Source organism: Scyliorhinus torazame, chromosome 14 (assembly GCF_047496885.1).
Source record: "Scyliorhinus torazame isolate Kashiwa2021f chromosome 14, sScyTor2.1, whole genome shotgun sequence".
Taxonomy (NCBI): Eukaryota; Metazoa; Chordata; class Chondrichthyes; order Carcharhiniformes; family Scyliorhinidae; genus Scyliorhinus; species Scyliorhinus torazame.
Genome location: NC_092720.1, coordinates 160,984,628 through 161,056,716, shown reverse-complemented (window position 1 = coordinate 161,056,716; position 72,089 = coordinate 160,984,628).

Sequence of the window (72,089 nt, the reverse complement as noted above, 5' to 3'; positions counted from 1 at the left end):
CATTCCCTTGCCTATCCTTCAGTGGGCCAACCCTTTCCCTGGCTACCCTCTTGCTTTTTATGTACGTGTAAAAAGCCTTGGGATTTTCCTTAACCCTATTTGCCAATGACTTTTTGTGACCCCTTCTAGCCCTCCTGACTCCTTGCTTAAGTTCCTTCCTACTTTCCTTATATTCCACACAGGCTTCGTCTGTTCCCAGCCTTTTAGCCCTGACAAATGCCTCCTTTTTCTTTTTGACGAGGCCTACAATATCTCTCGTTATCCAAGGTTCCCGAAAATTGCCGTATTTATCCTTCTTCCTGACAGGAACATGCCGGTCCTGAATTCCTTTCAACTGACACTTGAAAGCCTCCCACATGTCAGATGTTGATTTGCCCTCAAACATCCGCCCCCAATCTAGGTTCTTCAGTTCCCACCTAATATTATTATAATTAGCCTTCCCCCAATTTAGCACATTCATCCTAGGACCACTCTTATCCTTGTCCACCAGTACTTTAAAACTTACTGAATTGTGGTCACTGTTCCCGAAATGCTCCCCTACTGAAACATCTACCACCTGGCCCGGCTCATTCCCCAATCACAGGTCCAATACCTCCCCTTCCCTAGTTGGACTGTCCACATATTGTTTTAAGAAGCCCTCCTGGATGCTCCTTACAAACTCCGCTCCATCTAAGCCCCTGGCACTAAGTGAGTCCCAGTCAATATTGGGGAAGTTGAAGTCTCCCATCACCACAACCCTGTTGTTTTTACTCTTTTCCAAAATCTGTCTACCTATCTGCTCCTCTATCTCCCGCTGGCTGTTGGGAGGCCTGTAGTAAACCCCCAACATTGTGACTGCACCCTTCTTATTCCTGATCTCTACCCATATAGCCTCACTGCCCTCTGAGGTGTCCTCCCGCAGTACAGCTGTGATATTCTCCCTAACCAGTAGCGCAACTCCGCCACCCTTTTACATCCCTCTCTATCCTGCCTGAAACATCTAAATCCTGGAACGTTTAGCTGGCAATCCTGCCCTTCCCTCAACCAGGTCTCTGTAATGGCAACAACATCATAGTTCCAAGTACTAATCCAAGCTCTAAGTTCATCTGCCTTACCCGTAATACTTCTTGCATTAAAACATATGCACTTCAGGCCACCAGACCCGCTGTGTTCAGCAACTTCTCCCTGTCTGCTCTGCCTCAGAGCCCCACTGTCCATATTCCCTAGTTCTCCCTCAATGCTCTCACCTTCTGACCTATTGCTCCCGTGCCCACCCCCCTGTCATATTAGTTTAAACCCTCCCGTGTGACACTAGCAAACCTCGCGGCCAGGATATTTATGCCTCTCAGTTTAGATGCAACCCGTCCTTCTTATATAGGTCACACCTGCCCCGGAAGAGCTCCCAGTGGTCCAGATAACGGAAACCCTCCCTCCTACACCAGCTGTTTAGCCACCTGTTTAGCTGCTCTATCTTCCTATTTCTAGCCTCACTGGCACGTGGCACAGGGAGTAATCACCAGATTACAACCCTAGAGGTCCTGTCTTTTAACTTTCTGCCTAGCTCCCTGAACTCCTGCTGCAGGACCTCATGCCCCTTCCTGCCTATGTCGTTAGTACCAATATGTACAACGACCTCTGCCTGTTTGCCCTCCCCCTTCAGGATGCCCTCTACCCGTTCGGAGACATCCTGGACCCTGGCACCAGGGAGGCAACATACCATCCTGGAGTCTCTTTCACGTCCACAGAAGCGCCTATCTGTGCCCCTGACTATAGAGTCCCCTATTACTATTGCTCTTCTGTGCTTTGACCCTCCCTTCTGAATATCAGAGCCAGTCGTGGTGCCACTGCTCTGGCTGCTGCTGTTTTCCCCTGATAGGCTATCCCCCCCGACTGTATCTGAAGGGGTATACCTGTTCGAGAGGGGGACAACCACAGGGGACTCCTGCACTGACTGCCTGCCCTTTCTGGTGGTCACCCATTTCTCTGCCTGCACCTTGGGTGTGACCACATTTATATAACTGCGATCTATGATGCTTTCTGCCACCTGCATGCTCCTAAGTGCATCCAATTGCTGCTCCAACCGAACCATGCGGTCTGTGAGGAGCTACAGTTGGGTGCACTTTCTGCAGATGAAGTCATCCGGGATGCTGGAAGCCTCCCGGACCTGCCACATCTCACAGTCAGAGCACTGCACCCCTCTAACTGACATAGCGTCAATTAATTAAAATTAAAAGTTTTTTTAAAAATGTTTTAATATATATATATTTTTAAAGTTACTGTTAACAATCTGTCTCCTAGCACTAGATTTCTAATATAAATGCGAAAGCTAAATATAGTACTCTCCGATCTCTGGCTTAGATACCCCTCTAAATTATAATTAAGTAATTATGTTTAATTAGTAACCAATGCTGAATTTTTTTAAATTTAGTGTAGATTCCCAACCAGCCACTCAGGTCACAGCTTTTCTGTTTCCCCCCGACACACACAATTTGAAAAAGGTATAAAAGTAAAAATGAGTAAAAATCACTTACTTACCTTCTTACCTTCTGAGTGTCTTAGATGTTCTCAGGTTCTCTCCCTGACAGAGACTGCTCCTCCTCCGAACCACGACGGAGGTATGCAAATTTCCCTTGTAACACCAATCAGCAGCTCCACTCTACTGCCCTCTGCTGGATGCTTGTCTTCACTCGAACAGCTAGGGTCTTTAGCTCAGGTACACCTGCAATTTAGGGTGACCACGACGGAGGTATGCAAATTTCCCTTGTAACACCAATCAGCAGCTCCGCTCTACTGCCCTCTGCTGGAATATATATTGGATTAACCTCCTTGGAATCATTCAGAGAGATTTCTCAGGGGGGTTGTTTGGATTGTGTAAAACTCTGAATACATTGTTATAAAAAAATCACGTTTGATCACGTTGGAATATCAGTTTTTGCAAAGATTGCCAATTGCAGATTTAATGTATCTCTTTACAGTACATAATAAACATCCGGGTCTATTTTAAACATACAATCGTGGATCGAAGAAACAACCTGATTTCTGATCCTGATCGATTGTTAACCGGATTTTCTGTCCTTGCCTTATAGCCTTCTTCATGCAACAAAGAACAAAGAACAAAGAAATGTACAGCACAGGAACAGGCCCTTCGGCCCTCCAAGCCCGTGCCGACCATACTGCCCGACTAAACTACAATCTTCTACACTTCCTGGGTCCGTATCCTTCTATTCCCATCCTATTCATATATTTGTCAAGATGCCCCTTAAATGTCCCTATCGTCCCTGCCTCCACTACCTCCTCCGGTAGTGAGTTCCAGGCACCCACTACCCTCTGCGTAAAAAACTTGCCTCGTACATCTACTCTAAACTTTGCCCCTCTCACCTTAAACCTATGCCCCCTAGTAATTGACCCCTCTACCCTGGGGAAAAGCCTCTGACTATCCACTCTGTCTATGCCCCTCATAATTTTGTATACCTCTATCAGGTCGCCCCTCAACCTCCTTCGTTCCAGTGAGAACAAACCGAGTTTATTCAATCGCTCCTCATAGCTTATGCCCTCCATACCAGGCAACATTCTGGTAAATCTCTTCTGCACCCTCTCTAAAGCCTCCACATCCTTCTGGTAGTGTGGCGACCAGAATTGAACACTATACTCCAAGTGTGGCCTAACTAAGGTTCTATACAGCTGCAACATGACTTGCCAATTCTTATACTCAATGCCCCGGCCAATGAAGGCAAGCATGCCGTATGCCTTCTTGACTACCTTCTCCACCTGTGTAGCCCCTTTCAGTGATCTGTGGACCTGTACTCCTAGATCTCTTTGACTTTCAATACTCTTGAGGGTTCTACCATTCACTGTATATTCCCTACCTGCATTAGCCCTTCCAAAATGCATTACCTCACATTTGTCCAGGTTAAACTCCATCTGCCATCTCTCCGCCCAAGTCTCCAGACAATCTAAATCCTGCTGTATCCTCAGACAGTCCTCATCGCTATCCGCAATTCCACCAACCTTTGTGTCGTCTGCAAACTTACTAATCAGACCAGTTACATTTTCCTCCAAATCATTTATATATACTACAAAGAGCAAAGGTCCCAGCACTGATCCCTGTGGAACACCACTGGTCACAGCCCTCCAATTAGAAAAGCATCCCTCCATTGCTACCCTCTGCCTTCTATGGCCTAGCCAGTTCTGTATCCACCTTGCCAGTTCACCCCTGATCCCGTGTGACTTCACCTTTTGTACCAGTCTACCATGAGGGACCTTGTCAAAGGCCTTACTGAAGTCCATATAGACAACATCTACTGCCCTACCTGCATCAATCATCTTAGTGACCTCCTCGAAAAACTCTATCAAGTTAGTGAGACACGACCTCCCCTTCACAAAACCGTGCTGCCTCTCACTAATACGTCCATTTGCTTCCAAATGGGAGTAGATCCTGTCTCGAAGAATTCTCTCCAGTAATTTCCCTACCACTGAAGTAAGGCTCACCGGCCTGTAGTTCCCGGGATTATCCCTGCCACCCTTCTTAAACAGAGGAACAACATTGGCTATTCTCCAGTCCTCCGGGACATCCCCTGAAGACAGCGAGGATCCAAAGATTTCTGTCAAGGCCTCAGCAATTTCCTCTCCAGCCTCCTTCAGTATTCTGGGGTAGATCCCATCCGGCCCTGGGGACTTATCTACCTTAATATTTTTTAAGACACCCAACACCTCGTCTTTTTGGATCACAATGTGACCCAGGCTATCTACACCCCCTTCTCCAGACTCAACATCTACCAATTCCTTCTCTTTGGTGAATACTGATGCAAAGTATTCATTTAGTACCTCGCCCATTTCCTCTGGCTCCACACATAGATTCCCTTGCCTATCCTTCAGTGGGCCAACCCTTTCCCTGGCTACCCTCTTACTTTTTATGTAAGTGTAAAAAGCCTTGGGATTTTCCTTAACCCTATTTGCCAATGCCTTTTCATGACCCCTTCTAGCCCTCCTGACTCCTTGCTTAAGTTCCTTCCTACTTTCCTTATATGCCACACAGGCTTCGTCTGTTCCCAGCCTTTTAGCCCTGACAAATGCCTCCTTTTTCTTTTTGACGAGGCCTACAATATCACTCGTCATCCAAGGTTCCCGAAAATTGCCGTATTTATCTTTCTTCCTCACAGGAACATGCCTGTCCTGTATTCCTTTCAACTGACACTTGAAAGCCTCCCACATGTCAGATGTTGATTTGCCCTCAAACATCCGCCCCCAATCTATGTTCTTCAGTTCCCGCCTAATATTGTTATAATTAGCCTTCCCCCAATTTAGCACATTCATCCTCGGACCACTCTTATCCTTGTCCACCAGTACTTTAAAACTTACTGAATTGTGGTCACTGTTACCGAAATGCTCCCCTACTGAAACATCTACCACCTGGCCGGGCTCATTCCCCAATACCAGGTCCAGTACCGCCCCTTCCCTAGTTGGACTGTTTACATATTGTTTTAAGAAGCCCTCCTGGATGCTCCTTACAAACTCTGCCCCGTCTAAGCCCCTGGCACTAAGTGAGTCCCAGTCAATATTGGGGAAGTTGAAGTCTCCCATCACCACAACCCTGTTGTTTTTACTCTTTTCCAAAATCTGTCTACCTATCTGCTCCTCTATCTCCCGCTGGCTGTTGGGAGGCCTGTAGTATACCCCCAACATTGTGACTGCACCCTTCTTATTCCTGATCTCTACCCATATAGCCTCACTGCCCTCTGAGGTGTCCTCTCGCTGTATAGCTGTGATACTCTCCTGAACAAGTAGCGCAACTCCGCCTCCCCTTTTACATCCCCCTCTATCCCGCCTGAAACATCTAAATCCTGGAACGTTTAGCTGCCAATCCTGCCCTTCCCTCAACCAGGTCTCTGTAATGGCAACAACATCATAGTTCCAAGTAGTAATCCAAGCTCTAAGTTCATCTGCCTTACCCGTAATGCTCCTTGCATTAAAACATATGCACTTCAGGCCACCAGACCCGCTGTGTTCAGCAACTTCTCCCCGTCTGCGCTGCCTCAGAGCCACACTGTCCCTATTCCCTAGTTCTCCCTCAATGCTCTCACCTTCTGACCTATTGCTCCCGTGCCCACCCCCCTGCCATACTAGTTTAAACCCTCCCGTGTGACACTAGCAAACCTCGCGGCCAGGATATTTATGCCTCTCCGGTTTAGATGCAACCCGTCCATCTTATACAGGTCACACCTGCCCCGGAAGAGCTCCCAGTGGTCCAGATAACAGAAACCCTCCCTCCTACACCAGCTGTTTAGCCACGTGTTTGTCTGCTCTATCTTCCTATTTCTAGCCTCACTGGCACGTGGCACAGGGAGTAATCCCGAGATTACAACCCTCGAGGTCCTGTCTTTTAACTTTCTGCCTAGCTCCCTGAACTCCTGCTGCAGGACCTCATGCCCCTTCCTGCCTATGTCGTTAGTACCAATATGTACAACGACCTCTGCCTGTTTGCCCTCCCCCTTCAGGATTCCCTCTACCCGTTCGGAGACATCCTGGACCCTGGCACCAGGGAGGCAACATACCATCCTGGAGTCTCTTTCACGTCCACAGAAGCGCCTATCTGTGCCCCTGACTATAGAGTCCCCTATAACTATTACTCTTCTGCGCTTTGACCCTCCCTTCTGAACATCAGAGCCAGCCGTGGTGCCACTGCTCTGGCTGCTGCTGTTTTCCCCTGATAGGCTATCCCCCCCGACAGTATCCAAAGGGGTATATCTGTTCGAGAGGGGGACAACCACAGGGGATTCCTGCACTGACTGCCTGCCCTTTCTGGTGGTCACCCATTTCTCTGCCTGCACCTTGGGTGTGACCACACTTACATAACTGCGATCTATGACGCTTTCCGCCACCTGCATGCTCCTAAGTGCATCCAATTGCTGCTCCAACCGAACCATGCGGTCTGTGAGGAGCTGCAGTTGGGTGCACTTTCTGCAGATGAAGCCATCCGGGACACTGGAAGCCTCCCGGACCTGCCACATCTCACAGTCAGAGCACAGCACCCCTCTAACTGACATTGCGTCAATTAATTAAAATTAAAATTTGTCTTTTTTTTTTTAATACTTTTTTAAATTTCAAAGTTACTGTCAACTATCTGTTTCCTAGCACAAGATTTCTAATAGAAATGCGATAGCTAACTATAATATTCTCCGATCTCTGGCTTAGATATCCTCTAAATTATAATTAAGTTATTATGTTTAATTAGATCCCAAATACTCAAAAAAATTTAGGTTAGAATCCCAACCAGCCACAGGTCACAGCTTTTCTGTGATGTCACTTCAGTTTCCCCCCGACACACACAATTTGAAAAACAGGTATAAAAGTAAAAATCACTTGCTTACCTTCTGAGATGTTCTCAGGTTCCCTCGCTGACAGAGACTGCTCCTCCACCTCCAATCCTTGACCTGCACAATGCTAATAATATAATAATATAATATGGCACTTACCTTACACCAATGGGTCTTATTATTAGGTTAGAGGAGGAGGGCGGGTGGGAGACACTACACGTGTAGTGTCTCGGGTTTCCTCTCCACCAGAATTTATTGGGGGGGGGGGGGGGGGGGGCACTTGCCAGAGGTCGAACTTCCGGTTCCCGCCGAAATCCAAAGGGCTGCTCCTGCAAAGGTAAGTGCTTTTAAACTAACTACTCACCTCCAAGAAGGCCCCTGCGCACCGCTGCCGCCGAAATCCAAAGGGCTGCTCCTGCAAAGGTAAGTGCTTTTAAATTCACTACTCACCTCCAAGAAGCCCCCTGCGCACCGCTGCCGCCGAAATCCAAAGGGCTGCTCCTGCAAAGGTAAGTGCTTTTAAACTAACTACTCACCTCCAAGAAGGCCCCTGCGCACCGCTGCCGCCGAAATCCAAAGGGCTGCTCCTGCAAAGGTAAGTGCTTTTAAATTCACTACTCACCTCCAAGAAGGCCCCTGCGCACCGCTGCCGCCGAAATCCAAAGGGCTGCTCCTGCAAAGGTAAGTGCTTTTAAACTAACTACTCACCTCCCAGAAGGCCCATGCGCACCGCTGCCGCCGAAATCCAAAGGGCTGCTCCTGCAAAGGTAAGTGCTTTTAAATTCACTACTCACCTCCAAGAAGGCCCCTGCGCACCGCTGCCGCCGAAATCCAAAGGGCTGCTCCTGCAAAGGTAAGTGCTTTTAAACTAACTACTCACCTCCCAGAAGGCCCCTGCGCACCGCTGCCGCCGAAATCCAAAGGGCTGCTCCTGCAAAGGTAAGTGCTTTTAAATTCACTACTCACCTCCAAGAAGCCCCCTGCGCACCGCTGCCGCCGAAATCCAAAGGGCTGCTCCTGCAAAGGTAAGTGCTTTTAAACTAACTACTCACCTCCAAGAAGGCCCCTGCGCACCGCTGCCGCCGAAATCCAAAGGGATGCTCCTGCAAAGGTAAGTGCTTTTAAATTCACTACTCACCTCCAAGAAGGCCCCTGCGCACCGCTGCCGCCGAAATCCAAAGGGCTGCTCCTGCAAAGGTAAGTGCTTTTAAACTAACTACTCACCTCCCAGAAGGCCCATGCGCACCGCTGCCGCCGAAATCCAAAGGGCTGCTCCTGCAAAGGTAAGTGCTTTTAAATTCACTACTCACCTCCAAGAAGGCCCCTGCGCACCGCTGCCGCCGAAATCCAAAGGGCTGCTCCTGCAAAGGTAAGTGCTTTTAAACTAACTACTCACCTCCCAGAAGGCCCCTGCGCACCGCTGCCGCCGAAATCCAAAGGGCTGCTCCTGCAAAGGTAAGTGCTTTTAAATTCACTACTCACCTCCAAGAAGGCCCCTGCGCACCGCTGCCGCCGAAATCCAAAGGGCTGCTCCTGCAAAGGTAAGTGCTTTTAAACTAGCTACTCACCTCCCAGAAGGCCCATGCGCACCGCTGCCGCCGAAATCCAAAGGGCTGCTCCTGCAAAGGTAAGTGCTTTTAAATTCACTACTCACCTCCAAGAAGGCCCCTGCGCACCGCTGCCGCCGAAATCCAAAGGGCTGCTCCTGCAAAGGTAAGTGCTTTTAAACTAACTACTCACCTCCCAGAAGGCCCCTGCGCACCGCTGCCGCCGAAATCCAAAGGGCTGCTCCTGCAAAGGTAAGTGCTTTTAAATTCACTACTCACCTCCAAGAAGGCCCCTGCGCACCGCTGCCGCCGAAATCCAAAGGGCTGCTCCTGCAAAGGTAAGTGCTTTTAAACTAACTACTCACCTCCCAGAAGGCCCATGCGCACCGCTGCCGCCGAAATCCAAAGGGCTGCTCCTGCAAAGGTAAGTGCTTTTAAATTCACTACTCACCTCCAAGAAGGCCCCTGCGCACCGCTGCCGCCGAAATCCAAAGGGCTGCTCCTGCAAAGGTAAGTGCTTTTAAACTAACTACTCACCTCCCAGAAGGCCCATGCGCACCGCTGCCGCCGAAATCCAAAGGGCTGCTCCTGCAAAGGTAAGTGCTTTTAAATTCACTACTCACCTCCAAGAAGGCCCCTGCGCACCGCTGCCGCCGAAATCCAAAGGGCTGCTCCTGCAAAGGTAAGTGCTTTTAAATTCACTACTCACCTCCAAGAAGGCCCCTGCGCACCGCTGCCGCCGAAATCCAAAGGGCTGCTCCTGCAAAGGTAAGTGCTTTTAAACTAACTACTCACCTCCCAGAAGGCCCATGCGCACCGCTGCCGCCGAAATCCAAAGGGCTGCTCCTGCAAAGGTAAGTGCTTTTAAATTCACTACTCACCTCCAAGAAGGCCCCTGCGCACCGCTGCCGCCGAAATCCAAAGGGCTGCTCCTGCAAAGGTAAGTGCTTTTAAACTAACTACTCACCTCCCAGAAGGCCCCTGCGCACCGCTGCCGCCGAAATCCAAAGGGCTGCTCCTGCAAAGGTAAGTGCTTTTAAATTCACTACTCACCTCCAAGAAGGCCCCTGCGCACCGCTGCCGCCGAAATCCAAAGGGCTGCTCCTGCAAAGGTAAGTGCTTTTAAACTAACTACTCACCTCCCAGAAGGCCCATGCGCACCGCTGCCGCCGAAATCCAAAGGGCTGCTCCTGCAAAGGTAAGTGCTTTTAAATTCACTACTCACCTCCAAGAAGGCCCCTGCGCACCGCTGCCGCCGAAATCCAAAGGGCTGCTCCTGCAAAGGTAAGTGCTTTTAAACTAACTACTCACCTCCCAGAAGGCCCATGCGCACCGCTGCCGCCGAAATCCAAAGGGCTGCTCCTGCAAAGGTAAGTGCTTTTAAATTCACTACTCACCTCCAAGAAGGCCCCTGCGCACCGCTGCCGCCGAAATCCAAAGGGCTGCTCCTGCAAAGGTAAGTGCTTTTAAATTCACTACTCACCTCCAAGAAGGCCCCTGCGCACCGCTGCCGCCGAAATCCAAAGGGCTGCTCCTGCAAAGGTAAGTGCTTTTAAACTAACTACTCACCTCCCAGAAGGCCCATGCGCACCGCTGCCGCCGAAATCCAAAGGGCTGCTCCTGCAAAGGTAAGTGCTTTTAAATTCACTACTCACCTCCAAGAAGGCCCCTGCGCACCGCTGCCGCCGAAATCCAAAGGGCTGCTCCTGCAAAGGTAAGTGCTTTTAAACTAACTACTCACCTCCCAGAAGGCCCCTGCGCACCGCTGCCGCCGAAATCCAAAGGGCTGCTCCTGCAAAGGTAAGTGCTTTTAAATTCACTACTCACCTCCAAGAAGGCCCCTGCGCACCGCTGCCGCCGAAATCCAAAGGGCTGCTCCTGCAAAGGTAAGTGCTTTTAAACTAACTACTCACCTCCCAGAAGGCCCATGCGCACCGCTGCCGCCGAAATCCAAAGGGCTGCTCCTGCAAAGGTAAGTGCTTTTAAATTCACTACTCACCTCCAAGAAGGCCCCTGCGCACCGCTGCCGCCGAAATCCAAAGGGCTGCTCCTGCAAAGGTAAGTGCTTTTAAACTAACTACTCACCTCCCAGAAGGCCCCTGCGCACCGCTGCCGCCGAAATCCAAAGGGCTGCTCCTGCAAAGGTAAGTGCTTTTAAATTCACTACTCACCTCCAAGAAGGCCCCTGCGCACCGCTGCCGCCGAAATCCAAAGGGCTGCTCCTGCAAAGGTAAGTGCTTTTAAACTAACTACTCACCTCCCAGAAGGCCCCTGCGCACCGCTGCCGCCGAAATCCAAAGGGCTGCTCCTGCAAAGGTAAGTGCTTTTAAACTAACTACTCACCTCCCAGAAGGCCCCTGCGCACCGCTGCCGCCGAAATCCAAAGGGCTGCTCCTGCAAAGGTAAGTGCTTTTAAATTCACTACTCACCTCCCAGAAGGCCCCTGCGCACCGCTGCCGCCGAAATCCAAAGGGCTGCTCCTGCAAAGGTAAGTGCTTTTAAATTCACTACTCACCTCCAAGAAGGCCCCTGCGCACCGCTGCCGCCGAAATCCAAAGGGCTGCTCCTGCAAAGGTAAGTGCTTTTAAACTAACTACTCACCTCCCAGAAGGCCCCTGCGCACCGCTGCCGCCGAAATCCAAAGGGCTGCTCCTGCAAAGGTAAGTGCTTTTAAATTCACTACTCACCTCCAAGAAGGCCCCTGCGCACCGCTGCCGCCGAAATCCAAAGGGCTGCTCCTGCAAAGGTAAGTGCTTTTAAACTAACTACTCACCTCCCAGAAGGCCCCTGCGCACCGCTGCCGCCGAAATCCAAAGGGCTGCTCCTGCAAAGGTAAGTGCTTTTAAATTCACTACTCACCTCCAAGAAGGCCCCTGCGCACCGCTGCCGCCGAAATCCAAAGGGCTGCTCCTGCAAAGGTAAGTGCTTTTAAACTAACTACTCACCTCCCAGAAGGCCCCTGCGCACCGCTGCCGCCGAAATCCAAAGGGCTGCTCCTGCAAAGGTAAGTGCTTTTAAATTCACTACTCACCTCCAAGAAGGCCCCTGCGCACCGCTGCCGCCGAAATCCAAAGGGCTGCTCCTGCAAAGGTAAGTGCTTTTAAACTAACTACTCACCTCCCAGAAGGCCCCTGCGCACCGCTGCCGCCGAAATCCAAAGGGCTGCTCCTGCAAAGGTAAGTGCTTTTAAATTCACTACTCACCTCCAAGAAGGCCCCTGCGCACCGCTGCCGCCGAAATCCAAAGGGCTGCTCCTGCAAAGGTAAGTGCTTTTAAACTAACTACTCACCTCCCAGAAGGCCCCTGCGCACCGCTGCCGCCGAAATCCAAAGGGCTGCTCCTGCAAAGGTAAGTGCTTTTAAATTCACTACTCACCTCCAAGAAGGCCCCTGCGCACCGCTGCCGCCGAAATCCAAAGGGCTGCTCCTGCAAAGGTAAGTGCTTTTAAACTAACTACTCACCTCCCAGAAGGCCCCTGCGCACCGCTGCCGCCGAAATCCAAAGGGCTGCTCCTGCAAAGGTAAGTGCTTTTAAATTCACTACTCACCTCCAAGAAGGCCCCTGCGCACCGCTGCCGCCGAAATCCAAAGGGCTGCTCCTGCAAAGGTAAGTGCTTTTAAACTAACTACTCACCTCCCAGAAGGCCCCTGCGCACCGCTGCCGCCGAAATCCAAAGGGCTGCTCCTGCAAAGGTAAGTGCTTTTAAATTCACTACTCACCTCCAAGAAGGCCCCTGCGCACCGCTGCCGCCGAAATCCAAAGGGCTGCTCCTGCAAAGGTAAGTGCTTTTAAACTAACTACTCACCTCCCAGAAGGCCCCTGCGCACCGCTGCCGCCGAAATCCAAAGGGCTGCTCCTGCAAAGGTAAGTGCTTTTAAATTCACTACTCACCTCCAAGAAGGCCCCTGCGCACCGCTGCCGCCGAAATCCAAAGGGCTGCTCCTGCAAAGGTAAGTGCTTTTAAACTAACTACTCACCTCCCAGAAGGCCCCTGCGCACCGCTGCCGCCGAAATCCAAAGGGCTGCTCCTGCAAAGGTAAGTGCTTTTAAATTCACTACTCACCTCCAAGAAGGCCCCTGCGCACCGCTGCCGCCGAAATCCAAAGGGCTGCTCCTGCAAAGGTAAGTGCTTTTAAACTAACTACTCACCTCCCAGAAGGCCCCTGCGCACCGCTGCCGCCGAAATCCAAAGGGCTGCTCCTGCAAAGGTAAGTGCTTTTAAATTCACTACTCACCTCCAAGAAGGCCCCTGCGCACCGCTGCCGCCGAAATCCAAAGGGCTGCTCCTGCAAAGGTAAGTGCTTTTAAACTAACTACTCACCTCCCAGAAGGCCCCTGCGCACCGCTGCCGCCGAAATCCAAAGGGCTGCTCCTGCAAAGGTAAGTGCTTTTAAATTCACTACTCACCTCCAAGAAGGCCCCTGCGCACCGCTGCCGCCGAAATCCAAAGGGCTGCTCCTGCAAAGGTAAGTGCTTTTAAACTAACTACTCACCTCCCAGAAGGCCCCTGCGCACCGCTGCCGCCGAAATCCAAAGGGCTGCTCCTGCAAAGGTAAGTGCTTTTAAATTCACTACTCACCTCCAAGAAGGCCCCTGCGCACCGCTGCCGCCGAAATCCAAAGGGCTGCTCCTGCAAAGGTAAGTGCTTTTAAACTAACTACTCACCTCCCAGAAGGCCCCTGCGCACCGCTGCCGCCGAAATCCAAAGGGCTGCTCCTGCAAAGGTAAGTGCTTTTAAATTCACTACTCACCTCCAAGAAGGCCCCTGCGCACCGCTGCCGCCGAAATCCAAAGGGCTGCTCCTGCAAAGGTAAGTGCTTTTAAACTAACTACTCACCTCCCAGAAGGCCCCTGCGCACCGCTGCCGCCGAAATCCAAAGGGCTGCTCCTGCAAAGGTAAGTGCTTTTAAATTCACTACTCACCTCCAAGAAGGCCCCTGCGCACCGCTGCCGCCGAAATCCAAAGGGCTGCTCCTGCAAAGGTAAGTGCTTTTAAACTAACTACTCACCTCCAAGAAGGCCCCTGCGCACCGCTGCCGCCGAAATCCAAAGGGCTGCTCCTGCAAAGGTAAGTGCTTTTAAACTAACTACTCACCTCCCAGAAGGCCCCTGCGCACCGCTGCCGCCGAAATCCAAAGGGCTGCTCCTGCAAAGGTAAGTGCTTTTAAACTAACTACTCACCTCCCAGAAGGCCCCTGCGCACCGCTGCCGCCGAAATCCAAAGGGCTGCTCCTGCAAAGGTAAGTGCTTTTAAACTAACTACTCACCTCCCAGAAGGCCCCTGCGCACCGCTGCCGCCGAAATCCAAAGGGCTGCTCCTGCAAAGGTAAGTGCTTTTAAACTAACTACTCACCTCCCAGAAGGCCCCTGCGCACCGCTGCCGCCGAAATCCAAAGGGCTGCTCCTGCAAAGGTAAGTGCTTTTAAATTCACTACTCACCTCCAAGAAGGCCCCTGCGCACCGCTGCCGCCGAAATCCAAAGGGCTGCTCCTGCAAAGGTAAGTGCTTTTAAACTAACTACTCACCTCCCAGAAGGCCCCTGCGCACCGCTGCCGCCGAAATCCAAAGGGCTGCTCCTGCAAAGGTAAGTGCTTTTAAATTCACTACTCACCTCCAAGAAGGCCCCTGCGCACCGCTGCCGCCGAAATCCAAAGGGCTGCTCCTGCAAAGGTAAGTGCTTTTAAACTAACTACTCACCTCCCAGAAGGCCCCTGCGCACCGCTGCCGCCGAAATCCAAAGGGCTGCTCCTGCAAAGGTAAGTGCTTTTAAACTAACTACTCACCTCCCAGAAGGCCCCTGCGCACCGCTGCCGCCGAAATCCAAAGGGCTGCTCCTGCAAAGGTAAGTGCTTTTAAACTAACTACTCACCTCCCAGAAGGCCCCTGCGCACCGCTGCCGCCGAAATCCAAAGGGCTGCTCCTGCAAAGGTAAGTGCTTTTAAACTAACTACTCACCTCCCAGAAGGCCCCTGCGCACCGCTGCCGCCGAAATCCAAAGGGCTGCTCCTGCAAAGGTAAGTGCTTTTAAATTCACTACTCACCTCCAAGAAGGCCCCTGCGCACCGCTGCCGCCGAAATCCAAAGGGCTGCTCCTGCAAAGGTAATTGCTTTTAAACTAACTACTCACCTCCCAGAAGGCCCCTGCGCACCGCTGCCGCCGAAATCCAAAGGGCTGCTCCTGCAAAGGTAAGTGCTTTTAAACTAACTACTCACCTCCCAGAAGGCCCCTGCGCACCGCTGCCGCCGAAATCCAAAGGGCTGCTCCTGCAAAGGTAAGTGCTTTTAAACTAACTACTCACCTCCCAGAAGGCCCCTGCGCACCGCTGCCGCCGAAATCCAAAGGGCTGCTCCTGCAAAGGTAAGTGCTTTTAAACTAACTACTCACCTCCCAGAAGGCCCCTGCGCACCGCTGCCGCCGAAATCCAAAGGGCTGCTCCTGCAAAGGTAAGTGCTTTTAAACTAACTACTCACCTCCCAGAAGGCCCCTGCGCACCGCTGCCGCCGAAATCCAAAGGGCTGCTCCTGCAAAGGTAAGTGCTTTTAAACTAACTACTCACCTCCCAGAAGGCCCCTGCGCACCGCTGCCGCCGAAATCCAAAGGGCTGCTCCTGCAAAGGTAAGTGCTTTTAAATTCACTACTCACCTCCAAGAAGGCCCCTGCGCACCGCTGCCGCCGAAATCCAAAGGGCTGCTCCTGCAAAGGTAAGTGCTTTTAAACTAACTACTCACCTCCCAGAAGGCCCCTGCGCACCGCTGCCGCCGAAATCCAAAGGGCTGCTCCTGCAAAGGTAAGTGCTTTTAAACTAACTACTCACCTCCCAGAAGGCCCCTGCGCACCGCTGCCGCCGAAATCCAAAGGGCTGCTCCTGCAAAGGTAAGTGCTTTTAAATTCACTACTCACCTCCAAGAAGCCCCCTGCGCACCGCTGCCGCCGAAATCCAAAGGGCTGCTCCTGCAAAGGTAAGTGCTTTTAAACTAACTACTCACCTCCCAGAAGGCCCCTGCGCACCGCTGCCGCCGAAATCCAAAGGGCTGCTCCTGCAAAGGTAAGTGCTTTTAAACTAACTACTCACCTCCCAGAAGGCCCCTGCGCACCGCTGCCGCCGAAATCCAAAGGGCTGCTCCTGCAAAGGTAAGTGCTTTTAAACTAACTACTCACCTCCCAGAAGGCCCCTGCGCACCGCTGCCGCCGAAATCCAAAGGGCTGCTCCTTCAAAGGTAAGTGCTTTTAAATTCACTACTCACCTCCAAGAAGGCCCCTGCGCACCGCTGCCGCCGAAATCCAAAATGGGCGGTGTTCACACCAGTCATCCCGATCATTTCTGTACATATATCTTGATAAAAACCGCCGCCACATTCCCTGTTCGCGATTTTGTTTTCCAACCCAGTCAGGAGGAGGATTTTGCCATTGTTTTCGTGTCTCGGACGGAAAATGCGCCAGCGAAAATGTTGTTTTGGGGCTCCTGCAATATTTTCACAGGATCCCTGCGGTGAAAAAGGGGGGCGTTCAGCCCAACGAGTCTACACCGGCCCTCCGAAAGTGCACCTTAACCTAACCCCCCCAATACCATCCCTGGCACTATGGGGTATGGCCTACTTCTTTAGGAGACCCACACAGACATGGGAAGAAAGTGCAAACTTCACAGTCACTCAAGACCGGAATTGAACACAGGTCCCTGGCGTTGTGAGTCAACAATTGTGTGGCGTTGTGAGTCAACAATTGTGTGGCGTTGTGCCACAATTGTGCACCGTCACTGATTTTTGATCTGGATCAGGAGGCTTTCCTGATTTCCTGGAATTTACCCCGAGTCACTTAATAAGAATCGGATGCAGGAGCCCAGGCAGCTTCTCGCATCTCCTATTATTCCAGGGTAATTGTGTAATGGTGAATAATAACGTAGAATTGATCAAACATTTTAAGCCAGTAATACAGAATGATGATGGGAAAGATGAACCTGAGCTCATATTAAACAAATCTATTCGGTCGTAATCAGCAGGAGATACCTGGGATGATTCTGCACACAAACCACATCACTGGCTATTGACCACACGCAGGAACGAGTGCTGATTTCCCCGAATTTTGAGAATCAATTTTATTTCCACCAAATGAAATTTGGTTCTCGCATTTTTTACTTTTTTTTTTGCTGGAACGCTCATTTTGTGTTGGAGCAGAAAGGAAATATTAACTCAGCACTGTCCTGTAACTAATCTTTCATGACTTTTTCTCCCCATGAGAAATGTATTTTTTAAAATTTAGTTACGAAGTGTCGCTGGTTGGAACAGCAGTTATTGACCTTCAGAAGCTGGTAGTGAATTATCTTCTTGAACAGCTGCAGTCCTTGAGGTATAGGTATACATACGGTGCTGTTAGAGAAGGAGTTCCAGGATGTTGCCCCAGTGACAGTGAAGCAACGGCGATATATTTCCAAGTCGCTTTACTGATGATGCAGCGTAGACTAATAGGGCGGTAATTGGTTGGGTTGGATTTGTCCTGGTTTTTGTGTACCGGACTCACTTGGGCAATTTTCTACATTGCCGGGTAGATGTGAAGACAGAACTTTGTCCCCACAAGGAGCGTGTGGTGATCACCTCGACCAATACTGTCATAGACAGATGCATCTATAGCAGGCAGATTGGTGAGGATGAGGTCAAATATGTTTTTCCCTCACCACTTGCTGTAGTCCCAGTCTTTAGGACCGCCTCAGCTCGGCCTGTGAAGACAGTACCGAGCCAAACTTGGTGATGGACATTCAATTCCCTACCCAGAGCATATTCTGCGCCATGTCCAACCTCAGTGCTTACTCCAAGAGTTGTTCAACATTGAGTTGTACTGATTCATCAGCTGATGGTGGTCGGTACGTCGTAATGAGCAGGAGGTTTCCTTGTCCGTATTTCACCTGAAGCCATGACACAGATACATTGAGTGCTACAGTAATACCTTTGCACATTTCAATAACTCTTTATTGAAGCTATTAGCTGAGCAGCCATATATACAAGTAATCTGTTTATTTTTCTTCTCCGCAGTTAACGTAATTACGTTTGCAATCTTGAATCTGGAAAAGTGTGGTCTCTCCAAGTATATCAGTGCTTATCTCTCAGCAATGGCAGTGGCAGATCTATTGGTCATAATCATCGATCTGCTATTAAGACAGATTCCAATCATTTATTGGAGCAAATTTATTTTCCTGTATTCTATCCAGCCATGTAATATCCACGCTGTCCTGCTTTATGCAGTCACAGACTCTTCTATCTGGTTCATAGTCTCTTTCACCTTTGATAGATTTGTGGCAATTTGTTGCCAGAAGATGAAAAATAAATTCTGCACCAAGAAACCGGCAACTGTGGTTTTGGGAACAGTGCCTAAAGAACATTTTTTGGTATTTTATATTAACAGAATATTACTGGCTTGTGAATATCCCCTCGTTTTGTGAGGTTGTATTTGAGAATTGTAAATCGTTTGTCTGGGCAACAGTCGAGTTCTTTCATTATACTGTGACCCCATTGATCCCATTTGCACTGATTTTGATGTTCAATGCTTTCACCGTCAGGTACATTATAGTGGTCAGCAGAGCCCACAGGAGACTCCAGGCTCACAGCTCTGGGGCGTGTCCCAGTGATCCAGAAATGGAGAGCCGAAGGAAATCCATTATCTTACTGTTTATTATCTCGGGAAATGTCATACTGCTATGGTCATTATTTTCTGCATATTCTCTATGGGATCGACTGTGGGATTTGGGTTATTAGTTTTTAGCGCCATATGATTTTATATTAGATATAGGATTCATGTCAAACCTCCTGAGCTGCTGCAGGAACTCCGGTATTTATGTAGTGACTCGGGCTAAGGTCAGGAAGCAGTTGAAGGATATGATGAAATATCCAATCACATTTACTTTAAAATTAATTAAAGGACGAGTCAAATCGTAAAATACACAGCAAATTCATTTAATCTCACCCCATGAACTCCATTTCATAAATACATACCGAATTAATTTCACTTTACCATCTTTAACACGTCATCTCTTTTTATTCATTTCCATAATGCGAACTTCTCAGGCTAGGCCAGCATACATTGCCCATCCTGAATTGCCCTTTAGAAAGCGGTGGTGAGGTGCCTTCTTGAACTGCTGCAGTTCGTAATCCACAGTGCTGTTATGGAGGGATTTGCAGGACTTTGACCCAGCGACAGTGACAAAACGGTGATATATTTCTAAGTCAGGATGGAGAGTGACTTGGGGGTGATCCTCCAGGTGGTGCTGTTGCCAGGTATCTGCTGCTTTTGCCATTTGCTTAAGAGACTGTAGTCCAGTGAAATAATGTCGATGAGAAAAAATGAGTTGCTGGATAAAACAAAGATCCTTGGTTTAAACTATGTGTTGATATCAAACCATTGTAGGTGATAACCTGTCTACATTTAGCACGGTAAGAATGGAAGCAAACAATGAAGCTCTACCTAGGCAGCTAACAGTGGAGAAACATTTGAAGCAGATGGTATGGTTGATTGTGAAAACAGTGCGAGAGGAGAGAGAGCCGGGACAGCGAAAACAGCGCGGGAGGAGAGAGCCGGGAGATTTAAAAAGCGCGGGAGGAGAGAGCTGGGACAGCGAAAACAGCGTGAGAGGAGAGAGAGCCGGGACAGCGAAAATAGCGCGGGAGGAGAGAGCCGGGAGATTTTAAAAGCGCGGGAGGAGAGAGCCAGGACAGCGAAAACAGCGCGAGAGGAGAGAGAGCCGGGACAGCGAAAACAGCGCGGGAGGAGAGAGCCGGGAGATTTAAAAAGCGCGGGAGGAGAGAGCCGGGACAGTGCTGGGAGAGGTGAGTGCACAAAAGGTGTGGCAGGAGTGCCTTTAGACACGGAGTGCTGATTGGAACAGAGTACATCTGAGTTTAGGTGAGTGACTGAGTTCGGGTCAGTGGCGAGAGAGGGCTGTGTTTTTGTTGGTGTTCGGGTTTATCCTTGAGGTTCTATTAAAAAAATATATTTAAATTAATTAACTAGTTGAATATGGCTGGACAGGTGATGTGCTGTTGCTGTATGATGATGGAACTGGTGGATCCCATTGAGACCGTCAGTGACCACATCTGCAGCAAGTGTTCGCTGCTCGAGGAACTTCGGCTCAGAATTGATGAGCTGGAGACCGAGCTGCACACACTGCGGCACATCAGGGAGGGGGAAAATTACCTGGACGCTTTGTTTCAGGAGGCAGTCACACCCGGTAGAATAAGTACTGGTAATTAGGTCAGTGGTCAGGGAGAGAGTGGTGTGACTGCAAGGGAGGCAGGTAGGGGGATCCTGAGTTTAGGAGTTGAGGAGCCTCAGCCCTTGACCTTGTCCAACAGATATGAGGTACTTGCTCCCTGTGTGGATGAGGAAGAGGGCTGTAGGGAGGATGCGTTGACTGACCACTGCACCGTGGTACAGGAAGCCATTCAAGAGGGGGGAGCAAAAAGACAAGTGGTAGTTGTAGGGGATTCTATAATTAGGGGGATTGATGGCATCCTTTGTAAGCCAGATCGAGAGTTCCGCATGGTATGTTGCCTGCCCGGTGCCAGGGTGAGGGACATCTCTGATCGGCTTGAAAGGATTTTGGAGAGGGAGGGGGAGGATCCAGTTGTTGTGGTCCACGTTGGGACTAACAACATAGGTAAGACTAGGAAAGAGGACCTGTTTGGGGATTATCAAACACTATGGACTAAATTAAAGAAAAGGTCCTCCAGAGTTATAATCTCTGGATTACTACCCGAGCCACGTGCAAATTGGCATAGGGTTCAGAAAATTAGGGAAGTTAACACGTGGCTAAAGGAGTGGTGCGGGAAAGAGGGATTCCATTTCATGGGGCATTGGCATCGGTACTGGGGCAGGAGGGACCTGTACCGTTGGGACGGTCTTCACCTGAACCATTCTGGGACCAGTGTTCTAGCGAATAGGATAAATAGGTTGGTCACAAGGACTTTAAACTAGCACGTTGGGGGGAAGGGAAGAGTAAAGCTATGGACAGTATAATGGTTAATGGAGATCAAGGCAGCAGGTTACGTGACAGGTTATTATGTAGAGATATGGGTTCAAAGACAAGGAAAATTAGGAGAAAGGGTAAGAGGAAAAATAAATTGCGAAAAGTTACTGATCAAGGTGATAGGATTCATAACAAAGACATAGAAAACAGCACAAGTGTACTTTACCTGAATGCTCGTAGTATACAAAATAAGGTAAATGAGTTGATGGTGCAAATCATAGTGAATGACTATGATTTAGTGGCCAATACTGAAACATGGTTAAAAGATGGTCACGACTGGGAGTTAAATATCCAAGGGTATCAGACTATACGAAAGGATAGAATGGACGGTAAGGGCGGTGGTGTAGCTTTGTTGTTTAAGGATGTCATCCGAACAATAGTAAGGGATGATATTGGTGCTATGGAGGACAAGGTTGAATCAATTTGGGTGGAAATCAGGAATAGTAAGGCAAAAAGGTCACTGATAGGAGTAGTCTATAGGCCACCAAATAGTAACAGGATGGTAGGGCAGGCAATAAGCAAAGAAATAACGGATGCATGTAGAAATGGTACAGCGGTTATCATGGGAGATTTTAATCTGCATATCGATTGGTTTAACCAGGTTGGTAAAGGCAGCCTTGAGGAGGAGTTTATAGAATGTGCCCGGGATAATTTTGTAGAACAGTATGTAATGGAACCTACAAGGGAACAAGCGGTTCTAGATCTGGTCCTGTGTAATGAAGCAGGATTGATTAATGATCTCATAGTTCGGGATCCTCTTGGAAGGAGCGACCACAATATGGTGGAATTTAAAATACAGTTGGAGGATGACAAGGTAAAATCAAACACTAGTGTTTTGTGCTTAAACAAAGGCGATTACAATGGGATGAGAGAAGAACTAGCTAAGGTAGACTGGGAGCAAAGACTTCATGGTGAAGCAGTTGAGGAACAGTGGAGAACCTTCCGAGCGATCTTTCACAGTGTTCAGAAAAAGTTCATACCGACAAACAAGAAAGACGGTAGAAAGGGGAAAAATCGACCGTGGATATCTAAGTAGGTGAGGGAGAGTATCAAATTGAAGGAAAAAACATACAAAGTGGCAAAAATTAGTGGGAGACTAGAGGACTGGGAAGTCTTTAGGGGACAACAGAAAGCTACTAAAAAAGCTATAAAGAAGAGTAAGGTAGACTATGAAAGTAAACTGGCTCAGAACATAAAAGCAGATAGTAAAAGCTTCTACAAATATATAAGACAAAAAAGAGTGGCGAAGGTAAATATTGGTCCTTTGGAAGATGAGAAGGGAGATTTAATAATAGGAGACGGGGAAATGGCTGAGGAGCTGAACAGGTTTTTTGGTTCAGTCTTCACAGTGGGGGACACAAATAACATGCCAGTGACTGATGGAAATAAAGATATGATAAGTGAGGACCTTGAGATGATTGTAATCACTAAGGAGGCAGTATTGGGCAAGCTAATGGGGCCAAAGGTAGACAAGTCTCCTGGCCCTGATGGGATGCATCCCAGAGTGTTAAAAGAGATGGCTAGGGAAATTGTAAACGCACTAGTGATAATTTATCAAAATTCACTAGACTCTGGGGTGGTCCCAGAGGATTGGAAAGTAGCAAACGTGACACCACTGTTTAAAAAAGGAGGTCGGCAGAAAGCGGGTAACTATAGGCCGGTAAGCTTAACTTCGGTTGTAGGGAAAAAGCTGGAATCTATCATTAAGGAGGTAATAGCGGGGCACCTGGAGGGAAATTGTCCCATTGGGCAGACGCAGCATGGGTTCACAAAGGGTAGGTCGTGTCTGACTAATTTGGTAGAATTTTTTGAGGACGTTACCGGTGCAGTAGATGACGGGGAGCCAATGGATGTGGTATATCTGGATTTCCAGAAAGCTTTTGACAAGGTGCCACACAAAAGGTTGCTGCATAAACTAAAGGTGCATGGCATTGAGGGTAAAGTGGTAGCATGGGTAGAGGATTGGTTAACCAACAGAAAGCAGAGAGTGGGGATAAATGGGTGTTTCTCTGGTTGGCAACCTGTAACTAGTGGGGTCCCTCAAGGATCAGTGTTGGGCCCGCAGTTGTTCACAATTTACATAGACGATTTGGAGTTGGGGACCAAGTGCAATGTGGCAAAGTTTGCAGACGACACTAAGATGAGTGGTAAAGCAAAAAGTGCAGAGGATACCGGAAGTCTGCAGAAGGATTTGGATAGGTTGGGTGAATGGGCTAGGGTCTGGCAGATGGAATTCAATGTTGCCAAGTGTGAGGCTATCCATTTTGGGAGGAATAACAGCAGAATGGATTATTATTTAAACGGTAAGATGTTAAAACATGCTGCTGTGCAGGTGGACCTGGGTGTGCTGGTGCACGAGTCGCAAAAAGTTGGTATGCAGGTGCAACAGGTAATTAAGAAGGCTAATCGAGTTTTGTCTTTCGTTGCTAGAGGGATGGAGTTCAAGACTAGGGAGGTTATGCTGCAATTGTATAGGGTGTTGGTGAGGCCGCATCTGGAGTATTGTGTTCAGTTTTGGTCTCCTTACCTGAGAAAGGACATATTGGCACTGGAGTGATTGCAGAGGAGATTCACTAGGTTGATCCCAGAGTTGAGGGGATTAGATTATGACGAGAGGTTGAGTAGACTGGGACTGTACTCGTTGGAGTTTAGAAGGATGCGGGGGGGATCTTATTGAAACATATAAAATTATGAAGGGAATAGATAGGATAGATGCGGGCAGGTTGTTTCCACTGGTCGGGGAAAGCAGAACTAGGGGGCATTGCCTCAAAATAAGGGGAAGTAGATTTAGGACGGAGTGTAGGAGGAACTTCTTCACCCGAAGGGTTGTGAATCTCTGGAATTCCTTGCCCAGTGAAGCAGTTGAGGCTCCTTCTTTAAACGTCTTTAAGAAAAAGATAGATACCTTTCTAAAGAATAAAGGGATTCGGGGATATGGTGTACGGGCCGGAGAGTGGAGCTGAGTCCACAAAGATCTTCCATGATCTCATTGAATGGCGGAGCAGGCTCGAGGGGCCAGATGGTCTACTCCTGTTCCTAGTTCTTATGTGACAAACGTTGCAGAAGAATGATTATCTTTGTCACACAAACGCGGAATGCCACTGTGATTTCGAAAAGATATGTTTCGGCATGTTGGCCGGGACAAAAATATGATTGTATGGATTCAAAAATGTAGGTTCGCAATGAATCTGCGACGCTGAAACACATCAAGCGTTTTGGAGAGGTATGGAGTTCTGGAGATGGGACCATCGTTTTCAAAGCTGACACATTAGGAGATCATGGTTGATTTGGGTGCAATTAATGCTCTGGTTAATGAGTATAGGTTAATTGTGAAATTGATCTCAAAACAATGTTCATAGTTGTGCGAATCTACAGACCATACTTTAATTGCACTTGGTCATCAGTAGATAGAAGTGTAGCAGATCAATCATTTCTTAATATGGACTTGATGGTCGAAACATAAACACATAAGACAATTATTGAAGTGGTGTATGTGAATTGGAAATTATACAGCAATTCAATTTCGCCATCATGCTCATGAGAGACCAGACAAAGGCAGTTAGAATTATGAACAAGGTGTTTATTGCATCCATAACTGGATTAATGGTCCAAATGGCATGCCAGTGGATATCGATTCAAGAATTGTACTGACAGACATGCAACCAAATAACAAATAACCGTACAACACAGTAACAGGCCCTCCAAGCCTGTGCCGCTCACCTGTTCTATCTAGACCAACCGCCTGTATCCTTCTATACACGTCTGTTCATGTCGCTATCCTGATCAGTCTTAAAGAGCGCTAATGCATCTGCCGCAACACCTCACCTGGTAGTGCACTCCAGGCCACCACAACCCTCGGTGTAAAAAAAGTTCCCGGATAGCTCCACTGAACTAATCCCCCCCACTCATTGCCCCCTTGCAATTGTAATTTCCGCCCTGGGAAAAAGCCCCAACTGTTTACCCTATCTATATCCCTCATAATTTTACCAACTTCTGTCACGTCGCCCCTCAGCGTCCGTCTCTCTAGGGAGCACAATCCCAGCTTATTCAATCTCTCCTCAAAGCAACTACCCTCCATTCCAGGAAAGATCCTGATAAACCTTTTCTGTACTCTCTCCAAAGCCTCTACATCCTTCTGGCAGTGTGGTAACCAGAATTGGACACAGTATTCCAGATGTGGCCTAACCAACGGGTTCGATATAACGGCAACATAATTTGCGAGCTTTTATACTCGATACCCTATCCCATGAAAGCCAACAGGCCAAATTTCCTTCCCACAATTTCCACCTGTGCTGCCACTTTTAAGGATCTGTGGACCTGCACGCTCAGATCTCTCCGTGTGTCTGTGCTCCTGATGGTCCTGCCGTTTATTTTATAGCTCCCGCCTGAATTGGATCTACCAAAATGCTTCTGTCCAGGTTAAAGTCCATCTGTCATTTCTCCACGCAATTTTGCAGCCTACCTCCACCCTGCTGTATTCTCCAGCAATCTTCATCACTATCCACAACTCCTGCAATTTTATATTATCCGCAAACCTGCTAATCAGACCAGCTACATTTTCTTCCAAGTCAGTTATGTATATTACAAACAGCAGAGGTCCCGTACGGATCCCTGCGGAACACTAGTTACAGACCTCTATTCGGAAAAAACACCTTTCCACTGCTACTCTCTGTTTTATATGGCCAAGCCAGTTCTGAATCCATTTAGCTAGTTCACCCCTGTCCCCGTGTGATTTAATCTGTTGCACCAGCCTGCCATCAATGTCCTTGTCAAAAGGTTTACTAAAGTCCATATTGACAACATCTACAGTCCTTCCCTCGCCAAATATTTTTGTCACCTCCTCAAAACACTCAATTGAATTCGGGAGATATAAACTCCCTCGTACAAAACCATGCTGTCTGCCGCTAATAAATGTGCATAGATCCTATGTCTGAGAATATTTTTCAACAATTTCACGATCACTAACGTCAAGCTCACTGGCTTATAACTACTTGGGTTATCCTTGCTACCCTACTTAAATAACGTTATAACATTGGCTATCCTACAATCCTCCGGGATCTCACCTGTGGCCAACGAGGAAACAAAGATTTCTGTAAGAGGTCCAGTGATTTAATCTCCAGTCTCCCTCAATAATTTGGGATAGATGCCATCTAGCCCTGGGGATTTGTCTACCGTAATGTTTTTTAACACACTGAACACTTCATCCCTCGTAGTAACTACCTGTTCAAAAGTGTTTACATATCGCTCTGATACGCCACTAACCAAAGTGTCCCTTTCATTTGTGCATACCAATGAAAAATACTCATTAAGGATCTTACCTATTTCCTTTGATTCTATGCATAATTTCCCTCCTTTGACCTTGAGTGCACCAACACATTCGCTCGCTACACTCTTGTTCCTAATATACCTCCAAAATGCCTTGGAATTCTCCTTAATCCTGTCTGCCAAGAACATTACATGACCCCTTTTTGCCCTCCTAATTCCCTGCATGAAGTCTTTTCTACTTTCCTTCCAATCTTTAAGTGATCCATCTGTTTTTACCTAGGCCTCACACATGCATCCTTTTTTTTTTACTCGACTCACGATTTCCCTGGTCATCCACGGTTCCTGAATCGTGCCTTTCCTGTCTTTCCTTTTCATCGGCACATGCTTATCCTTCATTCTCATCAACTGCTTCTTAAAAGACCCCACATGCCAAATGTGGATTTACCCTCAAACAGCCACTCCAAAACAACTGTCTTCAAATCCTGCCTAAACTGCTTGTAGTTACCCGTACCTCAATTTAGCACCTTAACCCTCGGACAACACTCGCCCTTTTCTATGAGTTTCCGAAAGCTTATGGAATTATGATCACTGTTCGCCACATGTTCTCCCACTGCAACCTTGATGACCTGGCAGAGCACATTTCCCAGTACTAAGTCCGTATAACCCCCTCTCTAGTCGGACTCTAATCATAATTATTATCTTTGTTGCCACAAGTAGGTGTACATTAACACTGCAATGAAGTTACTGTGAAAAGCCCCTAGTCGCCACTTTCTTTTTTTTAAAATATATTTTATTGAAAATTTTTTCCAAACAACAATTTTTCCCTCTTACAAAGCAAACGAAACAATAACAAAACAGAAATTTTTAACAATACACAGGTAACAAAACCCCATTGTCTATTGACCTAAACTAAACTAAACCCCCCCCCCCCTCCCCCTGGGTTGCTGCTGCTGGTCATCTGTCTTCCCTCTAACGTTCCCCTAGGTAGTCGAGAAATGGCTGCCACCGCCTGGTGAACCCTTGAGCCGATCCTCTCAGGGCAAACTTTATCTGCTCCAGTTTAATGAACCCCGCCATATCATTTACCCAGGCCTCCAGTCCGGGGGGTTTTGCCTCCTTCCACATGAGTAGGATCCTGCTTCGGGCTACTAGGGACGCAAAGGCCACGACATCGGCCTCTTTCGCCTCCTGCACTCCCGGCTCTTCCGCAACTACAAATAGAGCTAACCCCCAGCCTGGTTTGACCCGGGCCTTCACCACCTGCGAAATCACTCCCGTCACTCCCTTCCAATACCCTTCCAGTGCCGGGCACGCCCAAAACATATGTGCGTGGTTTGCCGGGCTCCCGCCACACCTCCCACATTTGTCCTCCACTCCAAAGAACCTGCTCAATCTTGCCCCCGTTATGTGTGCTCTATGTAGCGCCTTAAATTGAATCAGGCTAAACCTGGCGCATGAGGAAGAGGAATTTACCCTCCTTAGGGCATCAGCCCACATACCCTCCTCTATCTCCTCCCCTAATTCTTCTTCCCACTTTCCTTTTAGTTCGCCCACCAACTCCTCCCCCTCTTCCCTCATCTCTCTATAAATCTCTGACACCTTGCCCTCTCCGACCCACACCCCTGAAAGCACCCTGTCCTGTATCCCCTGTGTCGGGAGCAACGGAAATTCCCTCACCTGTTGTCGAGGAAATGCCCTCACCTGCATATATCGCAAGAAATTTCCCCGGGGCAACTTATACTTTTCCTCCAATGCTCCCAAGCTCGCAAAAGTCCCATCTATAAATAAATCTCCCACCTTCCTAATTCCCAACTGGTACCAGCTCTGAAATCCTCCATCCATTCTTCCTGGGGCGAACCTATGGTTGTTCCTGATATGGGACCCCACCAGGGCTCCCCGCACCCCTCTCTGTCGCCTCCACTGTCCCCAGATATTCAGTGTTGCCGCCACCACCGGGTTCGTGGTAAACTTTTTAGGTGAGAACGGTAGCGGCGCTGTCACCAGCGCCTCTCAACTCGTCCCTTTACAGGACTTACTCCCCAGTCTTTTCCACGCCGCTCCCTCACCCTCCATCATCCATCTACGTATCATTGCCACATTGGCGGCCCAATAGTAATCACCCAAGTTCGGTAGTGCCAGTCCTCCTCTGTCCCTACTACGCTGAAGGAACCCCCTTCTTACTGTCGGAACTTTCCCTGCCCACACGAAGCTTGTGATGCTCCTATCTATTTTATTAAAAAAGGTCTTGGTGATTAGTATAGGGAGACATTGAAATACAAATAAGAACCTCGGGAGGACCATCATCTTAATTGCTTGCACCCTGCCCGCCAGCGATAGAGGCTGCATGTCCCACCTCTTGAAGTCCCCCTCCATTTGTTCTACCAGCCGTGTCAGATTAAGTCTGTGCAAGGTTCCCTAGCTCCTAGCGATCTGAATCCCCAGGTATCGGAAGTTTCTTTCCACTTTCCTTAGCGGTAAGCCTTCTATCTCTCTACTCTGGTCCCCTGGATGTATCACAAATAATTCACTCTTCCCCATGTTTAGCCTATACCCGGAGAATTCCCCGAACCCCGTCAAAATTCGCATAACCTCTATCATCCCCCCCGCTGGGTCCGACACGTATAACAATAGGTCATCTGCGTATAACGAGACTCGGTGTTCTTCTCCCCCTCTAATCACCCCTCTCCATTTCCTGGAGTCTCTCAACGCCATGGCCAGAGGTTCAATTGCCAACGCGAACAACAATGGAGACAGCGGGCATCCCTGTCTTGTTCCCCTATATAATCGGAAATACTCCGATCTATGTCGACCTGTAACTACGCTTGCCGTTGGAGCCCCATAAAGAAGTCTAACCCAGCTAATAAACCCGTTCCCAAACCCAAACCTCCTTAACACTTCCCATAAATACTCCCACTCCAACCTATCAAATGCCTTCTCTGCGTACATTGCCGCCACTATCTCTGCCTCCCCCTCCACTGGGGGCATCATTATCACCCCTAATAGTCGTCGCACGTTAACATTCAGTTATCTCCCTTTTACGAACCCTGTCTGGTCTTCGTGCACCACCCCCGGGACACAGTCCTCTATCCTCGATGCCAGTACCTTTGACAGCAATTTGGCGTCCATGTTCAATAGTGAAATAGGTCTATAGGACCCGCACTGCAACGGATCTTTGTCCCTCTTCAAAATTAGCGATATCGTCGCCTCCGACATCGTCGGGGGTAGAGTCCCCCCTTCCCTGGCCTCATTCAACGTCCTCGCCATCAACGGGGCCAACAAGTCCACATATTTTCTGTAATATTCCACCGGGAACCCGTCTGGCCCCGGGGCCTTCCCTGCTTGCATGCTTCCCAGTCCCTTAATAACCTCGTCCACCTCAATCGGCGCCCCCAGGCCTGCCACCTCCTGCTCCTCCACTTTCGGGAACCTCAATTGGTCCAGGAACTGCTGCAGCCCCTCCTCTCCCTCTGGGGGTTGAGACCTATACAGTTCCTCATAGAAGGTCTTGAACACCTCATTTATCTTTCCTGCCCTTCGCACCGTCTCCCCTTTCGTCTCTAATTCCTCCTATCTCCCTCGCTGCTGCCCTCTTTCGCAATTGATGCGCCAACAGGCGACTAGCCTTTTCCCCATATTCATACCTCCTCCCCTGTGCCTTCCTCCACAGTACCTCCGCCTTTCTGGTGGTCAGAAGGTCAAACTCCGTCTGGAGTCGTCTCCTCTCCCTGTACAATTCCTCCTCCGGGGTCACTGCAAATTCCGTGTCCACCCTTAAAATCTCCCCCAGTAATCTTTCCCTTTCCTTGGCCTCTGTTTTCCTTTTGTGGGCCCCAATAGAGATCAGCTCTCCTCTGACCACCGCTTTTAATGCTTCCCAGACCACTCCCACAGGGACCTCGCCGTCGTCATTGACCTCCAGGTATCTCTCAATACATCCCCGCACTCTTGCACACATTCCCTCATCCGCCATCAGTCCCACATCTAATCGCCAGAGTGTTCTCTGCTCCCTCTCCTCTCCTACTTCCAGGTCCACCCAATGTGGGGCATGATCCGAAACCGCTATGGCTGAGTACTCAGCTTCTTCCACCCTAGAGATCAATGACCTTCCCAAAACAAAAAAATCTATCCGGGAGTACACTTTATGGACATGGGAGAAGAAGGAAAACTCCCTAGCCCTAGGTCTAAGAAATCGCCATGGATCCACTCCCCCCATTTGGCCCATAAACCCCTGAAGTACCTTGGCCGCTGCCGGCCTTCTTCCGGTCCTTGAGCTGGATCTATCTAGCCCCTGGTCCAGCACCGTATTAAAGTCCCCTCCTAAAATCAAGTTTCCTGCCTCCAGGTCCAGTATACGCCCCAGCATCCGTCTCATGAATCCCGCATCGTCCCAATTTGGGGCATACACATTAACCAACACGACCTCCATTCCCTCCAGCCTACCACTCACCATTACATATCTACCTCCGCTATCTGCTACGATGTTCTTTGCTTCAAATGCTACCCGTTTCCCCACCAAAATGGCCACCCCTCTGTTCTTTGCGTCCAGTCCTGAGTGGAACACCTGTCCCACCCATCCTTTCCTTAGCCTAACTTGGTCCGCCACCTTTAGGTGCGTCTCTTGGAGCATAACCACGCCTGCCCTTAGTCCTTTCAAATGCGCGAGCACTCGGCCCTTTTTATCGGTCCGTTCAGGCCTCTCACGTTCCACGTGATCAGCCTCACTAGGGGGCTACCTGCCCCCCTCCCGTGTCGACTAGCCATTACCTTCTCGAGGCCAGTCCCATATCCCGCCTCCGCGCTCCCGCTCGCTCCCCCAGCGTCGCACACCATCCCCGCCCACCCACTCTTTAGCCATTTCCTTTTGGATTTCTGCAGCAGCAACCCAGTTGTCCCCCTCCCCCCTCCCCCCCCCCCCCACCCGCTCGATCCCTATCTAGCATGATTGCTCCCCCCATATCACTTCCGTAAGTCAGCTGACTTCAACTGACCCCGGCTACTCCTGCTCACTCCTCGACCACCCCCCGTGTGGGGGAACTCCCATCCGCCTTGCGCCTGTCTTCCCGCCTTATTCTTTCTGGCGCGGGAACATCCCTTTACCTGACCCGCGTCTTGTGGCGCAGCTCCCCTTCCCCTCCCCCTCTCCTTCCCCATTCTCCGACTATGTCCCGTCTTTCCCCCCTCACCGGCGCCCACATTTCCCCAATGTCTCCCCCCTTCCCTGTTTACTTCTCAATTAACTTCCACCGTAACATTAACAAAAACAATAACAATAACATTTCCTGCAGCATCAGTCCCTCAGTTCCGGTCCAATTTCTCTTCTTTGATGAAGGACCATGCTTCCTCTGCCGTCTCGAAATAATAGTGTCTCTCCTGATACGTGACCCATAGTCTTGCCGGCTGCAGCATCCCGAACTTCACCTTCCTTTTATGCAACACCTCTTTGGCTCGGTTGAAGCTCGCCCTCCTTCTCGCCACCTCCACACTCCAATCCTGGTATATCCGTACCACAGCATTCTCCCATCTGCTACTCCGCACCTTTTTAGCCCATCTCAGGACCTCTTCTCTGACCTTAAGGCTGTAAAATCGCACGATTATCACCCTCGGTGGTTCTCCCGCTTTTGGTCTTCTCGCCGGAATCCGATTTGCCCACTCCACCTCCATGGGGCCCGCAGGGGCCTCAGCACCCATCAGTGAGCTCAGCATCTTACTTGCGTACTCTCCACAGTCCACTCCTTCCACACCCTCAGGGAGACCTAGTATCCGAAGGTTCTTCCTTCGCGCTCCGTTTTCTAGGGCCTCGATCCTTTCAGTACACTTTTTATGAAGTGCCTCATGCGTCTGAGTCTTAACCGCCAGGCCCAGGATCTCGTCCTCAATATCTGTCACCTTCTGCTCCACCACGCGGAGCTCAGTCTCCTGGGTCTTTAATGTCTCCTTGAGCCCCTCAATTGCCTGTAGCATCGGGGTCAGCACCTCCCTCTTCAGCAGCTCCACGCACCATCTCACGATTTCATCCTGCTCAGGCCCCCATGTCGCCTGCGCTTTCTCCGCCGCCATCTTGTACTTTTCTCTTTCTGACCCTTTGGTCGACGATTCCTCGCGCTGCAGCCGCCGCCGCCGGTTTTTTCCTCCTTTGTTTGGGGGGGGACTCCCTTCTCACACACCCCACACCGGGTTGCGTCGTCGAAAAATTCCCCGTTGGGGCTCTTAAAAGAGCCCGAAGGTCCGTCGGCGCTGGAGCCGCCGAAGCGTGCGGCTAGCTAGGCATCACCGCAACCGGAAGTCCCTTCAGTGGCCTTGATGAGATCTTTTCACAGTTGTTCCCTCTGCTGCTAGAATTCACCTTTGATACAGGCCCTCAGGTCAGCTTGCAGCTTTAAGCTTGCATGCTGGTAGAGGCCCTGTTTATCTTGCAGTTGCAGCCAAATCTTTTACTGTTTCTGCCGTGTCTGGCAACCAAGAGACATACCCTTCCTGGGGGACACTGTCGGGGGAATGTTGCAGCCTTCTTCCCACACCGGGAAATGGCAAACAAATGCCGTGGGGGCCCTGTAACGAGCCCAAAAGTCCGTTCCAAGCAGGAGCTACCGAATATGCGACCTAGCTCTGCATAGCCGCACCCGGAAGTCCCTAGTCGCCACTTTCTGACGCCTGTTCGGGTACACAGAGGGAGAATTCAGAATGTCCAAATTACCTTAGAGTATGTCCTTCAGGACTTGTGGGAGGAAACCAGAGCACCCGGAGGAAAACCACGCAGACACGGGGAGAATGTTAAGACTCTGCACAGACAGTAACCCAAGGCGGTAATCAAACCTGGAACCCTGGCACCGTGAAGCAACAGTACGAACCACTGTAGTGCTGTGCCGCCAACATATCTATCTACATATTGTTCCAAAAACCTTCCTGGACACACTCAACAAATTCCTCACCATCAAGACCCCTAGCCCTAAAAGATTTCGGGTCAATATGAGGACAATTAAAGCATCCCACTACAATAACTATTATTTCTATATCTTTCCAGAATCTGCTTAGATATTCATTCTTCAACTTCCCGTGGGTTGTTGGGAGCCCTGTACTACACCCCCATCAGAGTGACATCCCCCTTCTTGTTTCTGAGTACTATCCAGTGTGCCTCGTTACTTCATTCTTCCAAGGTGTCCTCCCTCTGTACAGCTGTAATACTCTAACCAGTATTGCAACTTCCCACCGCTTTAACTCCCCCCCGTCTACCTTAAAACACCGATATCCCGGAAAATTTAACTGCCAGTCCTGTCCCTTTTTTAACCAAGTCTCCTTTACCGCAACCACATCCAAGTTCTGTGCATGAATCAAGGTTCATCTCTCTTACCTGTTATACTCCGTGCATTGAAGTAGATACACTCCAGACCTACCTGCCCACTGAGTTTGACATGTGCCAGCCTAGCCCTGGTACCAAGCTCATCCCCAGTCTCTACACTTGCTGGCTTACTGTTCTGATTCCCACCCCCTGCCACATTAGTTGAAACTCACACGAACCATATCAGCAATCCTCGCAGCCAGGATATTGGTGCCCCTCCCGTTCAGGTGTAACCCATCATTCTTGGAAAGGCTCCACATTCTCTGGAAGACATGCCAATGATAAAAAAAACCGAAGCCCTCCCTCCTGAACTAGTTCTTTAGCCACATGTTCAGCTGCACTATATCCCTGTATCTAGCCTCACCAGCACGTGGCACAGAAAGTAATCATGAGATTAGTATCCTAGTAGTCCTGCTTTTGAATCTTCGAGCAGATTCCCTAAATTGCCATTACAGGATCTCGCTTCTTGTTCTACCTCTGCCATTCGTGCCAATGTGGAAAATCGCCTCTGTGTGATTTCTCTCTCGTTTTAGGATGCTTTGCACCCGCTCAGAGACAGTCAGGAGCCTGGCACCAGGGAGGAAAATAATGATCATCGAGACCCTTTCGCGGCCACAGAAGCGTCTATCTGTGTCCCTGACTATTGAATCCCCTATCACTATTGCTTTGCTACTCTTTATATCCCCGTCTGTGCAACAGGACTAGTCATGGTGCCTTCGTTCTGGACACTGTTGTTGCCATCCCCTGATGGACCTTCCCCCTCACCAGTATCCAAAATGTCATACTTGTTAGATACAGGGACAGCCATAGGGGACCTCTGCTCTGTCTGCCTACCCCATCTGTGGTCACCCATCTATCTTCCTGTATCTTGGATGTGACCACATCTCTGTAGCTAATATAACCAACAATTTCAGATAATTGTGTGCTCCTCGTGCTTCCTGCTGCTGCTGTAACCGATCCATGCGTTCGGTGAGCTTCTGCAACTGAACTTACGTCTCACAGATGTAGTCGTCAGGGATACTTGAAGTGTCCATGATGGCCCACATTGTTCAGGAGTAGCACACGACCCCGCTCTCCCTCTGTTGGTTGTTAGATTAAAATCTAAATATCAATGAGGTCCTGAGTAAAAATGAACTGCTGTTGCTTTCACGAATAGGCTCCCCAAAATGAATGTGCCCCCTGGTTAGTACGGGTTGGTATTACATATTAAGTCTAGCGTGCTACCCTCCAGCAGTGTGAGAAGAAAAAAATAACTCTGACCTTACAAAACGTAGCTCAGAATCTACTCCGGTGAGCCAAGGAATGAAAGGGTTAAGGGCACGAGTCATCTGATTTATAGAGAACAAATCAGGAGCAGCTGTCTCTCTTGAAAGTCTGACGTCTGCAGAAAGTTCACTTGACGGTCAAATTAAACATTTACCAGTCGCTCGGCTCCGGCCCCCGGACACTCCTCCCGCGGTTCCCGGCTGCTCCTGGACTTCCTGTAAAGGTAAGTGCTCCCCCCACCACTCACACACACAATTTGAAAACACAGAGTCACAGACACAAATACCACCTACTACTCAGAATGCACTCCTAATTTCTCCTCCTCAGCTCCTCTCCCGATATGAAGGACTTACCTGCCTTACAGCTCATTCCCTTGTGGTCATCTTCAGCAGGGCAACGCCACTCACTGGAAATTAGAGTGCAACAAATCAAGGGATAGAAAGCACCTCCTCCCCACCCAGCTTCGAATTCCCATCGAGCTTCAAATTCCCACTCCCAACTCACTCTTTGATGTGTCTCCCTCTGGATGTGTCTAGCTAATAGAATGCTCGACTTTATATCCAGTGGATTGGAATACAAAGACACAGGGCATATGCTGCACCTATACCAACTTCTCGCTCGACCCACTTGGAGTACTGTGAGCAATTCTTGGCCTTGGAGGGAGCGCAGCGTAAATATGCAAAATTTATACCTGTGTGGCCACCTACAATGGTGTCCAGCAAGGGATACTGGGAAAAGTAGTCAGGTTTTATGGACAAGCAGGCTGCAGAGTAGAGCAAACAAAGTTGCAGCAAAAGGTTTTGCAGACGTCAAAAGATTGCCTAGATTGATGCAAACAACATAAGTAAATGGCCATCGTCAGGCTATCCGGGGAACAATAGAACTGTCATGTTAACCACACTTGTTCACCAGACGCAGGGGCACCTAAATTCCTTATTTGGAAGGGCATACATGCCCCCAACACTTCCAGGCATTGCCACTGAGTGTCCACCCCAGAATTGATGTGACAGCCCCAGATTGGATTTAATCGATCAGGCTGATCGAGCCCTGATCAATTAATTGACAAATGACCCAGCCACCGCCCACCAAAGGGGACGAAATTCAGAAAGGTGCTGCACCACCATAGAATCTCTCTCTGCAGCAGCAACCAACAACGGTGACCATTCTATGGCCAAAGAAGAAGACCAGACCAATGGCTGGACATTGATGTCTACAAGATTTGGGATACAGATAAAGTCCAATATTTGCCTGGTACTTGCTAGCCACTCTGAAGTTAACTTAAGGTCTTGTGCGCAATAGCTTTGTACTTTGACTTCAGCGCATGTGTCTGATCGATTTACAGTAACAATTGTGTGCTAGTGAATCAATATTGAATCATTGTAAGAAACAGACTCATAATCATTTTCCCACCGTACACGGGTTAAGACACACGGTGGTCTAGACAGACATAACACGTGGATTACAGGGGTTGAGTTACGAGGAGAGATTACTCAAATTCGACCTCTTTTCACGAGAATTTAGAAGGCTAAGGGTTGACCTGGTCAAAGTGTTCAAGCTATTAACAGAGAAAGACAGGTTAGTAAAAAGATAAACTATTTGCACTGGTTGAAAAGTCTAAAAGTAGGGGCTATAGTCGTCTAAATATTAAGGCTAGACCGTTCAGGAGAGATGTTCGAAAGATCGTATTCACTCAAAGGGTGGTAAAGGTTTGGAGCTCTCTCCCACGGACAGCAGTTGAAACTAGATCAGTTGTTCAATAATGAACATTATTTATTATTTCCTTTACTGAGTGAACGAATACAATCAGTTTTTTTACAGATGGCTGCTGTTCACGAAACAATGCTGGCAGTTCGTTACTCCCTTATTGATTTATAGAGTTTGTAGTATTACTTAGTTAAGAGTGGATTCCATTATCTTTACCACTAGATTAAAACATTAGATTGAAATTTTAAATGCAGGAAGTGTCCTGAGAGTTCCCTGCAGGAGAGTCAGTGACTGCTTGCCAGCTGGATAGGGTGGATGGGGAAATATTTTTAACAGTAATGAAGAGAGAAAAACGGTGGCATAAACACAGCGGCAGGAGATCTGGATCTAATGTGGAACCAAGTACCGTCGTTGCGTTTCTGTCATAAAATGAGACTTGTGCTGTAACCTAATGAGCCAATTTTTAAAATTAATTTTACGGGATGGGTGCGTCGTTGGTTAGGTCAGCATTTATTGCCCATACCTAGTTGCCCTTGAGAAGATGGTGGTGAGCTGCCTTCTTGAACCCCTGAGGTGTAGGTATACCCACAGTTCTGTTCGGGAGGCAAATCAAAAAGTGCAAAGTGAATTACGCTGAACAGTTCCCTTTTCCGCCTCCAATGACACAAAGGGCTTTCCTGTGCCGGACATTATCTATTTGTGACAATTTTTCCAAATTCCCAAATGCAATACATTACACTGAGAATAAATCCTAAAAGATGTCTGGGCCACCTTTTAGCTTTGACACCGGAAGATAACCTATCCACAGCCTGCTACCTGCCGTATCTCTGATTCCAGGAGCATTTCCATTTTGTCTCATCCTTTCTCAGAGGCTTTATTTACAAGCCCATCGTCTTTATGAGACCATCCACCTGCACACTAGTCACTAACCACACCACATTTCTAGGAACCCTGGGCTGAAGTTTCCATTCTGTAGACTTAAGTGTTGACGCCGTTGTGAAAACGGTGGAGTTTTACGTCGGCGTTATCGGGTCCTCAGCTGCAGTGATTCAACCATTCCCAATGGGCTAGCACTGCCGGATTGGGAAACGATGTTAATGGACCGGCGGGCGAATCGCCGGTTCTGTCAGTGATTTACGCCGCGGCAGCGCTTTAATAATTCTCCCCCTCACACACACACAAGCGTCACAGCCAAGATGGCCGCAAGGAGGCAGCGCCGGGATTCTGTGATGCCGAACTCGAGACCCTCCTCGACTTCGTGGAGGAGCGGAGGCTGGTACTATACTCGGGGAATGAGGACGTCATCAGGCCTTGTTCACTGTGCCTTGGCAGATGTGAGAGCCACCGTCAGTGCCGTCGGGGTGGTGGCCCGGACTGCAGATCAGTGCAGAAAAAACTGCATGACCTCCTCAGGGGAGCCAGGGTGAGTACCCAGTGCTGTCCCCCTGGCACCGAGCACCCTACACCCGCACAGATATGACCCGCCCCCACCCTGAGGTGGACAGTCGGATCCCCACCCTGACACACTTGGCTGCGCCCATCCATGCCAGCCGCAATGGCCATGTGCCCTGGCCACTGATGCCATCAGATAACGAAGCCCTGGGCTGCATGCGTTAGGTGGTCTAACACTTGCTGTTTATGTTTGCACACCCCGCCCCCCCCCCTCCTGCCCCCCCCCCCAGGACAAGTATGCATACAACTGCCGGGAGCTGGATTAGACCGGAGGGGGAACCACAAGACTTGGGTCCCCTCACTGTGCCCGAGCAGAGGGCCCGAGACATTGTTGACAGGGCTGGAGGAGAGGGAGGTCTCCGACATGGAGCTTGGCGTCACGTTATGCCTGGTTGCGGGTCCTCATGACAAATGTGTGCCCACCCCAACCGCCCTCTCTTCAACACTTCCTCGCACTACACTGCTACCCCCTCACTCCACACACTCCTCACCCCACTTTCTAAGCCCCTCACCCCATACCTCTCACCCCCTCACTACACACGCCCCTCACCCCACAAACCCTTCATCCTACATCCCTCACCCCCTCACACCACCCCCTCACCCCATAACCCCTCACCCCACACCCCTCACACCAGCCCTCACAATCTCCCGCCTACTCTCCGTCCGTCTGCCTAACTATACATGCTGTCAGGGCAGTGCATGGCACAATGGATAGCACTGCTGCCTACGGCGCTGAGGACCTGGGTTCGAATCCCGGTCCTGCATCACTGTCCATGTGGTTTGCACCTTCTCCGCGTGTCTGCGTGGTTTTCACCCCCACAACCCAAAGATGTGCAGGTAGGTGGATTGGCCACACTAAATTGTCCCTTAATTGGGAAAATAAAATTGAATACTCTAAATTTACTTTTAAAAAACATACATGCGGTCTTGTGTCTTCCAGGACGAGCCGGGGATGGCCCTGGCCTAATTAGGCGCCCCCGCCCCCATCGAGTGCCAGAGACGGTGCCACCCTCACACAGCTGAGCACCGACGGGGTGAGCAGCCGGAACACCAGCCCTCTGCCAAGACGGCCCTGGGCTCCACAACCTAGGACACCACGACCCAGGAGACCGCAGAGTTTGGGTTGGGTGAGGATACTGACTTTCCGTTTCCAACCCCCTCCACCACTTCGGAAGCTATCAGGTCGGTTGAGCAAATTAGTAAAGAGACCTCTGGACACACTGGTGCACACCACACAGTTGTACCGGCAGCAGGTGGAGGTAGGAGGAGCCGAGGGGCTGGACGGTCGGAGGGCAGGCCGGCCCCAGCAAGCAGATGCCACCCAGACGGGTCCCGGGCTCCTGGAACATCCAGTCTCACCCATAGTGCAGTTGCAGGCAGAGATCCAGGGACTAGAGGAGGAGATGATGGCCGGCTTCCAGAACCTGCGGATGCAGGTCGAAGCGTCCATCCACCTGCAGAGGAGGGAGTGGTGCCTGCCATGCGTGCCACCCAGTATGAAACCACACAGGTGGTGTCCGTGGTGGAGGCAATGGGGGCGACGGTGTCGGACATGGGTCAGAGTGTGCAAGACCTGCGCATTCTGAGCAGGCAGGGCCGTGGCCCAGGACAGGGCTGCCCACTCAGAGGGAACCATGTACTAGAGCCACCTGGTGATTGCTGGGCATGGCTGAGAGCATCGGCATCGCAAAGACAGAGAGGTGGTCCAGTCCCAGAGGGAGATGGCCTAGTCCCAGCAGGAGGTGGCCCATTCCCTGTGCTCCATGGCCGCTAACAGTCAGACACTTGTCAGTACCAGAGGGGGCATCCAGGGCTGGCAGCGCCTGTTGTCGGATGGGTGTGGGCGCTCGGGGGATGGTTCCATTCGCACCCCCGTCCCATGGAGAAGCCCGAGGGCCATCGGCCACCCAGAAGGAGGAGGAGGTGCTGGAGACCATGCCGGTGACCCCTGCTGGGGAGGTCCTGGAACACCGCGGCACCTTGGACACCTGCCCCCTCCTGTCACTGTTGCATCCGGTGGACAGCGGGCAGAACAGGGCAGCACCCCGCCACCCAGGATATCCGAGGAGCAGACAGGCCGGGAAGCCCCCGGACACGTGCGCCAACAGGGACCCTGGTCGCAGGGCAGGAGTCACAGCAGTCCGCTTGAACTCCTGCTGTACCGTGTGGTGAACCACCTAGAAAGACTGTTAGGGCCCTTAAGACAAGTAAGTTAGACACCAGTTAGGTTGGCATGAGTGCAGGGCACAGTGCCGGGGTGGAGGTTGGGGGTTGGGGGGTCCGTGCTGGGGTGGAGGTTGGGGGGGTCCGTGCCGTGGAGGTTGGGGGGGGGTCCGTGCTGGGGTGGAGGTTGGGGGGGGGGTCCGTGCCAGGTTGGAGGTGGGGGGGGGGTCCGTGCCAGGGTGGAGGTTGGGGTTTGGGGGGGTCCGTGCTGGGGTGGTGGTTGGGGGGGTCCGTGCCGTGCCGGGGTGCAGGTTGGGGGGGGGGTCTGTGCCGGGGTGGAGGTTGGGGGGGGTCCGTGCCGGGGTGGGGGTTGGGGGGGGGGTCCATGCTGGGGTGGAGGTTGGGGGGGGTCCGTGCCATGCCGGGGCGGAGGTTGGGGGGGGTCCGTGCTGGGGTGGAGGTTGGGGGTGGGTCCGTGCCGGGGTGGAGGTTGGGGGGTGTCAGTGCCGGGGTGGAGGTTGGGGGTTGGGGGGGGGTGCGTGCTGGGGTGGAGGTTGGGGGGATCCGTGTCGTGCCGGGGTGGAGGTTGGGGGGGTCCGTGCCGGGGTGGAGGTTGGGGGGGGGTCTGTGCCGGAGTGGAGGTTGGGGGGGGTCCGTGCCAGGTTGGAGGTGGGGGGGGGGTTTGGGGGGATTCCGTGCTGGGGTGGTGGTTGGGGGGGGTCCGTGCCGCCGGGGTGCAGGTTGGGGGGGGGGTCTGTGCCGGGGTGGAGGTTGGGGGGGGTCCGTGCCGGGATGGGGGTTGGGGGGGGTCCATGCTGGGGTGGAGGTTGGGGGGGGTCCGTGCCGTGCCGGGGCGGAGGTTGGGGGGGGGGGTCCGTGCTGGGGTGGAGGTTGGGGGTGGGTCCGTGCCGGGGTGGAGGTTGGGGGGTGTCCGTGCCAGGTTGGAGGTGGGGGGGGTTTGGGGGGGGTCCGTGCTGGGGTGGTGGTTGGGGGGGGTCCGTGCCGTGCCGGGGTGCAGGTTGGGGGGGGTTCTGTGCCGGGGTGGAGGTTGGGGGGGGTCCGTGCCGGGATGGGGGTTGGGGGGGGGTCCATGCTGGGGTGGAGGTTGGGGGGGGTCCGTGCCGTGCCGGGGCGGAGGTTGGGGGGGGGGGTCTGTGCTGGGGTGGAGGTTGGGGGTGGGTCCGTGCCGGGGTGGAGGTTGGGGGGTGTCCGTGCCGGGGTGGAGGTTGGGGGTTGGGGGGGGTCCGTGCTGGGGTGGAGGTTGGGGGGATCCGTGTCGTGCCGGGGTGGAGGTTGGGGGGGTCCATGCCGGGGTGCAGGTTGGGGGGGGGGTCTGTGCCGGGGTGGAGGTTGGGGGGGGTCCGTGCCGGGGTGGGGGTTGGGGGGGGTCCATGCTGGGGTGGAGGTTGGGGGGGGTCCGTGCCGTGCCGGGGCGGAGGTTGGAGGGGGGGGTCTGTGCTGGGGTGGAGGTTGGGGGTGGGTCCGTGCCGGGGTGGAGGTTGGGGGGTGTCCGTGCCGGGGTGGAGGTTGGGGGTTGGGGGGGGGTCCGTGCTGGGGTGGAGGTTGGGGGGATCCGTGTCGTGCCGGGGTGGAGGTTGGGGGGGTCCGTGCCGGGGTGGAGGTTGGGGGTTGGGGGGGGGGTCCGTGCCGGCGTGGAGGTTGGGGGTTGGGGGGGGGGTCCGTGCCGGGGTGGAGGTTGGGGGTTGGGGGGGGTCCGTGCCGAGGAGGGGGATGGGAGGGCAAGTGAGTTGGTCCACCTGGCCAGGTGCCAGGCTGGGGGGAGGAGGGGATATGGGCAATGATGACATGTCGTCGTTCTCCTCCCCCCCCCCCCCCCCCCCCCACCAGGCCGTCATGTTTTCAGATCATCCAGCGATGTTGGCCGCCGTGGTGGCAGCCGCTCATGTCTATGTTGCCCTTGATGAGGAGGAGGAGGAGGAGCGTGCCAGAGAGGCGGTGCAGGCTGCCGCAGAGGGGCAGGCGGCAGCCGCCCAGGCTGGAGGGACACCTGACCGACAGGACGAGGAGGGGGAGGAGGACGTCGCGGCCTCACGGCAACGGAGGCACACGAGGGCGCCCCGTGTGTACCGGCCCCGGCAGTCATACCAGGACCTCACGGACCGGGAATGCAGGAGGAGACTCCGGATGAGCCGGGAAACCGTGGCACACATCTGCCACCTGCTGGCACACCTGTCACCGCGTGGCACTGGCGGGGGACACCCTCTCCCCGTGTCTGTCAAGGTTACGGTGGCCCTGAACTTTTATGCAACGGGGTCATTCCAGGCACCGAGTGGGGACCTGTCCGGCATATCGCAGACATCGGTGCACCGGTGCATCCGGGCAGTGACAGATGCCCTATATGCCATGGTGCACCGTTACATCCGCTTCCCCGTGGACCGGGCCAGCCAAGATGCCCGTGCCGTGGGCTTCTCTGCCGTTGCCGGGTTCCCCATGGTCCAGGGCGCGATCGATGGGATGCACGTCGCCGTGCGGCCACCTGCAGATAACACGGCCGTGTTCACTAATAGGAAGGGGACCTATTCGATGAACGTACAGGTGGTCTGCGACCACCGCATGATGATCCTGCACGTCTGAGCCCGTCACCCAGGCAGTGTACACGACTCATTCGTGTTGTCGCGGTCATCCATCCCCGGCATGTACGAGGGACGCCATCCCCGGCTGAGGGGCTGGTTGCTGGGCGACAGGGGCTACCCATTGCGATCGTGGCTGATGACGCCTATACGGAGGCCACGCAATGAGGCAGAGCACCGCTACAATGATGCCCATGTAGCGACAAGGGGAGTGATCGAGAGGTGCTTTGGTGTGCTGAAGATTCGTTTCAGGTGCCTGGACGTCTCTGGGGGCGCCCTCCAGTATCGGTCAGATAGGGTCGGTCGCATCATTGTGGTGTGCTGCGTCCTGCACAACATAGCCCAGCAGAGGGGCGATGTGCCGCAGGCAGAGGAGGGCGGAGTGGAGGAACAGCAGGAAGAGGCCCAGTCCTCCCCAGATGAGGGGGATGGGGGCAATGGTCAGGGCAGACAGGGTAGACACAGGCGGGTGGCTGTCCACCGTTACCGGCTGGCCCAGCGGGCACGGGTCAGACTGATAGACGCCCGCTTCACTGACTAGATGGGCGTGGGAATCGGGTAGTATGGCCACAGACCGCACACCATGGCAACAGCCGACCACCCACACCCCCCACCCATCCACCCACCCAGCACCCTCACCCCCCTCCCCACCCACCCCACCCGCATGCACACCACCACCCCCCCCCCCATTGCCGATCCACCTGCGGCACAACGGGCCGGGCTCACACAGTTGCGGGTGGACGCGTGTCTATCGCAGGCCATGGAGGATGATGACAACCCGCCCTGCGATGAGCTCCTGGCTCTACATCGTTGGACTATGTCTGACCCATGGCCACAGTACCGCCATCCACCCGGACCATCCCTGCATGCGGCTGTGACACTGCAGCGCACGGTCCCGTCCTCTGCCCGGGGGATGTTGATGGCGGCCCAGGGGGAGGAGGGCAGACTCACCTGGGGCTGAGGTAAGACCACCCCTCACACACACATTTGCGCTCAACGTACATGACACCTCCGCACACTTTGGACAGAGCACAAAGGCAGCTTCGGTAGGTGTAACATTGACTTTAATAACCAAAGGAGTTCATGCACGTGCCCTAGCCCCTAAAACCCATCTGTGCACTGCACCCGTGCCAACTTACTCAGTGTCTAATTGTTTGGCCTTACGGGCCTTTTGACTACGTCTACGTGGTTCCCCAGACGGTACAGCAGAACTGGAGGTGGACCCCTGTGATTCCTGCCCTCTGACACTGGATCCCTTTGGCGGCCGTTTCCTGGGGCGTCCTGGCCTAGATGTGCCAGGCTGCGGCCCGGGCGACTGGGATGGCGAGCTGCCAGCCTGTCCTGCCCGTTGCCCACCCGATGCACCTGGGACGGAAGGGGGGGTCCGAGGTGTCGCGGTGTACCGGGACCTCCCCTACAGAGGGAGCCGGGAGGGACCACACCACCTCCTCCTCCCTCGGGGTGCCCGATGGCCCCCAGGCCTCTACATGGGTGGGGGATGTGAACGGACTGGCCATCCGACGCCCCCCCGACATCTGGCGCTGCCAGTCCTGGAGGCCCGTGCTGGTATCGACAGGGGTCTGCAGGTTTGCAGCCATGGAGCCCAGGGGGTTGGCAAACCCTGTCTGTGACAGTGCGACGCCGGCTCGCACATGGCCACTGGCGCCGATGCCCTCAGCGATGGCCTGCAGAGACTGGGCCATGGCCTGCAGAGACTGGGCCATGGCCTGCAGAGACTGGGCCATGGCCTGCAGAGACTGGGCCATTGCCTGCAGAGACTGGGCCATGGGCTGCTGAGACTGGGCCATGGCCTGCAGAGACTGGGCTATGGCGTTGAGCGCCTCTGCCATCTGGCGCTGGCACTGGCTCATGGCCTCCTGTGAGAGGGCAGCCATTTCCTGGATCACAGACGCCGCCTGCACGGAAGGCCCCAGGCCTCGCAAACCGTTCCCCATGTCTGACACCGTCGCACCCATTGCCTCCACCGCGGACGCCACCCGTGCGGTGTCAGTCTGGGTGGCACGCATGACCGGCACCACTCCCAGCTCCTGGACGCGGGTGGACTCCTCCACCTGCGACCGCAGCCGCCTCAAGCCGCCCGTCACCCTCTTCGCTCGTCTCCGGGTCGGTGGTTGCATCGGATCTATGTGTGGGTGTGGTAACTGCAGGAACCCGGGATCCATCTGGGCGGCAGATGTTCGCTTGGGCTGGGCTGCCCTCCGACCGCCCGGTCCCTCTGCTGCTCCTACCTCCACCTGCTGTACCGGGACGGCTGTGTTCTGCGCACCAGTGAGTGTACCAGACGCCTCATCACTAAAGTGCCCAACCGTGGTGAGTGTTTCTGCGATGGTGGAGGGTGTTGGTGACAGCAGTGTCGTGTTCTTCGTCCCACTCTGAGTCCATGGCACTTTGGGGTGGGGGTCCGTCTCCACCCATCCACTCTGAGTCACTGTCCGGTATTTCGTCTTCCTGGGTAGTGCTGTCCCGGGTAGGGGTGTCCTGGGTAGTGCTGTCCCGGGTAGTGCTGACCTGGGTAGTGGTGTCCTGGGTAGTGGTGTCCTGGGTAGTGGTGTCCTGGGTAGTGGTGTCCTGGGTAGTGGTGTCCTGGGTAGTGGTGTCCTGGCTCGGATGTGACGGGGGCCTGTGGCTACCCCCCTCGTCGCTGGGTGGTCGCTCCCGCACGTGACGGGGGTGTCGTCTCCCTGTTGCTCCGGGTCTCTCCCTGTCCTGTGGTCTCCGAGGGGCATCCTGCGGGCGTCGCATGCTGGAGGGTGCGGGTCTCTCCGTCTCCGAGGGGCATCCTGCGGGCGTCGCATGCTGGAGGGTGCGGGTCTCTCCGTCTCCTGTGGTCTCCGAGGGGCATCCTGCGGGCGTCGCATGCTGGAGGGTGCCGGTCTCTCCGTCTCCTGTGGTCTCCGAGGGGCATCCTGCGGGCGTCGCATGCTGGAGGGTGCGGGTCTCTCCGTCTCCTGTGGTCTCCGAGGGGCATCCTGCGGGCGTCGCATGCTGGAGGGTGCGGGTCTCTCCGTCTCCTGTGGTCTCCGAGGGGCATGCTGCGGGCGGTCTGCATCTGCGGGGATGGGTGCCTGGACGTTTGGTCCTGCGATACACAATGAAGCATGCATGGTTAGACATCAGGCAGTGATCAGGTGATACGGGGGAGGGGGATATAGGGGAGGGGGGATATGGGGACGGGCTGTCGGTGGCTCACTCGCTAGTACGCCCCCGACCTCTGCATCAGCAACCTCCCGGTCCTCAGGTCCGCCAGCCAGTTCCAGGGCCCTTTCCTCGTGTACGGTCAGTGGCCTCTCATCAGCGGGCCCTCCTCCAGTCCTCACATGCTCCCTATTGTTGTGTGCGCGCTTCTCCTGTGGGGGGGGCAGGGGTAAAAGGCAACAGTGTTAGGCAGGTATATGAATGCACGCCATTGGTTGCGCGTGCATTGCAGAGGTTAAGGTTAGGGCTGGATTCACTTGGGGATATGGGGGAGGGGGGGATATGGGGGAGGGGGGGATATGGGGGAGGGGGGGATATGGGGGACGGGGGGGATATGGGGGAGGGGGGATATGGGGGAGGGGGGATTTGGGGGAGGGGGGATATGGGGAGGGGGATATGGGGGAGGCTCACCCTGCCTTCTCTGATGAGGTCGTTCACCTTCTTGTGGCACTGGGTGCCTGTCCGTGGTGTCAGGGCCACAGCGGTGACGGCCTCTGCCACTTCCCTCCACAGACGCCGGCTGTGGCGTGGGGCAACTCTGCGGCCGTGCCCGGGATACAGGGCGTCCCTCCTCTGCTCCACCGCGTCCAGGAGCACCTTCGCATCGCGTGACTCGAACCTTGGGGCTGAGCGACGGCCAGCCATCCAGTCGGGTGTTCCGGTCGGGTGTTCCGGTCGGGTGGGGGGGAGCAGCGCAGCCTTATGAGCCATCACGCCGTGCAGCGCGTATGACGCTGCACGGCGTGAACCACTGCGCAAGCGCGGATCCCGTTACGTCGCTGCTAGCCCATTTCGGGCCAGAGACTATCGACCCATTTTTCCGACGTGACGCAAGTCGGATTTGCGCCGTTTTTTGCGCCGATCGGCGGACTTTCCGCCGATAACGGAGAATTTCGCCCCAAATGTCGCAATTTATTAAATATATTCTCCCTTCCCCACTTCGACCAGTGTATAATGCCTCAGTGTCTGATATAAACTATGATGTTGCTTCTCGGACGGGGTGCGTCAGATCAACGCACACGCTGTCGATCCACCTGTGGAACTCGGTATCACAATGTCTTAGATCCACTAGCCATCACCCCCCTCCCCCCCGCCTCTCCATTCTCTATGATCTGCTGATGAAGATTCACTACTGTTTTGCCTCTTGGTTCACGTGTGCCTGTGATTGTGATGCAATGATTCAACCCTTTCACAAATTTGTGTGATACTGCAACAGGTTAACAGTCCGTCGCTCTCTGGATTTGGCACAGTGTGTTACAAATTGTGTCATTTCCCTTCTGTGACTTGGGTTCACAATGCAACAGACACTGTCTTATCCCTTTCAGGATATTTTATCGATGCACTCAACGCACTGTCACTTCCCAATTAAGATTGTGTTCAGTTCCTGAAACGTGATTGATTATTTTATGAAGTCTTACAACACCAGGTTAAAGTCCAACTGGTTTGTTTGGAACCACTAGCTTTCGGAGCACAGCTCCTTCATCACGCGAGCGAAGGGATGGGTTCCACAACCACATATATAGACAAAGTCAGTGATGCAAGATGATGCTTTGAATGCGAGTCTTTGCAAGTAATTAAGTCTTTACAGGTGCGATTGAGAGAGGGATGATCACAGGTTAAAGAGGTGTGAATTATCTCAAGCCAGGACAGTTGGTAGGAAATCTCAAGAACAAAGAACAAAGAAATGTACAGCACAGGAACAGACCCTTCGGCCCTCCAAGCCCGTGCCGACCATGCTGCCCGACTAAACTACAATCTTCTACACTTCCTGGGTCCGTATCCTTCTATTCCCATCCTATTCATATATTTGTCAAGATGCCCCTTAAATGCCCCTATCGTCCCTGCTTCCACTACCTCCTCCGGTAGCGAGTTCCAGGCACCCACTACCCTCTGCGTAAAAAACTTGCCTCGTACATCTACTCTAAACCTTGCCCCTCTCACCTTAAACCTATGCCCCCTAGTAATTGACCCCTCTACCCTGGGGAAAAGCCTCTGACTATCCACTCTGTCTATGCCCCTCATAATTTTGTATACCTCTATCAGGTCGCCCCTCAACCTCCTTCGTTCCAGTGAGAACAAACCGAGTTTATTCAATCGCTCCTCATAGCTTATGCCCTCCATACCAGGCAACATTCTGGTAAATCTCTTCTGCACCCTCTCTAAAGCCTCCACATCCTTCTGGTAGCGTGGCGACCAGAATTGAACACTATACTCCAAGTGTGGCCTAACTAAGGTTCTATACAGCTGCAACATGACTTGCCAATTCTTATACTCAATGCCCCGGCCAATGAAGGCAAGCATGCTGTATGCCTTCTTGACTACCTTCTCCACCTGTGTTGCCCCTTTCAATGACCTGTGGACCTGTACTCCTAGATCTCTTTGACTTTCAATACTCTTGAGGGTTCTACCATTCACTGTATATTCCCTACCTGCATTAGACCTTCCAAAATGCATTACCTCACATTTGTCCGGATTGAACTCCATCTGCCATCTCTCCGCCCAAGTCTCCAGACAATCTAAATCCTGCTGTATCCTCAGACAGTCCTCATCGCTATCTGCAATTCCACCAACCTTTGTGTCGTCTGCAAACTTACTAATCAGACCAGTTACATTTTCCTCCAAATCATTTATATATACTACAAAGAGCAAAGGTCCCAGCACTGATCCCTGTGGAACACCACTGGTCACAGCCCTCCAATTAGAAAAGCATCCCTCCATTGCTACTCTCTGCCTTCTATGGCCTAGCCAGTTCTGTATCCACCTTGCCAGCTCACCCCTGATCCCGTGTGACTTCACCTTTTGTACTAGTCTACCATGAGGGACCTTGTCAAAGGCCTTACTGAAGTCCATATAGACAACATCTACTGCCCTACCTGCATCAACCATCTTAGTGACCTCCTTGAAAAACTCTATCAAGTTAGTGAGACACGACCTCCCCTTCACAAAACCGTGCTGCCTCTCACTAATACGTCCATTTGCTTCCAAATGGGAGTAGATCCTGTCTCGAAGAATTCTCTCCAGTAATTTCCCTACCACTGAAGTAAGGCTCACCGGCCTGTAGTTCCCGGGATTATCCTTGCTACCCTTCTTAAACAGAGGAACAACATTGGCTATTCTCCAGTCCTCCGGGACATCCCCTGAAGACAGCGAGGATCCAAAGATTTCTGTCAAGGCCTCAGCAATTTCCTCTCCAGCCTCCTTCAGTATTCTGGGGTAGATCCCATCAGGCCCTGGGGACTTATCTACCTTAATATTTTTTAAGACACCCAACACCTCGTCTTTTTGGATCACAATGTGACCCAGGCTATCTACACCCCCTTCTCCAGACTCAACATCTACCAATTCCCTCTCTTTGGTGAATACTGATGCAAAGTATTCATTTAGTACCTCGCCCATTTCCTCTGGCTCCACACATGGATTCCCTTGCCTATCCTTCAGTGGGCCAACCCTTTCCCTGGCTACCCTCTTGCTTTTTATGTACGTGTAAAAAGCCTTGGGATTTTCCTTAACCCTATTTGCCAATGACTTTTCGTGACCCCTTCTAGCCCTCCTGACTCCTTGCTTAAGTTCCTTCCTACTTTCCTTATATGCCACACAGGCTTCGTCTGTTCCCAGCCTTTTAGCCCTGACAAATGCCTCCTTTTTCTTTTTGACGAGGCCTACAATATCACTCGTCATCCAAGGTTCCCGAAAATTGCCGTATTTATCTTTCTTCCTCACAGGAACATGCCGGTCCTGTATTCCTTTCAACTGACACTTGAAAGCCTCCCACATGTCAGATGTTGATTTGCCCTCAAACATCCGCCCCCAATCTATGTTCTTCAGTTCCTGCCTAATATTGTTATAATTAGCCTTCCCCCAATTTAGCACATTCATCCTCGGACCACTCTTATCCTTGTCCACCAGTACTTTAAAACTTACTGAATTGTGGTCACTGTTACCGAAATGCTCCCCTACTGAAACATCTACCACCTGGCCCGGCTCATTCCCCAATACCAGGTCCAGTACCGCCCCTTCCCTAGTTGGACTGTTTACATATTGTTTTAAGAAGCCCTCCTGGATGCTCCTTACAAACTCCGCCCCGTCTAAGCCCCAGGCACTAAGTGAGTCCCAGTCAATATTGGGGAAGTTGAAGTCTCCCATCACCACAACCCTGTTGTTTTTACTCTTTTCCAAAATCTGTCTACCTATCTGCTCCTCTATCTCCCGCTGGCTGTTGGGAGGCCTGTAGTATACCCCCAACATTGTGACTGCACCCTTCTTATTCCTGATCTCTACCCATATAGCCTCACTGCCCTCTGAGGTGTCCTCTCGCTGTATAGCTGTGATATTCTCCCGAACAAGTAGCGCAACTCCGCCTCCCCTTTTACATCCCCCTCTATCCCGCCTGAAACATCTAAACCCTGGAACGTTTAGCTGCCAATCCTGCCCTTCCCTCAACCAGGTCTGAAGCCCAGGCCAGATGGTGAGGGGTGAATGCAGTGAGACATGAATCCAAGTTCCCGGTTCAGGCCGTACTGATCCGTGCGAAACTTGGCTATCAGTTTCTGCTTGACGATTCTGCGTTGTTGCGCATCATGAAGGCCGCCTTGGAGAACGCTTTGCCAAAGATCAGTGTCTGAATGCCCTTGACTTCTGAAGTGCTCCCCGCCCAAACCCACCCCAGAATTAATGAAGGGGAGCTATTGCATGTGGGTTATTTGAACCTTCAGAAGGCTTTTGACAAAGTCCCGCATAAAAGATTAGCATGTAAAATTAAAGAGCATCTGTTTGGAGGTATTGTATTGAGATGGATAGAACACTGGTTGGCAGACAGGAAACAAACAGTAGAAATTAATGGGTCCTTTTCAAAATGGCAGCAGTGACTAGTTGGGTACCACAGGGATTGCTGCTCGGACCACAGCTATTCACAATATATATTAGTGATTTCGATGAGGGAACAAGATGTCGTTTCTCCAAACTTGCAGGTGACACCAATTTGGGCGAGAGGGTGAGCTATGCGGAGGATGCAGAGAATCTTCTGTGTGATTCGGACAGGTTTAGTGAGTGGGCAAATGAATGGCAGATGCAGTATAATTTGGATGAATGCGAGGTTACCACTTTGGTGGCAAAAACAAAAAGGAAGACTATTATCTGAATGACCATAAATTAGGAGAGGGGAACGTGCAATGAGACCTGCGTGCCTTGTGCATCAGTCACTGAAGTTAAGCATGCAGGTGCAGCAGGCAGTAACAAAAGCAAATTATATGCTGGCCTTCATTGCGAGAGTTATCGAGTACAGGAATGTCATGCTGCAATTATTTGGGCAGCACGGTAGCATTGTGGATAGCACAATTGCTTCACAGCTCCAGGGACCCAGGTTCGATTCCGGCTTGGGTCACTGTCTGTGTGGAGTCTGCACATCCTCCCCGTGTGTGCGTGGGTTTCCTCCGGGTGCTCCGGTTTCCTCCCACAGTCCAAAGATGTGCAGGTTAGGTGGATTGGCTTTGATAAATTGCCCTTAGTGTCCAAAATTGTCCTTAGTGTTGGGTGGGGTTGCTGGGTTATGGGGATAGGGTGGAGGTGTTGACCTTGGTAGGGTGCTATTTCCAAGAGCTGGTGCAGACTCGATGGGCCGAATGGTCTCCTTCTGCACTGTAAATTCTATGAGAATCTATGATAATTATATACGGCCTTGGTGAGGCCACAGCTGGAATATTGTGTGCAGTTTAAGTCTCATCTGAGGAAGGATGTTCTACCTATAGAGGGAGTGCAGCGAAGGTTTACCAGACTGATTCCTAAGATGGTAAGACGTATGAGGAGAGATTGAATCAGTTAAGACTGTATTCGCTGGAGTTCAGAAGACTGAGGGGGACTTCATAGAAACCTATAAAATTCTACAAGGACTGGTCCCAGGAAGGATGTCCCCAATGGTTGGTGTGTCCTGAACTAGGGGTCGCAGTTTGAGGATACGGGGAAGACCATTTAGGACAGAGATTAGGAGGAATGTCGACACCCAGAGAGTGGTGAGCCTATGAAATTCTTTACCTCAGGAAGTAGTTGAGTCCAAAACAATGTATGGTTTCAAGAAGCAATTAGATATAGCAATTCGGGCGAAGGGGGGTCAAAGGATATAGGCAGAAGCTTGATTAGGCTATTGATCATCAGCCATGATCGTAATGAATGGCGGAGCGTGCTTGGAGGGCCGAACGGCCTCCTCCTGCTCCTATTGTTCTATGTTGCTATGTTTCTAAACTTTTACTCATATATGGGATGTGGACATCGCTGGCTGGGCCAAAATGTGTTCCCCATCGATAATCTATAAGTGAACTTAATGGTTTCCTGGATCATTTCAGTGGGCACTTCATAATCTTGATGTTACCATCCCGGTTGATGATATAGCTGGATGGAAAAAAAACAGAATGGAATCCCAGCTCCTACGGCCTTAGATGTTACTTTTTTAATATGAAACATGGAGCAACATAGTCACAGGACAACAAATTAATTTTAACAACAAGCGAAAAACATTTATTAAACATGAAAGGTTTAATTATTATACAATAGTCCTTTACTCTCCCCTTTATTTTAGAAATTACAGACACGTTTTAGGATTAACATGGTTTACAAAGTACATTGTAAGATATAATGCTCTCATGAACACAGTCTGGCAACACTTTCAATTTTAACTGCTTCAATGTGCTTTCATTAATGTTAGCTTTCCTCGCCCGTGCATGTAATCCCAACTCCAATGTACCTGGTAATTCAGTTAACTGACACTTGGTTACTTTTTGTAAACCAGGAAAAGATACAACTTCCATCTTTAGGAAAATCTTAGAAATTCCAAACGCCATTTTAGATTCTCGCTTATACAATGTACATCACTGGTTTGCACTGAGTGCTGAATTTGGTGCTTTTTGAGTGCTATAGTAAGAGTTTGGTGACCGAGGGAGTATAAGGCTTCATTTTTATCTAACATTTAGTCTTTCTTTTATTTAGTTAATTAACTTAAAAGATGCTGTTTGGTTTAGAAGAAGGTGAATTTTCAATCAGCTTTAAACAGGCTTCTACTTGTAGGCACTTGCAGCTGGAGCTTGTTAATTAGTTAATTGGATTAGGCCAGTTTTCAGAGGCTAGATTCACAGTATAAAAGTTATCCCCTACAGTGCAGACTTAGATTTGCACTGAGTGCTGAATTTGGTGCTTTTTGAGTGCTATAGTAAGAGTTTGGTGACCGAGGGAGTTAGGTGAGGAGGGGGTACGGTGCTCCTTTCATTTTGTTTCCTACATTTCCGCCAAGAGTGAGAAGAGAGCCAGGAGTTTACAGAAAGTGTAGCTGACTGGGAGCAGAGTCGGAGGGCGGAGATCTAGTTAGTCCACACGGCAGCTATATTCTGTAAGGTAAGAGGGGATGGAGGCTAGGCCAGTTGCATGTTCCTCCTGTAGGATGTGGGTGGTGAGGGATACCACTGGTGTCCCCGCTGACTATACCTGCGGGAATTGCACCCAACTTCAGCTCCTCAAAGACCGTGTTAGGGAACTGGAGCTGAAGCTGGATGAACTTCGGATCATCCGGGAGGCAGAGGGGGTGATTGAGAAGAGTTACAGGGAGGTAACCACACCCAAGGTACAGGACAAGAATAGCTGGGTTACAGTCAGGGGGGAAAAAACAAACAGGCAGACAGTGCAGGGATCCCTCGTGGCGTTCCCCTTCAAAACAAGTATACCGTTTTGGATGCTGTTGGGGGGATGACCTTCCGGGGGAAGGCCCTAGCGGCCAGGTCTCTGGCACTGAGTCTGGCTCTGGGGCTCAGAAGAGAAGGGGGGTGAATAGAAAAGCAATAGTTGTAGGAGATTCAATGGTTAGGGGAATAGATAGGAGATTCTGTGGTTGCGAGCGAGACTCCCGGAAGGTATGTTACCTCCCGGGTGCCAGGGCCAGGGATGTCTTGGATCGTGTCTTCAGGATCCTTAAGGGGGAGGGGGAGCAGCCAGAAGGCGTGGTACACATTGGTACCAACGACATAGGTAGGAAAAGGGGTGTGGATGTAATAAACAAGTTTAGGGAGTTAGGCTGGAAGTTAAAAGCCAGGACAGACAGAGTTGTCATCTCTGGTTTGTTGCCGGTTCCGTGTGATAGATGTTTCAATAAGATTAGAGAGGGTGGTAAAAGAGGTGGGGGGTGGCATTATTAATTAGAGATAGTATAACAGCTGCAGAAAGGCAGTTCGAGGAGTATCACCCTATTGAGGTAGTATGGGTTGAAGTCAGAAATAGGAAAGGAGCAGTCACCTTGTTAGGAGTTTTCTATAGGCCCCCCAATAGTAGCAGAGATGTGGAGGAACAGATTGGGAAACAGATTTTGGAAAGGTGCAGAAGTCATAGGGTAGTAGTCATGGGCGACTTTAACTTCCCAAATATTGAGTGGAAACTCTTTAGATCAAATAGTTTGGATGGGGTGGTGTTTGTGCAGTGTGTCCAGGAAGCTTTTCTAACACAGTATGTAGATTGTCCGACCAGAGGAGGGGCAGTATTGGATTTAGTTCTTGGTAATGAACCAGGGCAAGTGATAGATTTGTTAGTGGGGGAGCATTTTGGAGATAGTAACCACAATTCTGTGACTTTCACTTTAGTAATGGAGAGGGATAGGTACGTGCAACAGGGCAAGGATTACAGTTGGGGGAAGGGTAAATACGATGTTGTCAGACAAGAATTGAAGTGCATAAGTTGGGAACATAGGCTGGCAGGGAAGGACACAAGTGAAATGTGGAACTTGTTCAAGGAACAGGTGCTACGTGTCCTTGATATGTATGTCCCTGTCAGGCAGGGAAGCGATGGTCGAGTGAGGGAACCATGGTTGACAAGAGAGGTTGAATGTCTTGTTAAGAGGAAAAAGGAGACTTATGTAAGGCTGAGGAAACGAGGTTCAGTCAGGGCATTGGAGGGATACAAGATAGCCAGGAGGGAACGGAAGAAAGGGATTAGGAGAGCTAAGAGAGGGCATGAACAATCTTTGGCGGGTAGGGTCAAGGAAAACCCCAAGGCCTTTTACACATATGTGAGAAATATGAGAATGACTAGAGCGAGGGTAGGTCCGATCAAGGACAGTAGCGGGAGATTGTGTATTGAGTCTGAAGAGATAGGAGAGTTCTTCAACGAGTACTTTTCTTCTGTATTTACAAATGAGAGGGGCCATATTGTTGGAGAGGACAGTGTGAAACAGATTGGTAAGCTCGAGGAAATACTTGTTAGGAAGGAAGATGTGTTGGGCATTTTGAAAAACTTGAGGATAGACAAGTCCCCCGGGCCTGACGGGATATATCCAAGGATTCTATGGGAAGCAAGAGATGAAATTGCAGAGCCGTTGGCAATGATCTTTTCGTCCTCACTGTCAACAGGGGTGGTACCAGGGGATTGGAGAGTGGCGAATGTCGTGCCCCTGTTCAAAAAAGGGACTAGGGATAACCCTGGGAATTACAGGCCAGTTAGTCTTACTTCGGTGGTAGGCAAAGTAATGGAAAGGGTACTGAAGGATAGGATTTCTGAGCATCTGGAAAGACACTGCTTGATTAGGGATAGTCAGCACAGATTTGTGAGGGGTAGGTCTTGCCTTACAAGTCTTATTGAATGCTTTGAGGAGGTGACCAAGCATGTGGATGAAGGTAAAGCAGTGGATGTAGTTTACATGGATTTTAGTAAGGCATTTGATAAGGTTCCCATGGTAGGCTTATGCAGAAAGTAAGGAGGCATGGGATAGTGGGAAATTTGGCCAGTTGGATAACAAACTGGCTAACCAATAGAAGTCAGAGAGTGGTGGTGGATGGCAAACATTCAGCCTGGATCCCAGTTACCAGTGGCGTACCGCAGGGATCAGTTCTGGGTCCTCTGCTGTTTGTGATTTTCATTAATGACTTGGATGAGGGAGTTGAAGGGTGGGTCAATATATTTGCAGACGATACGAAGATTGGTGGAGTTGTGGATAGTAAGGAGGGCTGTTGTCGGCTGCAAAGAGACATAGATAGGATGCAGAGCTGGGCTGAGAAGTGGCAGATGGAGTTTAACCCTGAAAAGTGTGAGGTTGTCCATTTTGGAAGGACAAATATGAATGCGGAATACAGGGTTAACGGTAGAGTTCTTGGCAATGTGGAGGAGCAGAGAGATCTTGGGGTCTATGTTCATACATCTTTGAAAGTTGCCACTCAAGTGGATAGAGCTGTGAAGAAGGCCTGTGGTGTGCTCGTGTTCATTAACAGAGGGATTGAATTTAAGAGCTGTGAGGTGATGATGCAGCTGTACAAAACTTTGGTAAGGCCACATTTGGAGTACTGTGTACAGTTCTGGTCGCCTCATTTTAGGAAGGATGTGGAAGCTTTGGAAAAGGTGCAAAGAAGATTTACCAGGATGTTGCCTGGAATGGAGAGTAGGTCTTACGAGGAAAGGTTGAGGGTGCTGGGCCTTTTCTCATTAGTACGGAGATGGATGAGGGGCAACTTGATAGAGGTTTATAAGATGATCAGGGGAATAGATAGAGTAGACAGTCAGAGACTTTTTCCCCGGGTGGAACAAACCATTACAAGGGGACATAAATTTAAGGTGAAAGGTGGAAGATATAGGAGGGATATCAGAGGTAGGTTCTTTACCCAGAGAGTAGTGGGGGCATGGAATGCACTGCCTGTGGAAGTAGTTGAGTCGGAAACATTAGGGACCTTCAAGCAGTTATTGGATAGGTACATGGATTACGGTAAAATGATATAGTGTAGATTTATTTGTTCTTAAGGGCAGCACGGTAGCATTGTGGATAGCACAATTGCTTCACAGCTCCAGGGTCCCAGGTTCGATCCTGCTTGGGTCACTGTCTGTGCGGAGTCTGCACGTCCTCCCCGTGTCTGTGTGGGTTTCCTCCGGGTGCTCCGGTTTCCTCCCACAGACCAAAGATGTGCAGGTTAGGTGAATTGGCCAATGATAAATTGCCCTTAGTGTCCAAAATTGCCCTTGGCGTTGGGTGGAGGTGTTGATTTTGGGTAGGGTGCTCTTTTCAAGATCCGGTGCAGACTCAAAGGGCCGAATGGCCTCCTTCTGCACTGAAAATTCAATGATAATCTATGATTAATCTAGGACAAAGGTTCGGCACAACATCGTGGGCCGAAGGGCCTGTTCTGTGCTGTTTTTTCTATGTTCTATGTTCTATCACAATTAGTTCAATCCCTTTGTCCAGTAACCCAGTTACTCTTTTTTTAATGGATTCGCAGATTCCACCATTTAATCATACATGCTAGACTAACTTTTACTTTTTTACATTGAGTAATTTGCTTCCCACGTTTCAAATAATCCCAACAAATTATGACTAATTTAAAAACGCGTCCCCCGTGGTTTGAAATCCAGCAAGAACCCCCACTGTTACGATCCCAGTTGGTGTTATAACTGAACGGGAAATTCCCAGAACGGAAGGAACTCTGACTCAAAAGACCGTAAATTCTACTTTTCATATATACAAGGCGTGGACGAAGTCTCATGACCGCTAATTACTTTTAACAACGAGGAAAAATAGCATTTATTAATCATGAAAAGTTTCATTGTTACTTTACTGCCATCCTACTTTAGCAATCGAATGCAAGTTTAAAGATTAACACGTATGAAAACGTACACCTTAAACGACAATGATCTGATGAACACACAAAGTCCCATTTAAACATATCAGATGACTGTGGGCAAATACACTGCCCACTCTGAACAGCACGTGGATGTTTGTGTATTCTGATCTGTGCCCCCCTCACCTCAGGTGAATGCCGTGTGAGAGTATCCAAACTCCACTCCCAAAAATACACTTCAAAATATTGTGCCATAGATCTGCGTTCCCTTACTGCTTTGCATTCTGACATCCAGACCGTGTTTTGCAAAGTCTACTTCTAACGGTGAATCCAGCTGAGGCTTTCGCACCAACCCATTGCGGTTTTATTTGTCGTGACTGCTGTGCAACTGCTCACAATGGCTTTAACTCTCGATCCCCAGACTATATTAAAATAGCATCAGGCGTTTGTTTTACCTTTGAAGGCTGTTGCCCCATTTGAAATCTGGTTACTGTAACTGTCTCTTTAACTCAAAACACTTTTTTTTATTTTTCCTTGAATTCTTCAGAACAATACATTGGTCTCGCTTAACTTCAATTGTTTCAATACCCTTACTCTCAAATTCCGTTGTTAACTGGACTGCAACTTGTACTTTAGGAAGCCTGCCTTTTTGCAGAAACAGTCATGCCCAGTGTTTCTTCTGTCAGAGTTCAGTGATGGTCACTCTATGAGATCCTGTATTCAACCTCTCACAAATGTAACTAAAACTACAACTTAAAAGCTTCTCGGCATTAAAAGCCCTATTTGCTCAGCAACGTCTATATATCTCTTCTGGCTTATTTACTCCTCACGCTCTGCCCTCTCTAAGTAATATTGAAGCACAGTTGGAACTTAACCATCCCCCACACATATAAACAAATTTGTCTAACATGAATCTAACTTCAGATTTTACCCTTCCAGGCGCAGAAACATTAAATTTAATCCAGTTAAAGTGATATCTTATTTAATGTTTATAAATACAAAAACAATCGTTCAAACCAACACAAATATAAATCCCTGAAACAACCTTTCTTTTTCTAACAATGCATCTCGAGTGACATGCAGCCATATCGTCAGGGAAGGATGGCTGTTGGCCATCTACTCCTTCAATTATCTTCTGCACTTTCGCCAATGCGTTCATTTCCTTCCAATAGTGTGACAGCCAGACGTATACATAATATTCCATCTGAAGTCAAATTAACGTGTTCAAAATCCACAGGCAATGTTCGAGGAACTGAACAGCGCGAGCGTTGGAAGTTGCGGACTGGTTCAATAAGGGAGTGTCTATCTCTCAGATATGTTTACAGTGGGAATGCATCTAATGTCGTTGGAACGTTTTGTAGGCAAAGCTGAAATATGTAGAGGTCAGTCCTGGAGAAGAGATTTCCTGTCGGAGCACTAGTACTGAGGGGCGTACCTGACTACTGAAGGTTAGTATTGAGGCTTTGCGGTATTGTGGAAGGGATCGTGTTGAGGGAGTGCCGCTCTCTCCCAATCTGTAGGGGCAGCACAGTGTTTCTTCTGTCAGAGTTCAGTGATGTTCGCTCCCTGAGATCCTGTATCCAACCTCTCACAAACGTAACTAAAACTAGTGGTGAGCACTGTTGCATTCACAGCGCCATGGTCCCAGGTTCGACTCTGCTTGTTTCCTTCGCGTGCTCTAGTTTCCTCCCACAAGTCCCAAAAGACGTGCGTGTTAGGTGAATTGTGCATTCTGAATTCTCCCTCAGTGTACCGAACAGGCGGCGGAATGAGGCGACTCGGGGCTTTTCACAGAAACGTAATTGCAGTGTTAATGTAAGCCTACTTGTGACACGAATTCATATTCTTATTATAAAGATACCCAAGAAAGACAAAGACCCAACAGAATGCGGGTCCAACAAACCTATTTCGCTGCCAAACCTGGAAGCAAAACTATTAGCCAAGATCCTTGCCGGGAGACTGGAGGACTGCTTCACCGACGTGGTAGCAGAGCACCAAACGGGCTTCGTCAAAGGTAGACGATTAACATTGTATACCAGGCGTCTACTGGACGTGATAATGACGCCATCCAGGGAGAGAACACCAGAGGTGATCATCTCCCTGCACACAGGAAAGGTCTTCGACAGATGCAATAATAAGTACTTCATAGAAGTACTGGAGCAGTTCGAACTGGGAACAGGTTTCACTGCCTGGGTGGAACTCCTGTGTGGCTTTTCCACGGCGAGCATATGGATGAGTGCCACCAGCTCTAAGTACTTCCAGCTGCATAGACGCACGAGTCAGTGATGTCAGTTGTCTCCGCTGCTGTTCTCATGAGCGACGGAACCAGGTTACGGTGGCAAAAAATTGGAAAGCAATCCGGAGAGGAGACAAAGAGCACAGTGTCTCGTCCCATGCAGATGACCTGCTCCTTTCCATCTCGGACCTGCAAAGAGGCATGGAGGGAATCATGGCACTCTTGAAATAGTTTGGAGCCTTTTCTGGCTACAAACTCAACCTGAGCAAAAGTGAGATCTTCCCAGTGAACCCGTAAGGGGGAGGGGCAGTGCTGGAGGTGCTGCCATTCAGACAGGCCCGACACAAATTCGTCTACCTGGGGATCCAAATCGCCCATGACTGGACACAGGTTCACAAGTACAACTAGCCCGGCGGCGTGGAGGAAGCTAAAAAGGACCTGCAGAGGTGGGACACACTCCCCTCTCCCTGGCAGGGAGAGTGCAGGCGATCAAGATGAATGTACGGCCTTGGTTCCTCTTCCTGTTCAGATCCATACCGATCTACATTCACAAGGCCTTCTTCAATTCAGCTAGAAAAACTGATCATGGTGTTTGCATGGGTTGTGAAAAACCCTAGGATCCCCCGAAAGCTCCTGCGGAGCACGTGAACCATGGGTGACCTCGCCCTCCGAACCTGCAACATTGCCATCGGGGAGCAACTGCTGAATGGATGAGAATGGAGGAGTGCTCATTCACCGGGATCTTCCTCCAAGCGCTGGCCCTGGCAACGGTCCCATCCCCACCGAAAAACCTCTCATCGAGTCCGGTCGTAAAACCAACTACGACGTCACTTTTGATTAATCTAAATGCCCATTAAGACGCCCATCTGCAATAACCACAGGTTCGCTCTAGCCATAATGGACAACACCTTCAAAAGGTGGAGGCAGGTGAAAGGGTAGTCCATAACCATGTAACAGCTTGGAGTAGGCAAGGGTATTTGACGTCGAACAGACGACACGTGTAACATGGCAATTTAATCAAGGACTGAATCCTGGCCGCCTGACATCCCTTACAAGCGGCTGTGATTAAGGTCCAAGCCCATCGGAAATATAAGAATTATGTACAGCAAGGTAACAGTTGGGCTGATCAGGCCATGAAAGACATATTACAGCAGGAATGAGTGTAGCTACAGACTCAGGGAATAACGGTGGTGCAGGCCACAAACAGGGCAATGTTGATGTAAGTCAGGGGCAATCACCAATGGAGGAAAAGGAAAGATGAAAATATGGCAGGAGACGGATATTCCATGAAGGAATATGGAGGAGCGAGGGAAAGATAATAGGCCCAGAGGCAGTGAAACAATCTCTATGAAACATGTACCATGGACAAGCACACAAGGGAAGGGACAATGGGCTAGATTCTCCACCAACAGGATCCTACCCTTCGCAAGCAGCGCATTCACGGCCGCGGATTTCCCGATGGCGGCGGGGTTCCCACAATGGGAAATCTGGCCGCCTGACGGCGTCCAGGATTCCATTCTGGAGGAGATGCGCCGCACCAGTAAACGGATGTGCCGGGACGTCCAATACCGCCCCATATGATTACATTTCTAAATGAATGTTGGTGGTGGAAAGTAATGGGCAGGAGTATGGCAAAATTCTGCCTGTGATGCATTTGGTGCGCCCTGGTGGAAACGGGTCGTCCCTGCAAGATTACTTGGGAAGTCAGCCATGAACCTTGCGGCCGCTGCATTTGTAATATGAATAACCTGCATTTTTCAATGGGCACTATATTAGCTCAGGCTATAGGACAAAGGATCAGAATGGACACAGACGAGAATAGATTGGAGATGATGGCAATGATACAATAGTACCTGAGCGCCAGAAGGCATTTATTAATACCCACAGGATTCTATTGCACACCTCGGGATCCCATCTCATCTCTGGTTGCAATCACCGACATTGACCGCCGCACCATGGACACAGAAGGAGCTGGGCATCGCTGACACGTAAACTAATAATCGCATGTATACTAATGCCATGCAGGTGCACCAGGACACTGTAATTGTAATGAGAGACGTCAGGGGTAGGAATGAAATAGGTTTTTATTATGTCGGGATCCAGGATGTATGTACCAGTGGAACATTATACGGTCCTGCAGGACAGCTTCTATGAATTACCTGCAATTCCGAAATACCTAGGTCCTATGTCAGTTTGGAACCCAGGATCAAGGGAATTAAAGGTGATAGGAAAAGCTGGGGCACAGGAACCTTGCGGCCAGGCAAGATGACATTGTTTTTTAAAATGACGGATCAGAAAACGTTAAATGCCCTCGACGACCGGAACCACCCTATTGTAAAATATTAAGTTAGAGGGGACCATATACAAATTCATTGAATAAACCCCTGCCAGACGTCTAACCATTTTAAAGGTCAAGAACTGATATGTGAGATATTCTCGGCTTTGAATTAGGGAAGGGAAGTAGGAAGTCAGTCATTACAGGAGCGCAAAAATCGAGTGGTATATTGTAAGAAGCAAGGACCCCACCAGATAAGAGTAGGGGCTAGGCAAAAACCTACCACCACCACTGTGACACCAGCGAACCCCGGCTTGGATACCACCACGAGCACAAGGACGACCCCAACGCCCAAATGTGATGAAAAAAATCACTAGCGACACTACGAGTCACGGGTTAGTCCTGACCCCCCACTGGCGAATTATTTGTGACCCTGGAGTGGGATTTGAAAATGTGCAAGCGACGACAGACAGGCACAGTGGAATAAGCAGTTGGAGGATACGGGGTGAGAGTTTCAATTGTCGATGACCTTGACATTGCAGAAATAAATGAAGAGATTGAGGTTATGAAAGGGCAAATGAGAACTGCAGTAAAGGACATATACCAGAATTCCGGAACAGCAACAGCCCTCAGCCAACAAGTCGCTCAGCGAGTGTGAAAGGAACTTACACAGTTGCAGCCATATTATACAACAATTAATGAGTTAATTGATAGACAGGGCGAGATCTCATAGAAAGTGCACAGGGCGCAGGCATGTAACATGCACACCTTACAAAGCCTCCAGGCCAACCCACTCCAGCTTGATGCACACCAAATACTTAATTGGGTGAGCAATGATCAATCGAAGGGTTGAATAAAAACGCTCACCAAGTTCCTGAACTCCTAAGGGAATTGGTGTTCGCCAGTTGTGTTCCCTTTGAGAATGATAACCACACCCAGGGGAGAATAGCACTCACGAGCATTTCCAGGTGAACAATTTGGGACACGTTAGGAATGGATTGTTAGGACTTTCGTTGGCGGCTGTGAAGGAGTAAGTCGCACATTTGGTGGCTTCCCCTCTGGTCGAACTTTTGGAACTTTCCCCCGTTTTTCTACAGGGCATGAATTGTAAAACGGATGTTAGTGGCAATTTTTTACAGAATTCCCACTTCGGTGCATGGAGAGAAGGATTGGAAGTGTTCGTAAGGGCAGAAACAAAAAGATAGAGAAGGCTTAAGCTGTAGCTGCAACAGAAGGCAGCATGGTGGAGGTTCGGACCTCTGGCTTGACGACCCAGCAGTCGATGGAGCAGCTGATGCAAGTCATTCAGGAAGGCTTTGCTACGCAGAAACGGGAAAGAGTCGATTGAGCGGTTGGAGCATAGATTGGACGCCCAGGATCGGGCGATCCAGAAGTTGGAGAAGGCGCTGGCTGAGCAGGAGGAGCATCAGACTGCGCTGGAGCTGGAGAGGGGGATGCTGAGGGACCAGCAGAAGATGCTCCTGGAGAAGGTGGAGGACCTAGAAAATAGGTTGTGCCGGCAGAATCTAAGAATCGTGGGCTCCCGGAGAAGTCTGAAGGAATGGACGCTGGGGCATACATCACAGACATGTTTGTGAAGCTGCTGCGGGATTGGGCATTCTCCCGGCCCTTGGAGGTGGATAGGGCTCACAGAGCACTCACAAGGAATCCGGGAATGGGAGACCCCCCGAAGGTCACTGTCTGTGCGGAGTCTGCACGATCTCCCCGTGTCTGCGTGGGTTGACTCCGGGTGCTCCTGTTTCCTCCCACAGCCCAAAGACGTGCAGGTTAGGTGGATTGGCCATAATAAATTGCCCTGAGTGACCAAAAAAAGGATAAAGGGGTTATTGGCTTACGGGGATAGGGTGGAAGTGAGGGCTTAAATGGGTCGGTGCAGACTTGATGGGCCGAATGGCCTTCATCTGCACTGTATGTTCTATGTTCTTATCGAACCCATACTCCATACCCATTTATCCCTTTAGTCCCAAGAACTGCATCTTATTAATTCTTGAAATTACACAACGTTTTGGTCTCAACTACCTTTGTGGTAGCAAATTCCACAGATTCACCACTCTATGGGTGAAGATATTTCTTCTCACCTCAGTTATAAAAGGTTTCTCCCTTAACATGTAACTATGACCCCCAGTTCTACACTCTCCCACCATCGGGAACACTCTTTCTGGATCTATCCCGTCCCTTCCTGTTCGAATTTTACAAGTTACTATGTGATCCTGTCACTCTTTTAAACACCAATGAATATAACCCTAACTGAATTAGTCTCTGCTCATATGATAGTCCCGCCATCCCTGGAATTAACTGTGATTGAAGTTTCATGAATCTCCAGGGCCTGATAATTTTCGCCCCAGAATAATTATGGAAGTGGCGCAAGAATTATTGATCAACTGCTGGTAATTTTCCAAAATTCTTTGGACTTTACTGCCTGATGTACCTGACGCTTACTTTCAGCAACTGATGCACAAGGACACTGTGATGGATATCACGTTCACCGCAGAATTCGGATTAAAAATAAGGCAGTGATACAAACAGCATTCTAATTCAAGATGGAATAAAACCATTCCAGCTTAAGGTCAGATAGAGGTTACCACCTGATGGGAGAGACTCCAAGCTTGTTCCAAGGACTCATTAGTATCAAACAATTAAAGGCTCTTCTTTGATAGACCAAACATCCTTTGAGACGAATTCCCTCCCGAGAAGTATTCAAAGTATAAGGACAGGGAATCCTCCAGATAAATAGATACACAACTCCTTCTCAAACTATACCTTTGGACACTTACGATAACACCTTCACAAAAGTATCAGTTTTGATATCTGGAGAGAATGTCACACTGACAAGATGCAGGCACCAACCAATACCTCCCTGGCCAATATATCTTAGAACCCTGGACAATTACACAGACACTACAACCATTAAAAGATCTATCAGTGATAGTACATACAATTAGCCATTTGGCTACAGATAATTAAACAACAAAAATGCCAAGGTAACAAATGCCTTCCTGAACCGATAAGCAAGTTTAATGTATAAAAAGAGAAAGCATTTTAGCAGAAGTATCTCTCTCTGATCCTGACCCCCCTCTTAGGGCGAGAGTCAATTCTGTTCTTAGGAAGCTTGTCTCGTCGGACAAAACCTGTTGTAAGTATGTTTTGCAATAATTTCTCAGAAATGTACTAAGAAACTGATAGAGATGCTTTAAGGATTTTTCCATGTTTAGATATCTCATTCGATTAAGAGAAGTTAGGACGTTAGTAGATAACTAGAAGGACTGTTCAGTCCACTTATACTTTAACTCTGCAATTCAATATGTATCTATTGGTAGTATTTTCACAATAAAGATACTTTAATTAAAATCGTACTGTGTGAAAATTAATCTCGAGGTTGATCTCCTAGACACGTATTTGTGAAGCCGAAGTAGGCGATAGGACCCACGACCTCAAGGTTTAGATATGAGTGACGAATCTGAACTCTTCCTGTAGAAAATAACTGAAATCCTGTTTAACTGTCTGAGACCCGGAAAAGCATTCTCCCTTCGTGAGATCTATTCTGAGTCTTGGCAGGAAAACAGGTTTCCCTCTTTTAATAGGTTAACCTAGGGCATAGGTTAGTAATAGAGTATTATCAGATCCGGAATAACCTAAATCCACGACAGTTGGCGCCCATAACGTGAGGCAATATTAATATCCTCATAAAAATATTAAAAAATAAAAAGTAATATTTAAAAATAGAGCAGAGAAATAACGGTGTGATCCCTAAATAGAAAGGTTTCGAACCTGTAAACATGGCAAATATCCCAAATTCGGGGAGAATATATGAAGTTGCCCGAGGAATAAATGAACTAATAAATGGAACTGCCTATTCCAAGTTGCAGACAATTAATTGTTTACCCTGAAAATTTTAGAACAAAGACGCATCCATAGAACTGGATGCTGCATATTAGTTAAAGCAGAAGTCTCCCAAAGGGTTAATAGCAGCCAAAAGTTAAAGACTACAGACAGTGCTTATCACACAGGCCTTGAGATAACACGCAGCCTGTGGTGTCATCGGACACCTATCTTTCGAGTCAGTGAAACCCAGCAAAGTTAAGTTTTGAATTATACAAAGGGAACCAGTGGATTTTGCCACCTCTTTTAAAAGTTAATTATTTTAGCAAGCAATTGATTGAAAGTGCCGGAATCGTAAATTTGAGTTACTCGAACTAATGTTTATTTCATTTTATTTGTGCATCAATAGAAACTTAAAAAAACTCACTGACACCAGTTTAAAAAGTGTAAATCTGGAGATGACAGTTGACTTTGCTCCGATATAAATCACCGCAGCTAACTGCTCCCTCATTGATAGCAGCCAACATTTTTGTGAATGTAAGAAAAACTTGTTAAAAGAAAAGTTGTGAAGATAAAGAATTAATTAAGTTGTAAAAGTTATACAAGGTCTTGTTAAGCTAATCTTCAATCCAGTTCTGAGTTGAGATCAGAACTAAGCTTGCCGTTTGCAGTAATTCAATTTGAATTTTCAAACATTTTAAGTTTTAAAAGAAAACTGTTAAAACCCTTTTTCAAACTTTGTCAAATAACAAAAATTGCCATTAGTTATAAATAGGCAAATAAATAAATAAGAAGAGAGCTAAAAGATAGTGCACTCCTAGCAGCAAATGATTCAAAAGACAATCTCCGAAAAGTGATAACTGTAAATCACAGAAACCTCGGTCACAGAAATGACAATTACTCTCAGGAGGATTCTCCTCGACAGCAACCACAGAGACAGCTGCCCCCTAGAAATAGAATTCCGAATTCCAGATATTACGGTAGCCAGTGGGGAAATCAGGGACAGACTCCCCGCACACCTAAAAGGCAGGGAGGAAATGGAAATCGCCAGAGTCAAACACCCAAAGTCCAGCAGACTCCAACACATGCCCGGACTAATATGGTAAAAATTAAACAACCAGGGAATTCCCAGCGTCAGCTTAAACAACAAAAAAATGACTCACCCAGCATAGGAATCATTACCCTTACGTAGATATTAAAATCAGGGATTAATTTGGAACAGTATTAATTGATACAGGGTCAGACATTTCAATTGTAGATCCTCAAGTAAGCTCCAAGTGTCAGCTAAACGGCCCCCTAGATGAAATTGAAATTGTGGGCACAACAGGACAATCACAGTCAACTCAAATTTTTGACTGACCATTCGAATTAAATGGCATGCAGCACACTTTAAAGACTGCAATGAAAGACATCAATCAGACATCACCTTCTGGTCAAAATGTCTTGTTTTTAATTGGAGCTAAAGGTTCAAAATTGCGGTTTGATACTTTTCCTGTTAATTCTGACATAGATGAAAGAGCTGAACACGTCATCAAACAGCTCGAATAGCAGACTGACTCCACGGTGTGAGCAAAATTAAAACACCTCTTCAACCATCACTGGGAATCTCTGCAGCAGCACGCAAACCATTGCGGCAAGTTGCAAATTGAGCCTACCCCACTAGGAGTTAACCCATTCCCTGTCCAAAGGCAACGGCACATTCCAGAACATCGCGGGAGGACCAGTCTTATTAAAACGATTGACTCACTTGAACAACAAGGGGTTTTAATTAAAAAGCCATCAGGATACAATTCCCCAATGTTCGGCGTTGCTAAAGCCGACAACAAATGGCGTCTTGTGATTGACTATACAAAATTAAACAAATACACTGAGCCAAACTTAGCTCGGCAGGCAAATGCCCAACAGATGGTAAGTCAATTAGTTAGAAAAACGTACAAGTCCGGTTGCGGTGATGCCTAGCTAGCCGCACGTTTCGGCGGCTCCAGCTCCGACGGACCTTTGGGCTCTTTTAAGAGCCCCAATGGGGAATTTTTTGACGACGCAACCCGGTGTGGGGTGTGTGAGAAGGGAGTCCCCCCCCCTCCAACGAAGGAGGAAAATACCGGCGGCGGCGGCTGCAGCGCGAGGAATCGTCGACCAAAGGGTCAGAAAGAGAGAAGTACAAGATGGCGGCGGAGAAAGCGCAGGCGACATGGGGGCCTGAGCAGGATGAAATTGTGAGACGGTGCGTGGAGCTGCTGAAGAGGGAGGTGCTGACCCCGATGCTACAGGCAATTGAGGGGCTCAAGGAGACATTAAAGACCCAGGAGACAGAGCTCCGCGTGGTGGAGCAGAAGGTGACAGATATTGAGGACGAGATCCTGGGCCTGGCGGTTAAGACACAGACGCACGAGGCACTTCATAAAAAGTGTACTGAAAGGATCGAGGCCCTAGAAAACGGAGCGCGAAGGAAGAACCTTCGGATACTGGGTCTCCCTGAGGGTGTGGAAGGAGTGGACTGTGGAGCGTACGCAAGTACGATGCTGAGCTCACTGATGGGTGCTGAGGCCCCTACGGGCCCCTTAGAGGTGGAGTGGGCAAATCGGATTCCGGCGAGAAGACCAAAAGCGGGAGAACCACCCAGGGCGATAATCGTGCGATTTTACCGCCTTAAGGATAGAGAAGAGGTCCTGAGATGGGCTAAAAAGGTGCGGAGTAGCAGATGGGAGAATGCAGTGGTACGGATATACCAGGATTGGAGTGCAGAGGTGGCGAGAAGGAGGGCGAGCTTCAACCGAGCCAAAGAGGTGTTGCATAAAAGGAAGGTGAAGTTCGGGATGCTGCAGCCGGCAAGACTATGGGTCATGTATCAGGAGAGACACTATTATTTCGAGACGGCGGAGGAAGCATGGACCTTCATCAAAGAAGAGAAATTGGATCGGAACTGAGGGACTGATGCTGCAGGAAATGTTATTGTTAATGTTATGGTTGAAGTTAATTGAGAAGTAAATTGGGAAGGGGGGAGACATTGGGGAAATGTGGGCGCCGGTGAGGGGGGAAAGACGGGACATAGTTGGAGAATGGGGAAGGGGAGGGGAGGGGAAAGTGAGCTGTGCCATAAGAGGCAGGTCAGGTAAAGGGATGTTCCCGCGCCAGAAAGAATAAGGCGGGAAGACAGGCGCAAGGCGGATGGGAGTTCCCCACACGGGGGGGTCGAGGAATGAGCAGGAGTAGCCGGGGTCAGTTGAAGTCAGCTGACTTACGGAAGTAATATGGGGGGAGCAATCATGCTAGAAAGGGATCTAGCGGGGGGGGGGGGGCGGGGGGAAGGAAGAAGGGGGAAGAGAACCGGGTTGCTGCTGCGGAAATCCAAAAGGAAATGGCGAAAGAGTGGGTGGGCGGGGATGGTGTGCGACGCTGGGGGAGCGAGCGGGAGCGCGGAGGCGGGATATGGGACTGGCCTAGAGAAGGTAATGGCTAGTCGATACGGGAGGGGGGCAGGTAGCCCCCTAGTGAGGCTGTTCACGTGGAACGTGAGAGGCCTGAACGGACCGATAAAAAGGGCCCGAGTGCTCGCGCATTTGAAAGGACTAAGGGCAGACGTGGTTATGCTCCAAGAGACGCACCTAAAGGTGGCGGACCAAGTTAGGTTAAGGAAAGGATGGGTGGGACAGGTGTTCCACTCAGGACTGGACGCAAAGAATAGAGGGGTGGCCATTTTGGTGGGGAAACGGGTAGCATTTGAAGCAAAGAACATCGTAGCAGATAGCGGAGGTAGATATGTAATGGTGAGTGGCAGGCTGGAGGGAATGGAGGTCGTGTTGGTTAATGTGTATGCCCCAAACTGGGACGATGCGGGATTTATGAGACGGATGCTGGGGCGTATACCGGACCTGGAGGTAGGAAACCTGATTTTAGGAGGGGACTTTAATACGGTGCTGGACCCGGGGCTAGATAGATCCAGCTCAAGGACCGGAAGAAGGCCGGCAGCGGCCAAGGTACTTAAGGGGTTTATGGACCAAATGGGGGGAGTGGATCCATGGCGATTTCTTAGACCTAGGGCTAGGGAGTTTTCCTTCTTCTCCCATGTCCATAAAGTGTACTCCCGGATAGATTTTTTTGTTTTGGGAAGGTCGTTGATCTCTAGGGTGGAAGAAGCTGAGTACTCAGCCATAGCGGTTTAGGATCATGCCCCACATTGGGTGGACCTGGAATTAGGAGAGGAAAGGGAGCAGAGAACACTCTGGCGATTAGATGTGGGACTGATGGCGGATGAGGGAGTGTGTGCAAGAGTGCGGGGGTGTATTGAGAGATACCTGGAGGTCAATGACGACGGCGAGGTCCCTGTGGGAGTGGTATGGGAAGCACTAAAAGCGGTGGTCAGAGGAGAGCTGATCTCCATTGGGGCCTACAAAAGGAAAACAGAGGCCAAGGAAAGGGAACGATTACTGGGGGAGATTTTAAGGGTGGATAGGGAATTTGCAGAGACCCCGGAGGAGGAATTGTACAGGGAGAGGAGACGGCTCCAGACGGCGTTTGACCTTCTGACCACCAGAAAGGCGGAGGTACTGTGGAGGAAGGCACAGGGGAGGAGGTATAAATATGGGGAAAAGGCTAGTCCCCTGTTGGCTCATCAATTGCGAAAGAGGGCAGCAGCGAGGGAGGTAGGAGGAATTAGAGACGAAAGGGGAGACACAGTGCGAAGGGCAGGAAAGATAAATGAGGTGTTCAAGACCTTCTATGAGGAACTGTATAGGTCTCAACCCCCAGAGGGAGAGGGGGGGATGCGGCAGTTCCTGGACCAATTGAGGTTCCCGAAAGTGGAGGAGCAGGAGGTGGTAGGCCTGGGGGCACCGATTGGGGTGGACGAGGTTATTAAGGGACTGGGAAGCATGCAAGCAGGGAAGGCCCCGGGACCAGACGGGTTCCCGGTGGAATATTACAGAAAATATGTGGACTTGTTGGCCCCGTTGATGGTGAGGACGTTCAATGAGGCCAGGGAAGGGGGGACTCTACCCCCGACCATGTCGGAGGCGACGATATCGTTAATTTTGAAGAGGGATAAAGATCCGTTGCAGTGCGGGTCCTATAGACCCATTTCATTATTGAACGTGGACGCCAAATTGTTGGCAAAGGTACTGGCATCGAGGATAGAGGGCTGTGTCCTGGGGGTGGTGCACGAAGACCAGACAGGGTTCGTAAAAGGGAGACAACTGAATGTTAACGTGCGACGACTATTAGGGGTGATAATGATGCCCCCAGTGGAGGGGGAGGCAGAGATAGTGGCGGCAATGGACGCAGAGAAGGCATTTGATAGGGTGGAGTGGGAGTATTTATGGGAAGTGTTAAGGAGGTTTGGGTTTGGGAACGGGTTTATTAGCTGGGTTAGACTTCTCTATGGGGCTCCAACGGCAAGCGTAGTTACAGGTCGACATAGATCGGAGTATTTCCGACTATATAGGGGAACAAGACAGGAATGCCCGCTGTCTCCATTGTTGTTCGCGTTGGCAATTGAACCCCTGGCCATGGCGTTGAGAGACTCCAGGAAATGGAGAGGGGTGATTAGAGGGGGAGAAGAACACCGAGTCTCGTTATACACGGATGACCTATTGTTATACGTGTCGGACCCAGCGGGGGGGATGATAGAGGTTATGCGAATTTTGAGGGGGTTCGGGGATTTCTCGGGGTGTAGGCTAAACATGGGGAAGAGTGAATTATTTGTGCTACATCCAGGGGACCAGAGTAGAGAGATAGAAGGCTTGCCTCTAAGGAAAGTGGAAAGAAACTTCCGATACCTGGGGATTCCGATCGCTAGGAGCTGGGGAACCTTGCACAGACTTAATCTGACACGGCTGGTAGAACAAATGGAGGAGGACTTCAAGAGGTGGGACATGCAGCCTCTATCGCTGGCGGGCAGGGTGCAAGCAATTAAGATGATGGTCCTCCCGAGGTTCTTATTTGTATTTCAATGTCTCCCTATACTAATCACCAAGACCTTTTTTAATAAAATAGACAGGAGCATCACGAGCTTCGTGTGGGCAGGGAAAGTTCCGAGAGTAAGGAGGGGGTTCCTTCAGCGTCGTAGGGACAGAGGAGGATTGGCACGACCGAACTTGGGCGATTACTATTGGGCCGCCAATGTGGCAATGATACGTAAATGGATGATGGAGGGTGAGGGAGCGGCGTGGAAAAGACTGGAGAGAAAGTCCTGTAAAGAGACGAGTTTAGAGGCGCTGGTGACGGCGTCGCTACCGTTCTCACCTAAAAAGTTTACCACGAACCCGGTGGTGGCGGCAACACTGAATATCTGGGGACAGTGGAGGCGACAGAGAGGGGTGCGGGGAGGCCTGGT